General features: G+C 48.4%; 1 protein-coding gene and 1 pseudogene across 1 annotated transcript; both read right to left on the bottom strand.

Moving 5' to 3' along the window:
• Window positions 1-11257: 11257 nt before the first annotated feature.
• Window positions 11258-12419, bottom strand: LOC123065769 (protein kinase PINOID-like; annotated as a pseudogene).
• Window positions 12420-17677: 5258 nt separating this feature from the next.
• Window positions 17678-19107, bottom strand: LOC123065770 (serine/arginine repetitive matrix protein 1). The gene has a single exon (XM_044488988.1). It carries the CDS (start codon window positions 18868-18870, stop codon window positions 18061-18063), a length of 810 nt encoding a protein of 269 aa, XP_044344923.1. The 5' UTR covers window positions 18871-19107; the 3' UTR covers window positions 17678-18060.
• Between the last annotated feature and the right edge of the window lie 52982 nt (window positions 19108-72089).

Genomic DNA, 72089 nt, shown 5'->3' on the forward strand with positions numbered 1-72089 from the left:
GACTAGTCATCATCGGTGAACATCTCCATGTTGATCGTATCTTCCATACGACTCATGTTCGACCTTTCGGTCTCTGTGTTCCGAGGCCATGTCTGTACATGCTAGGCTCGTCAAGTTAACCTAAGTGTTTTTGCATGTGTAAAACTGTCTTACACCCGTTGTATGTGAACGTAGGAATCTATCACACCCGATCATCACGTGGTGCTTCGAAACGACGAACTTTAGCAACGGCGCACAGTTAGGGGGAACACTTTCTTGAAATTATTATGAGGGATCATCTTATTTACTACCGTCGTTCTAAGTAAACAAGATGCATAAACATAATAAACATCACATGCAATTAAATAGTAGTGACATGATATGGCCAATATCATATAGCTCCTTTGATCTCCATCTTTGGGGCTCCATGATCATCTTCGTCACCGGCATGACACCATGATCTCCATCATCATGATCTCCATCATCGTGTCTCCATGAAGTTGCTCGCCAACTATTACTTCTACTACTATGGCTAACGGTTTAGCAATAAAGTAAAGTAATTACATGGCGTTAAATCATTGACACGCAGGTCATACAATAATTAAGACAACTCCTATGGCTCCTGCCGGTTGTCATACTCATCGACATGCAAGTCGTGATTCCTATTACAAGAACATGATCTCATACATCACAATATATCATTCATCATTCATCACAACTTTTGGCCATATCACATCACAAAGCAATTGCTGCAAAAACAAGTTAGACGTCCTCTAATTGTTGTTGCATCTTTTACGTGGCTGCAATAGGGTTCTAGCAAGAACGTTTTCTTACCTACGAATAACCACAACGTGATTTGTCAACTTCTATTTACCCTTCATAAGGACCCTTTTCATCGAATCCGCTCCAACTAAAGTGGGAGAGACAGACACCCGCTAGCCACCTTATGCAACTAGTGCATGTCAGTCGGTGGAACCTGTCTCACGTAAGCGTACGTGTAAGGTCGGTCCGGGCCGCTTCATCCCACAATACCGCTGAAGCAAAATAAGACTAGTAGTGGCAAGAAAGTTGACAACATCTACGCCCACAACAGATTTGTGTTCTACTCGTGCAATAGAGAACTACGCATAGACCTAGCTCATGATGCCACTGTTGGGGAACGTTGCATAAAATAAAAAATTTCCTACGTTCACCAAGATCAATCTATGAGTTCATCTAGCAACGAGAGAGGGGAGTGCATCTACATACCCTTGTAGATCACGAGCGGAAGCGTTCAAGAGAACGGGGTTGAGGGAGTCGTACTCGTCGTGATCCAAATCACCGGAGATCCTAGCGCCGAACGGACGGCACCTCCGTGTTCAACACACGTACGGTCAGCGTGACATCTCCTCCTTCTTGATCCAGCAAGGGGGAAGGAGAGGTTGATGAAGATCCAGCAGCACGACGGCGTGGTGGTGGATGCAGCAGGGTTCCGGCAGGGCTTCGCCAAGCGTTTGCGGGAGGAGGAGGTGTAGCAAGGGGGAGGGAGGCGCCAGGTGTCAGGGTGCGGCTGCCCTCCCACCCCCCCTCTTTATATAGGGACTCGAGGGGCACCGGCCTTAGGAGATGGCATCTCCTAGGGAGGGGGGCCAAGGGGGGAAACTTGCCCCCCAAGGCAAGTGGAGGCGCCCCCTCCCCTAGGGTTCCCAACCCTAGGCGCAGAGGGGGGCCCAGGGGGGCGCACCAGCCCACCAGGGGCTGGTTCCCCTCCCACTTCAGCCCATGGGGCCCTCCGGGATGGGTGGCCCCACCCGGTGGACCCCCGGGACCCTTCCGGTGGTCCCGGTACAATACCGGTGACCCCCGAAACTTTCCCGATGGCCGAAACTCGACTTCCCATATATAATTCTTTACCTCCGGACCATTCCGGAACTCCTCATGATGTCCGGGATCTCATTCGGGACTCCGAACAACTTTCGGTTTGCTGCATACTCATATCTCTACAACCCTAGCGTCACCGAACCTTAAGTGTGTAGACCCTACGGGTTCGGGAGACATGTAGACATGACCGAGACGGCTCTCCGGTCAATAACCAACAGCGGGATCTGGATACCCATGTTGGATCCCACATGCTCCTCAATGATCTCATCGGATGAACCACGATGTCGAGGATTCAAGCAACCCCGTACACAATTCCCTTTGTCAATCGGTATGTTACTTGCCCGAGACTCGATCGTCGGTATCCCAATACCTCGTTCAATCTCATTACCGGCAAGTCACTTTACTCGTACCGTAATGCATGATCCCGTGACCAGACACTTGGTCACTTTGAGCTCATTATGATGATGCATTTACCGAGTGGGCCCAGAGATACCTCTCCGTCATACGGAGTGACAAATCCCAGTCTCCATCCGTGTCAACCCAACAGACACTTTCGGAGATGCCCGCAGTATACCTTTATAGTCACCCGGTTACGTTGTGATGTTTGATACACCCAAAGCACTCCTACGGTATCCGGGAGTTACACGATCTCATGGTCTAAGGAAGAGATACTTGACATTGGAAAAGCTCTAGCAAACGAACTACACGATCTTGTGCTATGCTTAGGATTGGGTCTTGTCCATCACATCATTCTCCTAATGATGTGATCCCGTTATCAATGACATCTAATGTCCATAGTCAGGAAACCATGACTATCTGTTGATCAACGAGCTAGTCAACTAGAGGCTCACTAGGGACATATTGTGGTCTATGTATTCACACGTGTATTACGATTTCCAGATAATACAATTATAGCATGAATAAAAGAAAATTATCATGAACAAGGAAATATAATAATAATCCTTTTAGTATTTCCTCTAGGGCATATTTCCACACCACCAGCTACATCTTCACACGCAAGGAAGTGCCTCCTTATCCTTCCTGACAGTTGGGACCCACCGGGTCAAACCGTACTAGGGTTGTCTGTCTGGTCGCAAACATTACATACTGGTCAATCGCTCTCTCTGTAGCGATGAACCATGACCGGGTAAGGAGATGCACGTGTCGTAGTAGAGGCGCGTAGCATGTCACACAGTCCCGTATATATATATGGTGTACACGTACGTACAACCATGCTGCAAAAAGTAAATACGGCTATGTACTTACATACAGGCGGGGTCTCGAACATGTACGCGCGCATACTTACGGCCAGGGCTAGTGTACATGGAGTGGCAACGGACAGCAGCGACATCGGCAGCTAACCGGTTGGGTCAGAACAGAGGAAACAGCGTCGTGTTCACCGAGAGCCAAGTGACTGGGTCGGAACGCGTCCTGTTCATCGAGAGCGAAGCCACTGGGTCGGAAAGCGTCATGTTCATTAGGAGCCAACCGGCTTGGATGGAACAGCCAGAACGGGGTCTGGCATACCGCAAAACGGCCTTTCGTCCGACCGTGTACGGTCGAAACGGGGTCCTGTTCATCGGAAGGGTCTGGTGTACCGCAGAACGGAGGAAACGGCCTTCTGTTAGAGTGCCTACGATCGAAATGGTGTCCTGTTGATCGGGAGGGGTATGGCGTACCGCGAAACAAAGGAAACAGACTTGTGTTGGAGCGCCTACAGTCGAAACGGGGTTTTGTTTATCGGGAGGGGTGTGGCATACCACAAAACAAGACTCCGTGGCCTACTGTTCATCCACTATCTACTGCCTCGCTCCAGCCTCCACGGGCTACTATTCATCCATCGTCAACTTCCTCCACCCTCCACCTGCTACTGTTCATCCACCATCGACTACCTCCTGCCTCCACCAGCTACTGTTCATCCATGGGTTCCTGTTCATCCAGCCTCCACCGGCTACTGTTCAACCAGCCCTCCACGGGGTCCTGTTCGTCCACGCTGCTGTTCAACCAGCCCTCCACGGGGGTCCTACTCATCCACCCCCAACCGGCTCGATCGGGTGGTGTGTGGCGGCCTCCTCTCGATTAGGGTCCTGTTCATCCAACCCCCACCGGAAACTGTTCATCCAACCCCCAACAACGGTCACTGTTCATCAAGAGGCAACAAGTTCGATCGATTTTAGTTTGCAGCAGTAGCGAAGGAATCGCTCGGGTTCAGTTAACAGCCAAGGGATTGCTCGCTTGGGTTCAGTAACGTAGCTAGTGCAATCGCTCGGGTTTAGTAAGCGAACTCCTCGTTCGGGTTCAGTTAGAGCCCAACGCCTCGCGCACACACACGCGTACGTGTATGAGAGAAACGTGCGATCCCTCCGTGCATCGCTCTGCCCGGACCACCCACCATAACTGGGAACTCCCCGAAATTTTCCTCGCCCTTACTTCTACCACGGTTTTTTTCGTCATGGACGGCCCAAACAATGTCATGCAGGTGCGTCCCTGGCCCGCCCAGAACGAAAAGCTCATTTTTGTCATGATTTTTTGTCATAGAAGTAGGAGCTCACCACATTTATGATGATACGTGGTTTTGTCACAATTATCGTCATAGAAGTGTTATAAGCATGACAGAAAAAATTCATTCGGACCAAAATATCACGAATGTGTCTTTTTTTTTGTAGTGCAGCAAATCTCTGCACGCTCACCACCTATCAACAGGCAGTTGATGTGGAGCGGCAGAGAGCTTGGGGCTTGCCAGTTCTTGAGCTTGCCGGCAGCGTGGAAGGTTTGTACCCGGGAAGGTCTGCTTCCTGTAATCTTGGTCTTGATGATCTTTAATACTTCTAGATGACCTGCCTGGAGGTCTTCTTCACGGTATTATCCATCGTGTCTTGACTGCTTCGGGGTGTCCGCCCTCTGCCATGTTCTTCCCGGCACACGGGCTGCATCTTGCCAGTGCGTGGCAGGGGTATGAACACCCTTTGTTCACTACACCGACATATGGGGGCTATGGTAGAGTGTTATTATCAGGGCCGGCCCTGAGGGGGGCAGAGGGGGCGGCCGCCCCGGGCCCCCAAAATCTGGGGGGGCCCCGAGGGTATGCTAGGCCTATGGCCCATACTGACGCGCGCCAGGGAGCAGCAGGCCGATCTGGCGATCTGCCGATCCCAGCGAGGCAGCGATCAAGTCTATCGATAGCGAGCTATCAGCGGTAGTATTTCCTTTTTTCACGTAAAAAAAGAGTGATCATCAGCCTGGACGGTTCCCTTCCTATTTTGTTCGACTGCATCACGATTCCCAGGTCCCATCCCTAGCTGCTGCTCGCCGACGCCGCCGTACACGCAGGCACTCCCGCCTCGCCGCCCCCTGGTAATTTCCTTCCTAATCTGGTGTTTGCCGCTGATATGATTTCAATCTGGGCCCCCTTTGGCATTTGCAAATTTGCTCGACTGTTCTCTTCTCAATCAGAGTTGTTCTCAATCCTCTGCGGAGTGCAGACTCTAGGCGTTGTGCAGTTCCATGTGTATTTGTATACGCAGTTAGGCACACACCCTGAAATTTGACCATCACTCCATCAGGTATTGAGGTATATTCAACAATCGATAGAACAAATTGTTTTGTTTTCAGCATTGTGTGTCTGTTACTATGACGTGCTCCAGTAAGAGGAAATATCTATCGGGCAGCGACAAAAGAAAAAAGAAGATGGAAGTGGAGAATTGATACACACACAACACGGAGGTATTTAAAGATGTATTACCGAAAAAGGGTTTCCCCCCGCTTTATATTATAAAGCACCAGACACACGATCACAGGGTAACTGCCGGGGCGAACGGCACAACAAGCCCAAAAGGGAAAAAGAAGAAATAAAAGCCAACAACGGCAGCTCGGCAAGCACAAATGATCCGCCACCGCTGCACCCTCCACCTTCGTCCCACCACACGCCATGGCACCGGCCCGCCGCATACCGAGCAGCACCTCCAAGAAGGAATGCGACGCCAACGACGCTGCTGCCCGGACGAGTCCTAGGGTTTCCCCCGGCATACGGAGGGGAGCGGGTGATGGGTAGCGCCGACGCCCTTCAAGAAGGAATGATGGCACCCTCAGGTGTCACCGCGTCGGAGCCGAAAGAACCGACAAAGATTTCTCCCACATCCCCAAGCACCGCTACCCACTCGAACCGGGGCCATCCAACCATCAAGCCACCCGCAAGCACGCGCCACCACGGTCTTGGACACATCCACGCCGCCCCGCTGCGAACACCACCACGAGGCCAAGGAGGCCGGAAAGAAGCGCCAAGCGACGGGAGGAACCACACCGAAGCCAAGCGGGAGGGAACCACCTCCCCCGCCGACGTGCGGGAGGCCCGAGCCCCCGGCGACGTCGTGGTCGCCGACCGGACGTGGCAGCAGGGCACACCGGGCCACCCCTGGCCCGGCCAGGTCCACAACGGACCCGCAAAGCCCCGCCGGCCATGTTGCAGCAAGCCGGCACCTGCGCCGCCCGCTCCCAGCCGTCAACGCCGCTCTCCCGCCTCCTGGAGGCCACGCCGCCGGCCCGTCCCGCCGCCGGCCCGCCCAAACCCAGATGGGGCCCGAAGGGCCCAGATCTGGGCCGAGCGGGCTGGTTCAGGCCGCGCCGCCGCGCCGCCCCACCGCCAACGGCGACGCCGTCGCCCAGTCGTCCACCCACGCCGCGCCAGGATCTCCGCCGCCACGTCGGACCGCCGCCGCCGAAGAGCACCCCCCGGCGCACACCGCCCCGCGCCGGGGAGCACCGAGAGGGGAAGGGCAGGAGGCCGCCGCCGCCAGCAACCCAGGGGCCAGGCCTGGCCGCGGGTGCCGGCGACGGCGGCGGGGAGGGAGGGAGGGAAGGGGGGCTCTAGAGGAGGGGGGCGCTGGAGCGCGGCCGGTCGCCCGCGGGGACGACGCGGTCGCGCGAGAGGAGAAGAAAAGGAAACGCCACTTGGGGTAATTTACCTAAAGATGTATTCGAACTTTTATTGACCGTGCCGGTGATGGTCGCATCGGCCGAAAGAAGCTTTCCAGAGTTAAAGTTATTGAAGAATTATTTGAGGTCAACAATTACTTAAGAGAGGTTAAATGGTTTGGCAACATTATGCATCGAGAAGAAATTATTGGATGAGATTGACATCGACCCCATCATAAGTGACTTTGCATCGACGAATGTTAAAGAAATTTGAATGTAATATGTATAACTATTTCTTACGCGTACTAGTTTTGGATGCATAATTTATATATACATATATTACAATGACATGCATATTAAGGGCCCCCAATTTTTAGTTCGCCCCGGGCCCCCAAAACCTCAGAACCGGCCCTGGTTATTATCTCATCTTTTTTATCAGGGCAATATAGTCCGTTCAAAGACTCTAGCACCTAGAGTTATTCTTAGCTAAAATCCACCCTGCCAGCCAACGTTAAGAGTAACTCCATCAGTTTCCCTAAATATTTTTTCACAAAACTAGTTTTCTTGGCTTCCCGTAACTTTTAGGGGAAGTTGTCTAAAAATAATTGCTGTCAGTTTTCGTAAACTTCTTCCCCTGAAGCTATTTTTACATCATTTTTCATTTAACAAAACTACCAAAATGGCCCAGGGCCCGCTAGTCAGTGACACGCGTGAAGGGCATTGGCGGGCGGCGGCGCGAGGCGCAGAGGCAGTGCAAGGGCCACCGGCGGGCGGGAAGACGGGTGCATGGTGGCCGCCAGAGAGGGGCGGCGGCCAGGCATGGTGGCACTACGCGGGTGGCGGTGACGGCCGGACGAGGTTCCGGTGGGGCGGCGGCTTTTCGGCGGGTTACGCGCGGAAAGTTTCACGCGGTTACCCTGTATATATGAAGGGAGAAGAGACCTCTTTTACGGGATTCTCTAAGGTCTTATACAATGGAAGGTGATTACTAAAATAAACCGAGTTTTTAACTAGCATTAGTGCTTATCTTTATAAAAGGAATGCGTAAATAAGCGTCTACCATCTACAAACAAGCATATACACTTAAAAAACTGATTTGTTTTTTCTAAACACCTCATCTAAGTACCTTGCATTGTATAAGGCCTAAAGATAAAGTCAGTTTAAGCGACCCGTTGCAGTGGTTTTTTGTCGGAGCTTACTACTGTTATGGCTCTAAGAGCAACTCCAATGGGGCGACCCATTTCGTCCGCCCGCGTCCACTTGGGTCAGCGCGGACAAAAGTGGCGGCCCAACGCGCCGACCTCAACGGACGCGCATCCGTTTTTCGTCCGCGGGCGACCCATTCCCGGCCCAATTTTTAGTCTGATTTGCATCGGCGCGGACACGAGACGGACGCGCGCGCTCGCGCCTACTCTTCTCCCCGGGCCCGCCGGTCGGTGACAGCCACCATCATTTCCCCCCATTTTCCCCAAAAACACTCCCGCCCGCGCGCGCTCGCTCCCGCCCCAACCATGGACGACGCCATCGACCTCGACCTCGACCTCGACGTCACCGCTGGCCTCGCCTCCCTCGCCTCGTCCGGCGCCATCGCCCCCTCCGGGAAAGGCAAGCCTCGTGCCCCGCGCAAGACCGCCGCCGCGACCAAGCCGAAGAAGGCACTGACGCCCGAACAGCGGGCAAGGGAGTCGGCCAAGAAGAAGGGCCGGAGGCACGCCGCGGATGCGAGGGATGAGGCCGCCGCGCAGGCCACCGTCGCCGCCGCCACACAGCAGGAGTTCACCAATGCCCGCGTCGCGGCGGCAATGAGGGAGGCGCTCTACATGCTAGGGGTAAACCCTAGCCAGCACAGCCTCGTCCAAGCCGTTGTCGCCGCGGCCAGCACTGGCTCGTCGGCGTTTCCTCGGATGGTGCTGCCCGAGTCACCCTGCGCGTCGGCTTGCAACCCGGCCCCCGGCTTCCACGTCTACCCGCAGGCCTCCCGCCTCTCCGGGGAGTGCTCACCCGACGTGAGTGTGGTCGCGCCTTCCACGCCTGCGCCAGCGCCCATCGACCTCAACGCCACCCCGGTGGTTGGTGGCTCGTCGTCCGGCGGCACGAGGAAACGAGCGCCGCAGACGCCGGCCGGCGGGCTCCCAGAAGCCCGCAACCTGTTCGAGGGAATGCCGTCCGCCATCGATGAGGACTTCATGCAAAACCTCATCTTCGAGGGCAGTGCGCCAGGCGCTGGCTACGATCCCGACGAGACACAAAGTCAGGACGGCCGCGGGACGTTCACGTCGGCCGCTGGCTATGATCCCAACCAGGCGGCCTTCATGCGTGATCTGGTCGGCGTCGACCTGGACGGCTTCCCCCTCGACCACGAGTTCTCGGACGACTACGGGCTAGAGGAAGAGGACGACTGCCACATTGACGTGGAGCCTTTGTTCGAGGACGAGCTCACCAACCAAGCCGCCGGTCCTAAGCCCAAGCGCAAGAGCAAGCGTACGAAGGCGTACACGGCGGCCGAAGACAAGTTTCTTTGCGAGTGTTGGCGAGACATTGGACAAGACCCGAAGACGGGCGCCGAGCAAAAGCATTCGAACTTTTGGACTCGTGTGCACCGAGAGTTCCATGAGTGCAAGAAGTTTCCACCTTACCAATTTGTGAGCACGCGCGGGTGGGTCTCCATTTCCAAGCGGTGGAGGGTGATCCAACAAGAGTGCAACAAGTTTTGCGCCACCCTTGAGAGCTTCAAGGCCCGCCCCGTGAGCGGCATCCGCATGCAAGACATGGTATGATAGCAAGCAAGCCACCCTCTTTTGTGTCATCAAGATCATCCTTGCTATCACTTGCCCATATGCTTGCATGGAAACATTTTGTAGGCATTTCAAGCTTTGGAGGCATTCAAGGTTCAACACAATTGCAAGTGCTTCAACCTCTCCCATTTCTATCGGGTCATCAAGGACGAAGAGAAGTTCAAAGCACAATATGCCGCACTCAAGGCACGTGGGGGGAAGAAAGCCGTGGAGGATGTTGGGGAGGACGAGCCGGCACGGCCACGGGGGAAGACCAACTCCAAGGAGGACAAGCGAGATGCGGCCACCAACGCCTTGATCGCAAGAGTGGACGGCATGATGAATAAGAAGGACTCAAGGGAGGAGGAGCGTCGGCGTTTCAAGGCGGAGCAAATGGATGCTTTCATGGAGATCCAAAGGAGGCTTGATCTTGACGCCGAGAAGCAAGCCAAGATGTTCGAGCTCGAGGCGAAGAAGCAAGCCAGGATGCTAGAGATCGAGGCCGCCAACGCCAAGACCAACGCGAAAGAAGTGGCTCTTGCGAGCATGATGACCGGGGTGGAGATCATGAAGGTGGATCTCAACACCGTGTCGGCAAGGAAGAGGCCGTGGTTCGAGAAGATGCAGGCCGACATGCTCAAGTTCGCCGACGAGTGATCTATGGCGGCGAGGGCCATCTTTTTTTATGCCGGCAGGTGTGCCGGCATGACCACAGGAGCCGAGATGGCGTGCTCGAACTCAAGTCCCATCCTTTTTTGTGTGCTGACATGTGTGCCGACCGGCTGGCGAGTGCGCCAGCATGAACTGTGGTGATATTTCTGAAGCAAGCATTGTATGCCGGCGCTGGCATGGTGCCGCCATTAGACATGGCCGCTGGCATGATCGGCCGCGGGCCCTTTTTATTTAAAAATTGAATGCGGGCATGAAATGGATCGGCGTGTTGGGGGCACTGCCGACCCAAATACAAAACTGAACGGACGCCGGGCGGGCGACCGACCTAAACGGACAAAAAGCGGACAAATGCGCCGTCCTTTGGGTCGGCCGTTGGAGTTGCTCTAACTAATCACCAGGGCGGCGGCTTAGCCATTGCCCGACACGAACCATCTGTTGTTCCGTGTACCGGCTTCGCACCACTTCTACAGCAAAGCCATGGATTGCAAAGCAAAGCTGCCGATAAGACGTCGCTGGTCCCAAGTCCTCACCAGCGATCACGGCCCACCATGTTCGCCGCTGGTATAGCAAAGAGGTAAACCGCAGGTACCCTAACTTGCATAAGATGTGACATTTTAGTTCTAAACTTGTAAAAATCAATCCCACCATACCCCAACTTGCACTGCATGTGACGTTTTAGTCTCAGGCCAATGACAAAACGACAAGTGGCAGCCATGTGGCTGGCCCGGTCATCGCACGCAGTTTTGCACAAACCCCCCTGCCGTTAAGCCTAATCAACCCGCAGTATAGCACACCTGAAACCACAGCCCTGTAACCAGACAGCTCCAACACCCATGTGATGCTTTTCTCGATAGCACTACCACATCATTAACCCACCTACAAAACTAATCAGTGTACTCCTTGATCAATAGTTAGTGTCAAAGCCACGACATGATTCACTGCACCACACACACGTCCTTAAGTAGAAAAATGGAGTGATTAAGCCGAGGGTTTAGCTGTTGCTGACAAGTGTAACCTCGACAACTGTCAGAGCAGTAGAGCACAAGACAAGCACTGGCACATGGAAGATTAACAGCACTAAGAAGCGTAACTAACAGTTGATTGTACAACGGTGCACTGGCAGCTAATACTAGTAGTAGTAGTAGGCTAGGTCAATGCATGCATGCGCTAGCTAGGAGTAGTAGTAATTATCAAGGGGTTAACGTTGCGCCCGGCGCCACGAGATGGCCGGAGGAGAGTTTGTATCCAGCCGCCGGTGTTGACTCAGGGAGGCTGCACGTCGGCCGGCCCGTCAGAAGAGGTCGACGCGCTTCGTGTCAGCCTTGCGCGACGCCGGCGTCTTGCACGACTGCGATCGGTGCAGCGGCCAGCGGGGCGCTGGGGACGAGGGCGGACGCGATGACCGGAGGAGCGCGAAGTTGAGGTTCTTGAAGAAGGGATGGGCCTTCACGTCGGCGGCGCCGTGGCGGGACCCGAGGCGGGCGGCGGGGTCCTTGGTGAGCAGGCGCGCGATGAGGTCCCACGCCGCGGTGGTGTCGGCGTGGTAGCCGGTGACAGAGGAGGAGGGGAAGGTGAGCGGCGCGCGGACGATGTTGCGGAGCGTGTCCCGTTGGTGGCGCCGGCGAACGCGGAGCGGCCGTGGAGAAGCTCGTAGAGGAACAAGCCGTAGGCCCACCAGTCCACGGCGGCGCCGTGCGCGCCGCCGCCTGCCACCTCCGGGGCCACGTACTCGTGCGTGCCGACGAACGAGCACGACCGCGCAGACACCGGCTCCGCCACGAGCCGCGGGGGAGACGCGCGCACCGGCGACGATGCCTCCGCCGCTTGAAACGTATCGGGAAGCAGGACGCGCTGCGCGGCTCCTCCTGTTCCTCCTCCTCGGCGACGGCTGGCTTGAGGTCGCGGTAGACGATGCCTATCATGTGCAGGTACTCGAGCGCCAGGAGCACCTCGGCCGCGTAGAACCGGGCGGAGGAGAGCGGGAAGCGGCGGGAGGGCAATGCGGTGGCGGAGGGAGTGGAGGTCGCCGCCGGGGCAGAACTCCATGACGACGCATGAGAAGCGCGGGGCGGCTTCGAAGTCGGCGAAGAGCGTGGGGAGGAACGGGTGGTCGAGCAGCCGCAGGATGCGCTTCTCGGCGGCCGCGCGCTCCAACTTGTGCTTCTTGGCCACGGCGCGCCGGTCCACCACCTTCATCGTGTACATGCACGACGGGACCTCCGACGGTGCCGAGGCGGCAGAGGTAGACGGTGCCGATGTCGCCGCCACCGACGCGCCGGACGAGTGATGGCGATGACGCCTGCGTGCTGTCTCGATGAGGCCCTCGTTGTTGAGGTGTGTGTGGGTATCTAGTGTGTGCCGCTCAGCAGGTTTGTGGTGATTTTGGCCCGATTTTTATTAATTAACTGCGCAACTCTCTTATGCTTAATTAATGGATGAGGAAAAAAAATTACTTCAGACATATGCAGATAAACAAACAGTAGAAAATAGACAAAGCATTTATATTGGATCGACCCAGTGATATTAGTTTTGTGCAAGATTACAAATGCCTTCAAATTTTGTGAAGTTGATCAGCTTATAAGTATTTTATTAGATGATGATTATTTTTCTATTAATTTGGTCTCACAAAGTTTGATTGAAACAAAACTAATGTGCGAGGTAATTAATATGAAACGTAGGGTGCGTAGCCTCGACTTTTTATTTATTTATTATTGCCTAAAGAAGGTACATCAGCACAGCTCTTTCCAAGGAATAGTCACTCGGAGCACAAGAAATGATCAAAAGCGCTTACAGTTCATGAAGAACCACGCACATATGCATGTGTTCTGCATGCAAATCTGTCTGAATTCAGGTGAGCTGAGCTGCGGGTTGATTAGGCTTAACAGCAAGGGGGGGTTTGCAAAACTGCATGCAACAACCGGGCCAGCCACCTGGCTGCCACTTGTCATTTTGTCATTGGCCTGGGACTAAAACGTCACATGCGCAAGTTGGGGTATGGTGGGGTTGATTTTTACACGTTTGGGACTAAAATGTCACATGTTGTGCAAGTTAGGGTACCTGGAGTGCTTTAACCTTTACTAGCTGAATGTCTGTGCGTTGCCACGAAGCAACAAAACACATAGTTATTAAATAATTGTTTTAATTAAGAATTGTGTGTCGAACATAACAACATGTGATTTGGATTTCTGTAACAATAAATTGATTCTCTCTACGCTTCTCCCTCCTGCTTTTTTCCTTCATAGGCAATTGTCGTGTCTCTTTAACCACTCTCTCCTGACAAAAAGATAAATCGATATTTTTCTCATTGACATTTCTTTCCCTTCACCTTTTTTTGCCACAGTGTGAGCCCTCTTTTCAAAATCTTGTATTATATATATATATATATATATATATATATATATATATATATATATATATATATATATATAACGAATCAAAAATTCTTCTCATCTCTTTTTTCGTAATTAGTTAGTTGAAAGGAGACTTAAGCAATGCTGGTCACAACTAACTAAAAGGAAACATGAACTACATTAAGCGGCAGAATCTTCTGTATAAAAATAAGAGAATAAAATATAATTTCCTGGAAAATAGACCCTCTTAAACAAGAATATACTATTTCCAAACCAAAATACAAATGACTTGCAAAAGAGAAATATTTACTAACTCTTTCTCATGAGGGATCCTTTGACCTCCTTAAGAACAGAGAAACTTAACAAATCTAGCTCTATGTGTGCCTTTTCTTCATCATGTACAAATACAAACAATAAATCTAGAGGTAAAATGTATGCAATAGTTAGTTTAAGATTTTTTTTGAAAGACCCGGCAAAATGCTATCATTTCATTGATTTAGCTGAGGAGAGCGATGTGTTGTTGATCAAGTGATCAAATGGATGCAAGGAAATTACAGCGAGCCATGGGAAAGACTGTTCCCGGCTTGAGGTGACAGAAGTGCGATTCCTCACATCATGTCCCCGAAGGGTTGCTCTATGCATTTGGCACCAGTCATCCTCCATTGTTCCATGCCCCGCCGGTAGGCCTCGGTGATATCTAGCTCATTGCCCTTCTTCCCTCGGAACACACATGAGTTTCTCTCCAACCAGAGGTGCCACAGTTAGTTTTATGATCTTACAACCCCAAAAGCATATGATTTTATCACCTCCAAGTTTCAACATTACATTGAGCCTAAGACAGGTGTTTTGATTTCGCACAGTTGTAGATCAAAGGTCAAAAGCATGACTGAAAATCGAGAACATGTGATGAGTTCAGACCGACAGGAACATTAAGGTGGACAACTGACATGCCCGGTTAACAGAAAATTATGAGAGCAGGCTACCATCACAAGAAATATATAAATGTGTGTATTCTTCAGGTTCTCAACATATAACAGCAAAAATGTACATAATGACATTTGAATGGAAGGTTCTTTTGCTATGCCCGTTCAATGTCTTTCTATGTCCTGCTCTTCCAGTTCCTTTTCTCCTATCAAAGCATCTACTTTACCAATCTATCAAAAAAAATAGTAGCTTCCATACAGATAGGGCCTGGATCAGTGACGCGATGAGAGAGGAGGTACTCATCAAGCTTGATATCGATCTAGAACCACCTTGATACTTAACTGGTGGCGGTAGGCTATGAGAACACGGCATGCGCTCTGGCTCACTACTGAAGTTGTTCTACATACATCAATGTTTCGTACACAAGAATCAAAATATGACACATTATTCAGAATGTGCAGGCAACATGATACTAATTTATTCATTCACTTATCATAAGCACAACAGGTGTGTTTAAATTTGAAAATAAAGTAATCATTATTGGTATACGCATATACAGACTTTTCATGCACAAACTGAATCCTACAAGCACCTGCAATCATGAATCAAACCTGCACATGTGAAATACCTGTATATTGGTGAAGGTTGAAAATTTTCCATTTTGGTAGCCATCTGCAATCATGCATCAACTCTCCAAATCATATCATGATCGAAAATTTCCCACATTGGAAGTCTGCACATCAGTATAAAAAACATCAATTGAGGGTTGGGACATCGCTAATATGATTTACTTTTTACAATGCATGTTCACCCATAAGATGTCAAAGTTGCAAATCTTACCTCTTTTAATCTTCTTTCAACATCTGAGATATATTGGAACAAAGTACCTGACTGTTTTATGTTTGTCTCCGCTTACTTCAGTTAACTGCATGTTGTCTTCACTCTTCAGTCTGACTCACGGTTAACTACGTGTTGTCTTTAGTCCGGCTCATGTTTGTGACAAACACATGTAGTTCCAAACAAATCAAGCAGAATTAAATACCAAGACCTAAAATTAGGGATCAACAAGCACACGTGAGGCTCCAGTTGTGTCTGAAGAAGTAGCGGAGTGAGGACCCTGCTTGCTGCTCCACCTTGAAATGGTAGTCCATGGACATCTCTTGCGTCCTCATCTGCAGACACTCAGACTCGTTTGCGTTCACTACATACAGTTATATCAGGAGTTTGTACAATTAGCAACCACCCTTCGAGGGATGCATATGCAATCGGACAGGAGCTGAACGTACTGAACTCCTAACATGCCTACACGAGCGCGAGGCCTGGGTTGCGGATGAGGAGCGGCACGGTGTCAGCAAGGAACACACCTTGTCGAAGATGGCAACGAAGTCGCAGCGGCAGGCATAGGCGCAACACACCTTGTCCTGCCGGGGCCTCGTACTTCTACGCCGCTCCTGGCCCATCATTCACACTCCTCCCTCACGAGCTGCTGTATGCATGCAGATGCACCGTTTATAAACTTGAAGACTTGAAACCGCACCTACCTTAGCGACCGGTCGGCGGAGTCGTCGAAGGACCTGCACAATTAATCGGTCAGCTGACGTCGTGAGCCTGTAGGCTGCCCCTATCCAGAGCTGATACACCTTTTTTTTCATGGACGCCATGACATGAGATCAGCTAGCTCAACTCTCTGACTCTCTCAATACTTGAGGTCGTTCGGTCAATCGTCTTTACCCTAAACAACCTATGTTAAGTAAGCAACCATGCGTGTGTACATACCTCTCATTCACGCATCGGGATCTAGACGAACACCATGGGGCAGCAGGTCGCGGAGCCGACGGCCTCTTTGTCTCCAAGAAGAATAGCCGGCCGCCGCCGCCGGCGGCTCTTCTCATCTGCGGCGCTAACCGTCCCGAGAAAGACCATCTGGGCGAGCACCATAACCGACATGGCGACATGGCCATGCATAACATCGCTGTGCCTCGCGGCATGGAGAGGGCGCTCCACGCCCGGAGCAGCAGCTGCAGGGCGGCGACCACCGATGGCGACCAGTCGACCGCCGTGATGGGGACGCGGGGGATGGAGCCGAAGATTTGTACTGAAGATGGTGGCGGTCATGAGAGGCGGTGGATGACGAGAGTCACGTGAAGATGGGATGACGGAGGTGGACGGGCGGTGGCTGATGGGATGGAACCGTGGAAGAGGAAACTGCTATGCTATGTAGACTCCCTACGATCGGGTGGGTTGGGAGTGGAGAGGGGAGATCGTGGGGGCATCACAAGGGGATCGGGAGCGAGGGGTTGGGAGAAGAAGGGGGAGGGGTCGTGGCTAATATTTTTTTCACGAAGAAATCGTGTGAGGGAGCCAGGAAGATCGAGCGGGGGAGCGAAGGAGGTCGAACCATCACGACGTTCGATTCTCCTTTAATAATAGAGATAGCAAAGGTGGGTGCCAGAAATCTGCCCGCCGTTCCTCTGCCCAAACATGACCATCTGATTCGCACGAGGAATTCCCGTGGGCCTCAAGACAAGAGACGAGAAACTGGTGGCAAAACTGGTCAATGAGCACGATGCGGCCTTTGGCGTGGATCGACCGAAGCACTGCAGCTGGACGCCGAGACGCGAACCAACAGTCCGACGCAGCCGTGGCTGACAGCAGCAGGCACGTGGTCAAACAGTGTGCAGCAGAGACAGAGCGCAGCGCCAGCGGAGAGGCCACAGCCCACAGGCGAGGGGCGAGCCTGCGCCGACACGTCAATTCTGCGGGTCTTCTTTACTTGCAAGCCAAAATGGCCAGTGGACGGCGCAGCGGAAGAAAACAAGGCGGGATCTCGTGATCTCACAGCGCGCGCGCGTCGTCGTCGTCTCTATTTTTTAACACACCGCGGGGGCATCGTCACCCCATCGGATGCAATGCGGAGATCTGTTTTTTTTGCCTAGGTTGATGAGCGCTTTGCGGATCTGATTCTTTCTGATTAGACCAGAAAAGCTGCGTGGATGTTCCTCTCGTTCGATTCGATGGCACCCCACCGTGGCGTGGTGTGGCAGCACTCATGGGGGCCGGGCGAAATGGAAAGCATCCGATGTCTGACCTCTCAAGCCTGACGCACTTGTTCAACAACCGAGGTCATCTCAGCTTCAGAACTGAGCACTGGACCACTACCAAAGTGCGATTTGCAATGTTCGAGACAGCATGGGTCACCAACGCAACTTAATCGTCTGTCAACTTGCCTGCATTCTCAAGAACTGATTAAAGATAAGGATCTAGCAACCCAAAGAAAACGGCACTACATAATACTAATGGATACCGTATGCATGCATACAGGATCAGAAGCAAGGGCTCCACGATTTGGTAAAACAGATCGGCAAAATACAACGAGGATGACCCAAAAGAGCCAGCCAAGGAAGACGACCCCACCCAACGCGTAAGCCAAAAGACACCAGCATTTCGCGGGAAGATGGCGGCAGCGTTACATCACCGTGAACCTGCTACACTTTTTTTTACTGCTGCTAGCCCAGGTTAATCAGCACGCCACACCTAAACAGGGATTAGTGGAGACATTCGAAGGAGGATAGCGGGAAATCGGACCAGCATCAAAGGAAGATGAAGCACTCCATGGACACCAGCGGGTTCTCCAGCGACTCCTTTCCCTCGCCGTCGCCGTCGGCACCGGCATTGGCCTCCGCGACGCTTTCCTCGCCTGCCGTCGTGACGGCGTCGTCTTCCGGCTGCGGGGGCGGGGACAGCGGAGGAGGCGCCTCCCGCGCCCGCCGCGGCGAGGCGCGGCTGCACGGCCTGCTCGGGACGGGCGGCTTACGCTGCAGGGACGCGACCGGGCTCGCGGCCCGATGCTGCTCCGGCGACGCCCGCTTCGCCGCGGGCGACGGCGACCTCCGCACGGATCGCTCCCGTGGCTCCCGCCGTGGGGGAGGGGACGGCGAGCCCCGGCAGCTGCGGGACCGGACGCCATAGGCGGCGGTGACAGCGCGGTCGCGCCGGACTAACCCCAGCTCGCCGGAGACAGCGCGCTTCCTGGCTGGCTTCCCAGGTGACCGGTCCGGCCCCGCCAGCGAGCTGGTCGCGACGGACGACTCGGACGCCGCCTCGGACCTCTCGTCGGTGGCCATCGACAGGCAGCTCCCTAGATCGCTCACCGCCGGGACGGGGTCGACACTAGCCTTCACCTTCAGCACTTCTTGCTCCTCCACAGCCACCACATTGGCGACGGGCTTAGGCTCGGCCGCCACCTTGGTGCTCGGCGTCTCCGAGAGCACCTCCTTGACCTTCTCCTCCTCCGGCGACGGCGGGGGCGGGGGGTCGCGGTCCTCCGGCTTGTAGCGGCGAGGGAGGGCAGCAGAGCCGTCAGGATGCTTCATGCGCTTCTTGCTGAAGCAACAGCCCATCTCTCCAGCTGCCGCCGGCTCACTGGGCGGCCGTCTCCGGCCTCCGGCGGTCGATGTGGCGGTTGAAATCAGTTAGTGGCAGTGCCGCGGGTAGTGTGTAGTGCTGGTGGTTGGGTTTGGAAAGGCTTCGTTCGCTGCGGGGTACTACTTCGAGGATGTGGGCGAGGACGGTAGACGGGTAGAGGGGCGTGGGGACTGAATTTCTCTACGGTGTACGAGTAGTAGTGAAGGCGGAAGTGGCAATCTTCGGCGTCGGCTTATAAAATACCACGGGTAAAGCCGAATCTTGATACGACGCCTTACAAAATACAAAATGTTAGCACGTCATTTTTATACCTACATAAAGCCTATTTTGCATAGAAAGTCACGTGTAAACATGCCTGCGAGAGGGGGTTGTAGGTCGGGGTCCACCACGCATGAAGACTCTAAGGCGATTGCATGGCGATTGTCTACCGCTGCTAGGGTTAGGGTTCGAGCTCGGGGATGAGAGAGGATACGGTGGTTAATGAGGGAGGCGACGGCGCAGCCCTCACAACTGACCGGCGATCTCCCTTCTCCGTTGGAGGCGGAGCGGATGGCGGAGGAGGCAGGGGGAAAGACAACTAGGGTTCCGGGGCAGATGGGATCTTCATCGGCGGCGGCGGCGGCTACCCCGAGGAAACAAAGCAACACAACGGTAAAGATCGACGAGGCGAACCAGAAAAAAAAAACATCTAGCCGATCTAGTCATGCATCGGGCTCGGGGACGACAAACCAGAGGAAGGCGAAAGGCATGCAAGAGGCACTGGCCTCGAGCAAGAAGAACCCCCCGGCTGTGGCAGGGGCCGATGTCTACGCCGTCGCGCAAGATCGATGAAACAGCTAGCCGGGCTTCTTCTAAGTCCCCAGTGGAAAGCAAAACCCCGGATCCTACGTCGAGTCTTTCGGCGAGACTAGGGGGCATGGTACTGTTGGACAAGGAGGTTGAGGGTTTTGTGTTCGAGGAGCCTGAGAAGGTGATTCCAAGAAACTCTCACTAGTCAGCGGTCGGCAAGGTGTGCTCGACGAGGCCGATGATTATGAGTGATGTTGAATGTGTGATGCAACGAGCTTGGGGTTTGCACAAAGTAGCCAAGTTTGCTGATCTTGGCTCCAATACTTTCGAGGTTCACTTTGGCAGCGAAGGAGATTGGAAGCATGCAATGAACAACGGACCATGGCAGTATGATTTCAGTGTTCTGATCTTGAAGGAGTATGAAGGCAATACTAGGCCATCGGAGATGGTCTTTGACAAGACTGATATTTGGGTCCGTGTGGACGATTTACCACCGGATAGGGGGACTGAATCATTCGGTAGAGCTCTTGGGATTTGTCTGTGGGGAATTGTGCGGGTAGATACTGATAAGGATGGAGTAGCAAGGGGACAGTACCTCAGCCCAGGCAAAAATTAATGTTTATGAACCTTTGGTGAGGGGATTTAACCTCAAAGCATCTAAGGATGACAAGCTAGGCACTTGGTTTGACTTTTACTACGAGAAGGTGCCGCACTTTTGTTTTGAGCGTGGGTGGATGGTACATGCTGGAGGGGTCTGCAACCCTCCTCTGGACTTGATCTCACAATGGGGAGGATGGTTACGTGCGTCACCATGTAGGCATAGCGGTGCAAAAGGAGGATCACAGGTGCCTGCTGGGAGCAGTAACAATTGGGGAAGTAAGCGCACGGGCGACAGCGACCCAAGGTGTCAGGCCAACACAGGCAATACTGGTGCCCCAATAAAACGCAACCTGCATGATGATTTTGCCAAGTCAGAAGGCACAAGCACTGGCGGTACTGCAAAGTTTGACAGCGGAGAAGTCACTAGCCCGTTGAAGGATAAAGAGAAGTTTAATCACAGGGAGGGGCATGATCTTAGGCAGGATTTAGAGCAGAAGAGGGAATTGGAGCTGAGGAATAAATTACATGGACAACAACGTTATGCTAGCGGCTCCCGCGACAGAGAGGAAGATTGGAAGGGCAAGGAGGGGGGACGTAACATGCACATTAATAGAGGCGATATGAGGGGGTGCGAGGAGTCCAACAGGGAGAGGTATGGTGACAGATAGGGAAGGAAGCGAGGGCACTTTGTCAGAAAACATAGGCAGGAATACAGACCGGTACAACATGGTAATCATCACACAAGGTTTGAAAATGAAGGGAGAAAGAGGGGGGCCTAGGCAGTTTTGGGTTGCGATGAATGATCCGGATAAACTGATGACAAATGAAGTGTTCGTGCGAGATACGAGGAGGAAGACTTCCACGGTGTTTGATCGTTTATCTGAAAACAATGTTTCATTGGTGGACCTCGGCGCAGGGGGGCGCCGGCCGCCACGAATTTCCTGGCTTGGAACTGTCGAGGATTGGGGTTGGACTTGATAGTTGGCGAATTAAGGGACCTGATACGGTCATACAACCGAGCGATGGTTTTTCTTTCTGAAACGAAGAAGAAGGCGAGAGCGATGGAGAAACTTAAGTGGAGTTTGGGATTCAGAAGTGGTGTTGCAGTAGATTGCCAAGGATTGAGTGGAGGCCTAGCTCTTTGGTGGAGAGAAAATGTGCAAGTCAAGGTGAGGCCATGGTGCCAATATTTCATTGATGTAGAAATGATGTGGGAGGGCAAGACTTATAGATTCACTGGTTTCTATGAGGATCCCAAGACGGACTTGCGCAAGAAGTCATGGGATGCAATTCGTTTTCTCAAAGCACAAGATGACCTCCCATGGATATGTGTTGGAGACTACAATGAGGCTCTTTTCTAATTGGAACAGCTAGGTGGTAACCCGAGATCTTTTGCTTAGATGGAGAAATTTAGGGACTACTTGGTGGACTGCAGACTTGGGCTTCTCGGGATACCCATACACATGGATAATAAGCGCGATGGGGCGGAGAATATCAAAGTCAGGCTCGACAGCCACTTGCACAGACAACTTTCTGAACCTGTTCCCGGAGACTCACGTTGAACACCTTGTGATGGAGGAATCCGACCACCAAGCAATACTAGTAAGAGCGTTGGAGACAGCTCCATGCATGAAGTATAAAGGACCGCACCCTTTTTAGTTTGAAGAAGCATGGACAAGGCATGAACAGTATGATTCTATGATCACCCAAGCATGGTCAGATGCTGGGACGGACGAACATACAGTGGCGGCGGTTTGGGAAAAGCTGAGCAAGATGACTGACAGTATGTAGCGGTGGGCCAGGGAGGTGTTCGGGTCCATTCGAAGGCAGATAACAAAACTCAAGACATAGCTTGCGGACGCGCGTAGTAGAACGGATGCCTCCGGATCCTCATTGGAGGTCCGGGACATTGAGAAGCAGTTGCGAGAGAGATATGCACGGGAGGAGCTATTGTACCGACAGCGCTCGCGTGTGGACTGGCTGCAGGCCGGCGACCAAAATACCAAGTACTTTCAGAACAAGGCGTCGCACCGTAAGAGGAAAAACACCATTCGTGCGCTACGCCGCGGCGATGGTACGAGATGCATGGTAGACGAAGAGATGAGGGAAATGGCAGCCAAGTTCTATGAATCCTTGTTCACATCAGAGGGCTCGGTTGATGCACATGCGTTATTAGAAAACATTGATCATTTGGTATAAGACAACATGAATGGAAAACTAACAACTACTATTCCGACGAGGAGATTAAAGTCGTGTTGTTTCAAATGGGACCGACAAAGGCGCCGGGTCCAGACGGTCTCCCTGCTCTCTTCTATCAATGACACTGGTCGTTGGTAAAGCATGATGTGTGCACGACAGTGCGCGATTTTCTTAAAGGGGCAATGACTCCGGCTGAGTTCAATGATACGGTTATTGTTATGATCCTGAAAGTGAACTCACGGAGTTACTTTCGCAGTTCCGCCCTATTAGTTTATGTAACATTTTGTATAAGATCACTACTAAGGTTTTGGCGAATAGATTGAACACTACAAAAAAATACACTTCCATGATGATACGTGTTTGTCACAGTAGGTCACGTTTTTTGTCATGCATGTACATCCATGACGATTTTATGACATAATCAAGATAGTCATGCATGTGTTGTCATAGAAGTGTTCCATGACATTATCAAAATTATCATCACGGAAGTTTCCACTTCCATGACGATAAATCGCGCGTCACCGAAGTGCTTTCGTCAAGGGTGACCGACACGTGGCATCCACCGTAACGGAACGCCGTTAAGCTATCGGGTCGGGTTTTGGATCTGATAACCTGTTAACAGCCCCGACCAATGGGGATTTTCCACGTGTAAAATCATCATTGGCTGGAGGAAACATGTGTCGGCTCATCGTTGGGACAAATGTCATCCACTCATTGGATGGAAGGTGCCTAAGATACGTCGACACGTGGCACGGCCCAACAGAGGCCCATTCCTGTGAAAAGGCCGGCCCGTTTGACTTGGTCAAAAGGTGGCGGGCCGGCCCATGGAAAGCCTGTTAACGGCTTGTTCCAAAATAGCCCATTTACAGCCCGCTAACCCAAGGCCCGTTACGCCCTATCCGAATTAGGCCTAGTAGCGTCATATGGGCCATCCAATATGATTCAAGCCCGTTTTCACTTCTGGCCCATGTATGGCCCATGATGTCTTTCGGCCCATATGAGGCCCTTTGTAACTCTTGGCCTATTAACGGCCCGTGGTGAAACTAGCCCGTAATGAACAGTGTATCACTTTACATCAATTAACAGCCCGTGGTGAAACTGGCCCGTAATGAACAGTGTATCACTTTACACCCATTAACGGCCCGTGGTGAAACTGGCCCGTAATGAACAGTGTATCACCTTAAACCCATTAACGGCCCATTATTCCGTTGGGCCGTTTCCAGCCCATGTTATCTTTCGGCCTTCTCAGATCCCATTTATTCTTGGGCTCATTTCTAGCATTCGTTTACTTACGATCCGTTACTGTAATTTTCTGCTTGTGGGCCAAATTTAGCCTGTGGTTACAGTCGGTCCGTTTGTAGTCCGTTAATACGTTGGGCCGTTTTCATAGCGTCATCAAATACGGCCTATTAACGATGGCCCGTTATGGTCGGCCCATGAACGGACGATTCCAACTCTAGCCCGTTTACAGCCATAATGTGGTCTGTTTCGCCCATGTTTGGCCAATCGATCATACGACCCGTATAAGGCCCATTGATGATACGGCCCGCAGAAGGCCCATTGTTTCTACGGCCCGTAGAAGGCCCATTGTTTCTACGGCCCGTAGAAGGCCCACTGTTTCTACGGCCAGTAGGAGGCCCAATGTCACTACAGTAAATATTATCCCATGGTTATTGTGGCCTAGTTTTAAAAAATAGGTTATTGCAACCACCAGCAAACCGCGGAAAAAGAACTGCAATGACTACAAGAAAACAAATAAACAAGACAACAAGGAAATAAGTAAGCAAGCAACTAATGCTAGGCTATCACGGCTATTACACATATTACATCTACTAGGCATCAAAGTTCGCCACCAGTGCAAATATAGGGAACAAAGCAACATATCATATACACTGGTTGTCAAAGTTGGTGACGAGCGCAAATAAACGCCGCAGCAAAACAAATCCAGAACTAAAACCACTTCAGAAGATCTCAAGAAACAATATCCTGGGTACCCATAATGCTGGCAAGATGCTTAGCAAGCTTATTAACTTTCTCTTGTTTGGCGCTTAAATCCTCCAGCGCTTGCTATTGCACCAGGAAATATGCATTTGAATTCTGCAGGGACTTCCTCAGTCCTTCAGCTTCCTGTTGTAGCACCTCTGATCGATGTCTTTCAACTTGAAGTTGATACTCAAGAAGACGAACTGATTTAGGCAGCGAGTTCGAAGAGCTTGCGCCAGCAGTAGTGGCCAGTAACTCGAACACTACATCAAGACAGGACTTTTGGGTTCTCTCACTGTCGTCAAGATAGTTTTTATCAGCTTCTTGAAGAACAACAGGGATGTCTCACTATCTTGAACCTTATCTGCATTACTTCCTTTACCATTGGATAACGCGGTACTGTTCTCCAATATTTTGTCCGCATTCTAAAAGAGAAACAAGCAGACAAATCACATGTTTACCATGTTGTATATGAAACTCATTTTGGTAAATGAGTTTAGTAGTAAAGTGGACATGATAACAACATGAAACAAACATATATCTATGTACCATGGTCACTTTATGGTCTATATCATTCGAGTTTTTGTTGCCAAATCAAGATAGAGACACAGTTTAAATAATATTTGTTCAAGACAAAGCAGAATAGACAGAATATAAGTGTGGGTAACTATAGAGCAATAACAACACTTGTAATGTGCATGACATGAGAACATAACTGTTTATTCAATTGAAACTGAAATCAACATAGAGCAGGTTACAACAGCAAACCAGTTAAAGAAACAGGTTTAAAACATACATGTTGCGCCATTGGAGTTTCAATTCCATCCTTCAAATTTGAAAATAGTCGGTATGAGTAAATACAGTAATGCAAGAGCAAAGGAGTATGAACCATAGCTACAGAACCTGACCTGAGAACAAATCTTCTTGTCCTTTAAGCGTTGAGTTGGGATTTGGAGTGGTGGTCCTCGTGCTTTGGGCACTGCAGTTCCCTTACTAACTGCTTGTGTTTGGGTGCTCTGTGATGGAGACGATGTTGTGCCAACTGGAACTGGGTTACTATCTGCCGGGGTTGGGGTTAGAAGGGGTGTAGCTGGTTCTCTGTCCAACTGGGTAGGGGCACAATCTGCGAGAGTCTGGGTTATGTGTGGTGGATCTGGTCCTTGGGCAAGTACAACCGTGGTTCTATCTGCATCAACTGGTAGCACTATCTTTTCTGAATACCGTGTTGTTACTCCCTTAGATACTGCCATCACGCTCTCCAATTCAAATGGCTGATAAACAAGAAAAGTAATTAAAAGTATAGACATTGTATGATAGACATGTGCAATGGATAGTGGGGAATAAAAGAGGGCATGAAATAAATGATATTTATGTTGTCTAACCAAACAAGATAGCATGACACAATTTCACATATATGATGGCTAACTAAACAGGATAGCATGACACAATTTCACATTATGATGGCTAACTAAAAAAGATGGAAAGACATAGTTCAAAATATGAGACTATGTAAACAGGATGACATGACATAACTATATAATGTGTTTATTAAATAGGTTGGCATGCCATAATTCACATACATTCACAGATAGAATGCCATAATTCAAAATATGATGACTGTAAACACTAAACAGGATGATATGATATAACTATATGATGTCTTTATTAAATGGGTTGCCATGCCATAATTCAGATAGATGATGTGTATGTACTATGTAAACATGATGGCATGATATAACTCAAATATATGATTTATATAGTAAGCAAGTAAGCAGATGGCAATTCATATATGATGTAAAACTAAGCAATGCAAGACAACATGCATGACATGGGTAATATAACCCTGCCAAGTTTGAGCATAGACCTCAGGGGGGAAATAGGACTGGTCATCAGTCTCTGAATCTTCCTCTGAGGAGCTCTGTGTAACCAGCAAGATGTCTGCTTCAGCAGGTAGCATTGTCTGCTCTGAATACCTTGTTTTCACTCCAGATACTTCCATCACCGCTTCAAATGGCTGATGCATTGGAAGAGTAGTTGAATATACAAACGTTGTCGACAAATGGAACATGTGATACAAAAAATGATAGCATGATATAATTCACATACATGATGATTGGATAAACAGCATGGCATTGCATAATTCACATATATAATGCCTCTGCAACAAGATAGCATTGTATAATTCACATATATAATGTCTTGCAACAAGATGGCAATGCATAATTCACATATATGGGAATTAGACACTGAATAGGTGGCATTCACACAAAGTATGTCTAAACTAATCAAATGACATAGCAATGCGAGACATCATACGCACGATATGAGCAACATAACCCTGCCAAGTTAGAGCATACACCTCGGGGGGGGGGGGATAGGACTGGTCATCTGTCTCTGAATGCTCCTCTGAGGAGCTATCCATAACCAGCGAGATATGCGCTTCGTCAGATAGCATAGTCTGCTCTGAAGACCTTGTTTTCACTCCACAATTTTCCATCACCGTGTCAAATGGCTGATGCACACGAAGAGCAGTTGAATGTACTAACATTCTTGACAAATGTAATATGTAACGAAAAAAAGGATGGCCTGATATAATTTGCATATAAGATGACTGGCTAAGCAGGATGGCATTGCAAAATTCACATATATGATGCCTGGCTAAACAAGATGGCGTTGCATAATTCACATAAACGATGAATAAACTAAACAGATGGCATTCGCACAAAGGATGTCTAAACTAAGCAGATGACATATTTGATGTATAAAGTAAGCAATGCAAGACACCATATGCATGATATAACCAACATATGCATGCCAAGTTAGAGCAAAGACCTCAGGGGGTAAATAGGAGTTGTCTTCTCCTTCTAAATCCCCCTCGGATCAGATATCTTCCTCTCGATTACAATCAGAAATGCGTGGAGGGGGGCTGCCTTTGCGCCTATCATGGAGCGACGTCTGCATGAAATTTTATTGCCACGCAAGGCTCGTCTCTTTTACTCTACATGTTCAGTTCCATTGTTTACAATAACTGTCATGCATAGAAATAAAACATAGTGAGATTATGTAAGGAGTGCATGCAGAAATCCAGAGTTATGGTAGCAACCTGTGGATAGACCCAAAACCAATAATAGCAGGCAGATAATGGCTCCAGTTAAAAAATACAGATAATGGTTTCTTTACTATTTGTTTGCCACCCAACATGAAACTCATAGTAGACACCGAAGATTAACCAGATAGTAGATAGATACTATTGATAGCGGTCCCGATATGTACCCCACAACCATTTAAAAACTCAAGTTTGACCATTAGTTTGGAGCTGACTCAGATTCTAATCAGTGAACAGGACGATAAAGTAGCATGTAATATTAAGCGATGCATAATGTAAGCAGACGCGAAAGAGTGCGACCTCTCTTGCGGACCCGTGTAGTCCTCGAGGTCATCTTCTTGGTTGATGATGGTAATGCAGTTTTCATGGCTGCCGGCAGCGGGGAAGAAGATCTAAGGCGGTGAAAGACAGTCTAGAGGCCGGATCCCTGCTGTGCTGGACCCTTCTATCGTTGGAGCAGCTGAGCTGGGGTGGACGACGGCGCAGCAGGAGCGGGACAAACCACACAAGGTTTTCTTTGACAACTATCTGTAAGAGAAGTAATTCTGTAAGGGCTCGTTTGAATTGGAGGCTTCCAACAATGGCAGGGATAGGAAATAGACAGGAATAGGATAGGAATGCACGTGCAAAACAGAGAATTTAAAAACACAGGATTTCTGCCAATCTGGGTGTTTGATTCACAACAATTGGAAGATCACAGGATGCAAAGAAACATGGTGAGATTAAGTCAAACCACAAGAAAATGCATGGTTATAATGCTATTATGCTACTATCTCTTAGTCTTGTGCTTCATGAATAGGAATTTGAAAAGGAGGACAAGTGAAAATTAAAATTCCTACGTTTTTTCTTTCAAGGAGACACTAAAGGAACAAATCCGTGTGCTCAGTGGACAATATATATAACATGTAGAGTAAAAAAGAGATGCAACAAGTGTACAACTTCTTTGGCGAAGCCATGTCGATCTCAGCGTGATTGGGTTGGCCAGTGAGGATGCTCCGGCTGACTTTCCTGTCGGAGGAGGGGAAGAAAATCTTAGGCGTCTGGATATGGAGCCCGAGGTACTGCTTCGCTATGATGGAGGGTTTTGTCGTTGGAGCAGCTCCGGTGAGTTGTACGACGCCGAGGCTGAAGCAGGACAAGAGAGACAACGAACAACATTAACCTGAGTGGAATTCTAATAGCATCTCCAATACATGGCGTAAAATACATAACCACAAAGTGCTAGATGTAAAATACATCACCTGCTCATCTCTGAACTTAATTGTCAAAACTGAACTTAACTGTCGAAACTGAACTTAACTGTCGAAACTGAATTTTGCTGTCGAAACTGAATTTTGCTATCGAAACTGAACGCACTAGCAAGGTGAGGCTACATGTCGGTCGACTGACTTTTTCATCTCTGGTCATTCAATTTTGCAGCCGTTGGATACGAAATCAAGGGCCTGCGGTTCATATTCAACCTCCACCCCCTGACCCGCCAGCTACCACCGGCTAAACAGCAGCCCCCCGCCGCCCGCGGCCGGCGGTGCGCCGCCCTACCCGCCCGGAAAACACTCCCCACCGCCGGTCCACCGCTGCCCCGGCCATCCCTCTAGCCCCCCGTGCCGAGCTTTTTCTCCGGCGATCCCCACGCCACCGCCCCGCCAACGCCCCGCCACCGCCGGCGACCACCGCCCCCACCCTGAACCCTAAGATAGATAGTGGGGTACCTCTCCGGCGATCCCCCCTCCCCACTGCGGCTGGTTCTTCCTTCACCCCGGCGAGCCCTCCCCCCAACCCCTGAAAATCGACTGACCCAAAAGTCGATTCAGTCGACTGAAGTGTAGCTAAATTGGAGCAGCATCGCAAGCAAGATCAAGAGCGAGAGCAGCAGCGCAAGCAAGAGCAATAGCAAGAGCAGACCAGGCAGGGGACCGAGAGCAAGAGTAGAGCAGCAGCGCGAGTGAGAGCTAAAGCAGCAGCAGCTCCTACTGATGTGGATGTCGCCGCCGAGGGAGCGACGCCATGGAGGAAGTGGCCGGCGACACCGCCGTGGATGGGGCCGCGCCGTGTCGGCTCGGGACTGAGCACCGGCAGGACCGTGAGATCGAATCAAGAAGAAAATGCGGCGATTAGTGTACAACCTCTTTGGTGGCGCCGATTAGGACACAACTTCATCCAAGGAAACAGTGATGATGATGCTCTTCCGGTGCTGCAGGTGAAGACGGCGGTGTGGGAATGGAGGTGGCGCGAAAGACGAGGGGAGTGTCGGGGCAGCTCCTTGGAGGTGGATGATATGTCTCCGTCGTATCTACTTTTCCAAACACTTTTGCCCTTGTTTTGGACTCTAACTTGTATGATTTGAATAGAACTAACCCGGACTGACGCTGTTTTCAGCAGAATTGCCATGGTGTTGTTTTATGTGTAGAAAAAAAAGTTCTCGGAATGACCCGAAACTCCACGGAACACCTTAGAAAAAACAATAAAAAATCCTCGCAAAAGATGAAGACCATGGGGCCCACTCCCTGTCCACGAGGGTGGGGGCACGCGCCCCCCTGGGCGCTCCCCCCTACCTCGTGGGCCCCCTGGTGGCCCTCCAACGCCAACTCCAACTCCATATATTGGCTTTCGGGGAGAAAAAAATCCGAGAGAAGAAATCATCGCGTTTTACGATACGGAGCTGCTGCCAAGCCCTAATCTCTCTCGGGAGGGCTGATCTAGACTAGGGGGTGTCCGGATAGCCGAACTATCATCATCGGCCGGACTCCAAGACTATGAAGATACAAGATTGAAGACTTTGTCCCGTGTCCGGATGGGACTTTCCTTGGCGTGGAAGGCAAGCTTGGCGATACGGATATGTAGATCTCCTATCATTGTAACCGACTCTGTGTAACCCTAGCCCTCTCCGATGTCTATATAAACCAGAGGGTTTTAGTCCGTAGGACACAACAACAATAACAACAATCATACCATAGGCTAGCTTCTAGAGTTTAGCCTCCTTGATCTCGTGGTAGATCCACTCTTGTACTACCCATATCATCAATATCAATCAAGCAGGAGTAGGGTTTTACCTCCATCGAGAGGGCCCGAACCTGGGTAAAAACATCGTGTCCCTTGTCTCCTGTTACCATCCGCCTGGACGCACAGTTCGGGACCCCCTACCCGAGATCCGCCGGTTTTGACACCGACATTGGTGCTTTCATTGAGAGTTCCTCTGTGCCGTCGCATATAGGCCCGATGGCTCCTTCGATCATCAACCACGACGCAGTCCAGGGTGAGACTTTCCTCCCCGGACAGATCTTCGTATTCGGCGGCTTTGCACTGTGGGCCAATTCGCTTGGCCATCTGGAGCAGATTGAAAGCTACGCCCCTGGCCGTCAGGTCAGATTTGGAAGTCTGAACTTCACACCTGACATCCGCGGAGTCTTGATCTTCGATGGATTCGAGCCATAGCGGAGCGCGCCGCACTGTCGCGATGGGCATGATTTAGCTCTACTGCCGGACAGTGCCCTGGAGGCCGCACACGAGCCCGCTCCGACCCTTAATTCAGAGCCGACTGCACAGATCGAGGATGGGTGGCTAGACACCACCTCGGGGGCTGCCATGTCTACGGCGATGGAGCCGAATACCGACCTTGTCCCTTGTGAAGCTCGTGACTCCGAGGCTCCGGACTCCTCGCCGGACTCCGAACCTCCTGCGCCCCTACCAATCGAATCCGATTGGGCGCCGATCATGGAGTTCACCGCCGCGGACATCTTTCAGCACTCGCCTTTCGGCGATATCCTGAATTCGCTAAAATATCTCTCGCTATCAGGAGAGCCCTGGCCGGATTGCGGTCGGGACGGTTGGGATGCGGACAATGAAGAAATTCAAAGCCCACCCACCACCCACTTTGTAGCCACTATCGACGATCTAACCGACATGCTAGACTACGACTCCGAAGACATCGACGGTATAGACGACGATGCCGGAGACGACCAAGAACCAGCGCCTACTGGGCACTCGAAAGCCACCTCGTCATACGACATATACATGGTGGACACCCCAAAGGATGGGAATGGCGATGGAACAGCGGAGGAGGATCCTTCCAAGAAACAGCCTAAACGCCGGCGTCAGCGGCGCCGCTCTAAATCCCGCCACAGCAAGACTGGAGATTCCGGCACCGGAGACAATAACACCCAGATAGTGCAGAAGACAACCCCCTCCAGCAAGATTCAACACAGGAGGATGAAGAAACCAGCCCTCATGAGAGAGCGGCAGACGAAGAGGTAGAGGATGATAATTACATGCCTCCCTCGGGAGACGAGGCAAGCCTCGACGACGACGAATTCGTCGTGCCTGAGGATCCCGTCGAACAAGAGCGTTTTAAACGCAGGCTTATGGCCACGGCAAATAGCCTCAAGAAAAAGCAGCAACAGCTTAGAGCTGATCAAGATCTGCTAGCCGACAGATGGACCGAAGTCCTCGCGGCCGAAGAGCATGAACTCGAATGCCCCTCCAAAAGCTACCCTAAACGCAACCTGCTACCCCGATTAGAGGAGGAAGCATATAAACCGACATCACCAGCGCACAATACGGCCGACCGGCCACCTCGTGTCCGTGACAGAGAGGCCTCTAGGCCCTCCACTAAGGCCGTACCCCAACATCGCTCGAAAAGCACAAAGCCACGGTGGAATGCGCCAGACTTGCAAGACATATTGGAGGATAAGGCGAGACAATCAAGATTGATCTACGGATCACGCGGGCGCCCCACGATGCGCGACGACTACCGTCGCGCTGGATACAGCAACTCCGGCAGGGCCGAACACAGTAGACAAAGCTCGCTTGAGCTACGTCATGATATAGCCCAATATAGAGGCGCCGCACACCCACTATGCGTCACAGATAAAGTAATGGATCATCAAATCCCCGAAGGGTTTAAACCCGTGAACATCGAATCCTACGATGGCACAATAGACCCCGCGGTTTGGATCGAAGACTATCTCCTCCATATCCACATGGCCCGCGGTGATGATCTTCACGCCATCAAATACCTCCCACTCAAGCTTAAAGGACCAGCTCGGCATTGGCTTAACAGCTTGCCAGCAGAATCAATTGGGTGATGGGAGGACTTGGAAGCCGCATTCCTTGATAACTTCCAGGGCACATATGTGCGACCACCAGCCGCCGATGACCTAAGCCACATAATTCAACAGCCAGACGAATCGGCCAGACAATTCTGGACACGGTTCTTAACAAAGAAAAATCAAATCGTCGACTGTCCGGATGTAGAGGCCCTCGCAGCCTTCAAACATAACATCCATGACGAGTGGCTTGGCCGGCACCTAGGACAAGAAAAACCGAAATCCATGGCAGCCCTCACATCACTGATGACCTGCTTCTGCGCGGGAGAGGACAGCTGGCTAGCTCGCAGTAACAACCTCAGCAAAAATTCTGACAGTCCGGATACCAAGGACCGCAATGGCAGGTCGCGTCGCAACAAGAACAAACGCCGCGTTAACGGCGACAATACTGAGGATACGACAGTCTACGCCAGATTTAGAGGCTCCAAACCCGGTCAGCGGAAAAAGCCATTCAAAAGAACTACTTCGGGTCCGTCCAATTTGGACCGAATACTCGACCGCTCATGCCAAATACACGGCACCCCCGAAAAGCCAGCTAATCACACCAACAGGGATTGTTGGGTATTCAAGCAAGCAGGCAAGTTAATTGCCGAAAACAATGACAAGGGGCTGCATAGCGACGACGAGGAAGAGACCCGGCCGCTGAACAATAGAGGACAGAAGGGTTTCCCCCCACAAGTGCGGATGGTGAACATGATATACGCAACCCACATACCCAAAAGGGAGCGGAAGCGTGTGCACTCAGGGACGTATATGCGATGGAGCCAGTCGCCCCGAAGTTCAACCCATGGTCCTCCTGCCCGATCACTTTCGATCGAAGGGATCACCCCACCAGCATCCGCCACGGCGGATTCGCCGCATTGGTTTTAGACCCAATCGTCGATGGATTTCACCTCACCAGAGTCCTGATGGACGGCGGCAGCAGCTTGAACCTGCTTTATCAGGACACAGTGCGCAAGATGGGCATAGACCCCTCAAGGATTAAACCCACAAAGACGAACTTCAAAGGCGTCATACCAGGTGTAGAAGCCAATTGTACAGGCTCAGTTACACTGGAAGTGGTCTTCGGATCCCCGGATAACTTCCAAAGCGAGGAGTTAATCTTCGACATAGTCCCGTTCTGCAGCGGCTATCATGCTCTGCTCGGACGGACCGCGTTTGCAAAGTTCAACGCAGTGCCGCACTACGCATACCTCAAGCTCACGATGCCAGGCCCTCGAGGAGTCATCACGGTCAACGGAAACACGGAACACTCTCTCCGAACGGAGGAACATACAGCGGCTCTCGCGGCAGAAGTACAGTGCAGCCTCTTAAGGCAATTCTTGAGTCCGGTCGTTAAGCGACCGGACACGGCTAAACGCGCCCGGAGTAACCTACAACAAGACCACCTGGCACGTTCCGAGCACGCGTAGCAATGCGGCCCCAGCCCCAGCCCTTGCAAAATTGCAAGACTGGATCCTTCGCGTACATCATTACGCTCTGGAGATATCATGGGCATAGGGGGAGGGGCACGACCACGACAGGCCCAGAGTGCGGCTCAACCACACCAGGGGCTCCCAAGTGTGTCATCTTTTTCTTTTTTCTTACCCACAGGACTCCGTTCACCAGAGGCCCTGTCCGGCAGTAGACCCGCCGAACTCACGATGCAACAGCCAGGGAAGGAGAAAGGCTGCAACGAGTATCCAGGTGGTCTCCATTACGAGCATTAAATCTGTTTCATACACCATTCCGCAGCCTACCCCTGGAGGGGGACATGTTTAATAGTCCCATCCCTTGCTTACCGCACTATTTGTATCGTTCTGCATTCATGGCAGTACTTCTTGAATAAACAGTGCATCGCCTTTTTGCTTGTAATGGCATTCCTTTCTCATACATATGTTATTATGACATGTTGCATCCATACACTTTGGTACGGAAAATACACCAGGGGCTTAAGTTCCGCACATTATGGTGTGATAAGTCCAAACACTTTCACAAGTGCGGCACCCCGAACTTATAGCATTATATGTATCGGCTCCGAATCATGTCTTGGGTCAATAGTTGGGTTTGCCCGGCTCCCATGTTTTGGTACCTTACATTCCGTTGTATCGGCTAAGGTAGCACTAGGAGAACCACTGCGATTGCGCCCCAGTTGAGCTGGGCGAGCGCCTCAGTGGAGAAAGCTAAAACTGACCGTCATGATGAGGCGAGAGCCGGTCGCTGTTCGAGAGGTTTTTTCGAGTCCCTAAAGACTTATGCCGCTTAGAGCGAGGAACCGGCTTTTGTCCGGCCCAGGCGTGGATAGCGCCCCAAATTCGGTCTTCCGAACACTAGGGGCTTCGCCGAAATTTAAAATTATAGAATTCTATGGCTAAGTGAGAGTGTTCAAGCATTATAAGTCCGGTTGCCTTGTTCGTTGTGTTGAGCGCCTCCCTAGATGGACCCAACAATGGGAACAAGAGCGCTCAAGTTTATCCCTAACACCCCAGCACTCGTGGCATGGGGGCTGAAGCCGACGACTTGCCATCTCTTAGATTTGATAAACGGCCGCACAGAAGGTAATATTTTAAATTAAATAGCGTTGCTTAGCGCATATGAACAAAGTTTTCAGCGCACAGGATAACAAAATGCGAGTCTACTCAAATATTACATCATTGGAGCACTCACCCGCAATAATGCGGGCACCCTTCAGGACACCCTTATAATACATCTCGGGTGTGCGATACTCCTTGCCCGGCGGTGGCGCGTCCGTCACAAGCTTCTCAGCATCCATCTTGCCCCAGTGCACTTTAGCATGGGCAAGGGCCCGACGGGCACCTTCAATGCAGGCGGAGCGCTTGACGACTTCAACCCAGGGACATGCATCCACCAGCCGCCGCACCAGGCCGAAGTAGCTCCCAGGTATGGCCTCTTTGGGCCATAGCCGAACTATAAGGCCCTTCATGGCCTGTTCGGCCACCTTGTGGAGCTCGACCAGCTGCTTCAGCTGGTCTCTAAGGGGCACCAGATGTCCGGCCTCAGCATACTGAGACCAGAATACCTTATCCGTTGAGCTCCCCTCCTCGGCTTTGTAGAAAGTGGCAGCATCGGACACGCTGCGGGGCAGATCTGCGAATGCTCCTAGAGAGCTCCGAATGCGGGTAAGTAACAGGTAATTCACTTTAACATGCTTGCTTTGCATGAAGAATGCCTTACCCGCCGCTATTTTCTTCAAATCCTCGATTTCCTGGAGGGCCTTGTGGGCATCGGCCTTAGCGGCTTTGGCACTCTCAAGAGCCGACACAAGCTCGGACTCTCGAGTCTTCGAGTCACGCTCCAAACTCTCGTGCTTTTCCACGAGAGCCTGGAGCTCTTGCTGTACCTCCGCCACCCGCGCATCCTGCTTCTCTCGCTCGGCTCGTTCCGCGGGCGCATTGCATTCGGCCGCGGACACCGCCTCCTTCAGGGTGGCCACCTCGTTCGTGGCCCCCGGAGTACCCACGTTATCCTTGTTATTTCTCTTGCAACCAAATCCTTTTCTGTAAGGTAAAACTTTAATAAGGTATTACTCACCTTCATTGTCCTCGAGCTGCTTCTTGGCATGGTCGAGCTCGTTCTCGGACCGCTTGAGGCCTTGCTTCAAAGCATTGACCTCCGCAGTTAATGCGGCAGAGGTTAGCACCGCAGCCTGCAATCCCATATTGACATATTTTTTAAGACTCCTGCGTATATATTTTTAGATCCTCAGTCCGGCTTTTCTTTCCGAACACCGAACCGAGCATCAGGGGCTACTGTCTATGCGGTATTATATTACATATCTTAAAATTCTTACCTCAAAGCCTGTTAGAAGGCTGTTGCAGGCCTCGGTCAGCCCGCTCTTGGCGAGCTGAACCTTCTGAATCACCACACTCATGACAGTGCGGTGTTCTTCTTCGATGGAAGCGCCATTGAGCGCCTCCAGCAAGTTATCCGGCGCCTCCGATTGGACGGAGGCTGCCACTGTCACAGTCTTGCCCTTCTTACGAAGGGGCCGCCCACCGGACTTCGGAACCACTGCAGGTTCCGGTGCGGAGTCCGGTACAAAGTCCGGGAGGTTGCCCTGCGGCACCTCCGGGGCCTCCTCCTCCTGGTGGGTCCCTTCCTGGGATCCCACCTCGGCGTCATCAGCGTCACGAGGGGTGGAGGCAGTCAAAAGAGAATCCATATCCGACGTACCCAAGGACCCGCTCGACGAAGTGGGAAGATCGTCCTTGGGCGGACTATAGGGTTGTATGCGGCATTAGAAAGACACCATGTGACAGAAGAAAAATTATCAATCATCTGGGAGTCCGGATACTTACGATCTCGCCAGGGGCTTGGCCCTTGAGGGCCACTCCTCGTCGCCATCACCGACGTTGGCGGAACAGTCCGGGGGAAGGGTCCTTCCCTTCTTGAACCATTCGGCCTCCCTCGTTGGGGAGGCCTTCCTTTTCTTCTCTCCCCCCGCTGGGGGAGAGTCCTCTTTCTTCTCTCCCCCCGCTGGGGGAGAGTCCTCTTTCTTCTCCTCCTCGTCCTCGTGGGAGGAGTCCGCCCCGGAGTCATCGGACGATGAGTCCGATACCACCTGACGCCGGGAACTCCTTCGGGTTCCCGTGGCCTTCTTCTTGGCCTTCTTCTCCGACACTACATAACATGCTGGGACCAGCAGCCCTGTCAAACGGGCATCCGCTGGGTCTTCCGGAAGGGGAGCCAGACAGTTAACATGTCCGTACGTCTTCTACCAGGCCTGTTAAAGGTATTGGGAGTTTAGATCCCGCATAAAATCAAAACATGAAAAGCAAGTATCCCGTAAAGGATAACATGGCTTACCTCGTCAGCTGGACGCTGCGAGCTGAATCCGCGATCTTCGGTAGTGGATGAGGGGGCTTCGGCGCCCTTGAATAGCACCCTCCAGGCATCTTTGTACATAGTGTCAAAGAGCCCGCTCAAGGTCTGGTGCTGTGCAGGATTGAACTCCCACAAATTGAAGTCCCGTTGCTGGCAGGGGAGAATCCGGTGGACGAGCATGACCTGGATCACGTTGACAAGCTTGAGCTTCTTGTTCACCAGGGTTTGGAGACATGATTGGAGTCCGGTCAGCTCCTCCCAACAACCCCATAGCAAGCCCTTCTCTTTCCAGGAGGTGAGCTACATGGGGATGCCAGATCTGAATTCGGGGGCCGCTGCCCATTTAGGGTCACGCGGCTTGGTGATGTAGAACCACCCCGATTGTCACACTTTGACGAATTCCACGAAGGCGCCCTCGAGCCAAGTGACGTTGGGCATTTTGCCCACCATGGCACCTCCGCACTCCGCTTGGCTGCCCTTCACAACCTTCGGCTTGACGTTGAAGGTCTTGAGCCACAAGCCGAAGTGGGGCGGGATGCAGAGGAAAGCCTCGCACACGACGATAAACGCCGAGATGTTGAGGATGAAATTCGGGGCCAGATCGTGGAAATCCAGGCCGTAGTAGAACATGAGCCCCCGGACAAAGGGGTGGAGTGGGAAGCCCAGTCCACGGAGGAAATGGGGAAGGAATACCACCCTCTCATGGGGCCCGGGGGTGGGGATGAGCTGCCCCTCGTCGGGGAGCCGGTGCGCGATGTCGCTGGACAGATATCCGGCGCTGTGCAGCTTCTTGATGTGCCCCTCCGTAACGGAGGAGGCCATCCACTTGCCTCCCGCTCCGGACATGGCTGGAGAAGGTCGAGGTGAGATGTGCGGACTCGGGCGCTGGAGCTCTAGTGCGCGGAGATGGATAAGCAAAGGAGGAAGAGGGCGTAGGTAAAAGAGGTGGATCCTTATCCCCTTATATATGGGCAGATGAAACTATGCGTCCCCACCGGCCTGGTAAAACTTGCTTATCTGCCAAGCGCCACAATCAATGGCACGGTTGGGTTACCCACGTCCGTATTGATGGGAATCCCGGAATAAGGGGAACACGATCTCTGCTTCGACAAGACGTGCCAAGGAAACCGCTTCGCTAAACGCGCTGAGGTGGTATAATAAAAACGATTCGAGCAAAGGCTTGGTTGTGGTGTGATGTCACGCCACAAAATACGTCAGCAGATTGAACTTGTGTAAATATTATTCTCTCTACGGTGGCATGTGGAATTTATTTTACAGAGCCGGACACTATCCTGGTGTTCACAATCTTCTATAAATTATTCAGAGGAGGAAGCCGCCTTGCAATGCCGAAGACAATATGCGCGCCGGACTCGTCGTCATTGAAGCCTGGTTCAGGGGCTACTGAGGGAGTCCTGGACTAGGGGGTGTCTGGATAGCCGAACTATCATCATCGGCCGGACTCCAAGACTACGAAGATACAAGATTGAAGACTTCGTCCCGTGTCCGGATGGGACTTTCCTTGGCATGGAAGGCAAGCTTGGCGATACGGATTTTTAGATCTCCTATCATTGTAACCGACTCTGTGTAACCCTAGCCCTCTCCGGTGTCTATATAAACCGGAGGGTTTTAGTCCGTAGGACACAACAACAATAACAACAATCATACCATAGGCTAGCTTCTAGGGTTTAGCCTCCTTGATCTCGTGGTAGATCCACTCTTGTACTACCCATATCATCAATATCAATCAAGCAGGAGTAGGGTTTTACCTCCATCGAGAGGGCCCGAACCTGGGTAAAAACATTGTGTCCCTTGTCTCCTATTACCATCCGCCTAGACGCACAGTTCGGGACCCCCTACCCGAGATCCGCTGGTTTTGACACCGACAGTCGTCATCATCAACCATCCTCCATCACCAATTTCATGATGCTCACCGCCATGTGTGAGTAATTGCATCGTAGGCTTGCTGGACGGTGATGGGTTGGATGAGATTTATCATGTAATCGAGTTAGTTTTGTTAGGGTTTGATCCCTAGTATCCATTATGTTCTGAGATTGATGTTGCTATGACTTTGCTAAGCTTAATGCTTGTCACTAGGGCCCGAGTGCCATGATTTCAGATCTGAACCTTTTATGTTTTCATGAATATATGTGTGTTCTTGATCCTATCTTGCAAGTCTATAGTCACCTACTATGTGTTATGATCCGGCAACCCCGAAGTGACAATAATCGGGACCACTCCCGGTGATGACCATAGTTTGAGGAGTTCATGTATTCACTATGTGCTAATGCTTTGTTCCGGTTCTCTATTAAAAGGAGGCCTTAATATCCCTTAGTTATCAATAGGACCCCGCTGCCACGGGAGGGTAGGACAAAAGATGTCATGCAAGTTCTTTTCCATAAGCACGTATGACTATATACGGAATACATGCCTACATTACATTGATGAATTGGAGCTAGTTCTGTGTCACCCTATGTTATGACTGTTACATGACGAACCGCATCCGGCATAATTATCCATCGCTAATCCGGTGCCTACGAGTTTTCCATATACTGGTTCTCGCTTATTTACTTTTCCGTTGCTACTGTTACAATCACTACAAAATACAAAAAACATTACTTATGCTGTCTTTACTTTTGTTAACGTTACGACTACTATCATATTACTTTGCTACTAAACACTTTGCTGCAGATACTAAGTTTCCAGGTGTGGTTGAATTAACAACTCAGCTGCTAATACTTGAGAATATTCTTTGGCCCCCCTTGTGTCGAATCAATAAATTTGGGTTGAATACTTTACCCTCGAAAACTGTTGCGATCCCCTATACTTGTGGGTTATCAAGAACTTTTTCTGGTGCCGTTGTCGGGGAGCATAGCTCTATTCTTTGAGTCACTTGGGATTTATATCTGCTGGACACTATGAAGAACTGGAAAGATGATCGAACTACTATTTTGCCCTCAACTACGAGGGGGGTAAGGGACTGCCATCTAGCCTTGCACTAGATTCTCCTTCTGTTATGAGTAAGTTTGCGACACCTAAACCTACTACTGCTGTGAATTCTGATATGTTGCATGTTACTGATGATGCCACTTCTGCTATGCATGATACTTATGATGAAACTACTTCTATGCTTGATACTACTGTGCCCCTTGGTGAATTTCTTGATGAGCAAATTGCTAAGTCTAGAGAAAGAGAAATTATTGAACCTGAATACGATGATGTTAGTGATGATAAAAATATGCCTGCTATTCCTGAAGGTTATCTTTTTGATGCTGAATCTTCTGCAGCTATTCTTGCTTGCCAGGATAGACTTGAACTTAAGAGGTTGCTAGTTAAATGGAGTAAAGAATCTTTTAGAGATAGGATGAAACCCGACCCTGCTTTTGCTACTTCACCTATCTGTGTTCCTGATCAGGATTATTATGATTTTTCTGTTGATTCAGATATAATTACTTTGGTTGAATCTGATCCTTTTTATGGCTATGAATCTGAAACTGTTGTGGCACATCTTACTAAGTTAAATGATATAGCTGCCCTGTTTACTAATAATGAGAGATCGCGCTACCTTTATTTACTCAAAATATTCCCATTCTCATTAAAAGGTGATGCTAAGATATGGTTTAATTCTCTTGATCCTGGTTGTGTGCAAAGTCCCCAGGATATGATTTATTACTTCTGTGCTAAATATTTCCCAGCTCATAAGAAACAAGCTGCTTTGAGGGAAATATACAACTTTGTGCAAATTGAAGAAGAGAGTCTCCCACAAGCTTGGGGGAGGCTTCTCAAGTTACTTAATGCTTTACCTGATCATCCTCTTAAGAAACCTGAAATATTTGATATCTTTTATAATGGACTAACTGATGCTTCCAGAGATTACCTGGATAGTTGTGCTGGTTCTCTTTTCAGGGAAAGAACACCGGATGACGCTGAAATTCTATTGAATAATATGTTGGCAAATGAAAATAATTGGGCACCTCCCGAGCCACCTCCTGAGCCAGTTCCTGAGCCAATTACTGAGCCTATTCCTAAACAAACTCCGAAGAAGAGAGGTGTTCTATTTCCCAGTCCCGAAGATATGCAAGAGGCAAAGAAATCTATGAAAGAAAAAGGTATTAAAGCTGAAGATGTTAAGAATTTACCTCCTATTGAAGAAATACATGGTCTTAATTTACCGCCTGTTGAAGAAGTATATGATCTCAATTACTTATTTACTAAAGAACCTCCCGATATCCCGACACAGGTAGTAAAGGTAAATTCTCTCTATAGATATGATAAAGCTGAAGTCCCTCCTACTAAAATTACTAGTCAGTGCTTGGATGAGTTTGATGACTTTATGTTTAAGCAAGATGACTTTAATGCTTATTTTGGTAGACAACCAAAACAAAATACCTTTATGATTAAACGCTTGGGTGACTATATGGCTAATATTAGAGGTGAACTTAAACTTGTTAGCAAACATGCTTCTATGGTTACCACTCAAGTAGAACAAGTACTTAAAGCTCAGAAAGAAGTGCTTGATGAAATGAATAGTAAGAAAAATGATTATGTTGTTAGAGTGGCTACTAGAACTGGTAGAATGACTCAGGAACCTTTGTATCCTGAAGTCCACCCTAAGAGAATCGAGCAAGATTCTCAAAGAAATAATATAGATATACCTAGTTCTTCTAAGAGGAAGAAAAAGAAAAATGATAGGACTTTGCAAACTTCTAGTGAATCTATTGCTGAACCACCTGAGAATCCAAATGATATCTCTGTTTCTGATGTAGAAACACAATCAGGTGATGAACATGAACCTAGTGATAATGTTAATGATAATGTTCATGTTGATGCTCAACCTAGTAATGATAATGATGTAGAAGTTGAACCTGCTGTTGATCTTGATAACCCACAATCAAAGAATCAACGTTATGATAAAAGAGACTTCGTTGCTAGGAAACATGGTAAAGAAAGGGAACCATGGGTTCAGAAACCCATGCCTTTTCCTCCGAAACCATCCAAGAAAAAGGATGATGAGGATTTTGAGCGCTTTGCTGAAATGATTAGACCCATCTTTTTGCGTATCAAATTAACTGATGTGCTCAAAAAAAAATCCTTATGCTAAGTATATGAAGGATATCATTACTAATAAAAGAAAAATACCTGAAGCTGAAATTTCCACCATGCTTGCTAATTATACTTTTAAGGATGAAATACCAAAGAAACTTGGAGATCCCGGAGTGCCTACTATACCATGCTCCATTAAAAGAAGTTATGTTAAAACTGCTTTATGTGATATTGGAGCCAGTGTCAGTGTTATGCCTCTCTCTTTATATCGTAGACTTGACTTGAATAAGTTGACACCTACTGAAATATCTTTGCAATTGGCTGATAAATCAACTGCTATACCTGTCGGTATTTGTGAGGATGTGCTTGTTGTGGTTGCAAACGTTACTATTTTAACGGACTTTGTTATTCTTGATATTCCCGAGGATGATAGTATGTCTATTATTCTTGGAAGACCTTTCCTTAATACTTCAGGGGCTGTTATTGATTGCACCAAAGGCAATGTCACTTTTCATGTTAATGGCAATGAGCACACGGTACATTTTCCGAGGAAACAACCTCAAGTATATAGTATCAACTCTATGGGAAAAATTCCATCGATTATATTTGGAGGTTTTGAATTTCCTCTTCCTACTGTCAAGAAAAAGTATGATATTCTTATTGTTGGGGATTTTCATATCCCCGTTGAGGTAACTTAGTGTTATTCGAAATTTCTCCGGTTCCGTGATTATTCGGAATGAGTTTGTTAACAAGACTTGATCAACCTTGTTAGTGGGTTCATTTTGATGATCATGAGATGGATGGAACTACAAGCACAACCTTCTGTACCATCTTTATATTTTCTGTTATTTAGTAGAAATAAAGTAAAATGGTATTTTTCTATCTGTCTCCTGACTTATCCATGCAATATAAAAATATCCCGAAAATAAAGTCCTCAGAATGTCATGCCAATTTAATATGATTTGAGAATTTACTGTGCAAAAATTACCGCGGGGGGAGCTGCCACCTGGCCACGAGGGTGGAGGGCGCGCCTTACCCACCTAGGCGCGCCCCCTGGCTCGTGGGCCCACGGTGGCCCTCCTCCACTTATCCCTGCACCCATCTTCTTCCTCTGCCTCACACAAACACGAAAAACCAACTCAAGCACGAGTTCCAGCCCCCGTTGCTGTAATTTTCGATCTCCTTGCTCAAAGCACCTCTCGCAAAACTGCTTGGGGAGATTGTTCCTTGGTATGTGACTCCTCCATTGGTCCAATTAGTTTTTGTTATAGTGTTGTATTCATTGCAAATTTGTGCTGCATAGGTGACCATGTTCTTGAGCTTGCATGTCAAATTTATATGGTTCCAAGTAGTTCCAATGCTTTATATAGGCTCTAGGCACTTCTGGGAGTTGTTACTATCAATTTTATTGAAGTTGGTTCACTTTTATTTGAAGTTACTAAAAATTTCAGATTGTTTCAGAAATAATGAAGAAATTTTTGAGGGGCTCGTCGAGCCGAAGCTCTAAGGAAAAACAAAAGGAAGAAGAGGAGAAGCCCAAATTTAATTTGCCTCGCACCCCGGAGGTCCGACCGTGTGAATGGCCTTCCGATGACTTCTTGAGGAGAGCTGGGATTTATGAAGATTTCTATTTATTGATTGAAAATGCTGGCCTCACCAACTTCCTCCACGACCAACGTCATCAGTATCTCTTACTCACAAATACTTTTGTGCAAAACTTCTACTTTTTCCCTAAGAAATCACCTCCAACAGTAGAGTTTCATTTATATGACGTTGTTAAAGAGATGACATTAGCTGAATTCTGCGAGGTTTGCAGAATACCCTTTGAGGGCACCTTAGATGAACCCCACCATAATGAAGTAGAAGCTTTTATTAACACTGTCACTGTGGGAGAAACCAGGAAGGTTTCTGATGCAAGGATCACTAGCATACATTTTCCTGTTTTACGCTACTTTGCCTTATTTGCTAGTCGTTGCTTGATTGGACGCGGGAACTGTGGGAACCTTACTATTCCTGATATTGTTATTTTGTTCCATGGTTTATACCGCAATAACTCGGTTAGTATGGGTGGAATTGTTGCTAGACGGTTAAGTCTGAACCGTACTAAGGGCCCAATTTTTGGAGGCATTTATGCTTCACGCCTCGCTGAACATTTTGAGATACCTATTAGGCATGAGGAGAAAGAAGAAACAGCGCTGCCCCGTGCTTATTTAGATTATAAGAGTATGATAGCGCATGATTTTCTTGTTAAGAGTCGCGAAGGGGATCTCAAATATAAATTATACTTTGATAAACATCACCCTGAAACTATTACTTTGCGTCCTCCTCCTTTGTTTAACTTGTCTGCAGAACCTCACATCATTCCGTGGTCGGCTGTTCAAGCCTATCGGAATCCTGCACCAGCCCCGGAGCCGGAGCCACAAGATGAGCCTCCACGACTATCTGTTTATTCTTGGGATCCAGAGGAGGCTGCCAGCCAGTGGCAGCCGGAGCCTTCTTCATCACAGTATGACCCCAGCTTCACCTACGGATATCCGCCAGGCTATCCCTGGCAATAGATCAACTTATGCCAAAAGCCTAAGCTTGGGGGAGTACGTATTTCCCACCGACATTACATTCATGTTCACACACACATTCATTGCTAGATGTCGGTGCTCATACTCTTTCACTGTAATATCCATGCTAGTTTATTTTCTTTTTCCTGCTTTCTTCTTGTGTGTTTGATAAACCTTAAGAAAAAACCAAAAAAAATTCGTTAGTTTACTTTCCATGCTTGTAGTAGAATTAAAATGAAAACCCAAAAATATTTCCTGTTCTTCTTTTACTTGTTGGGAGCTTTCCCGTGTAAATAGTTTTTATTTCTTTTCCTTTCTTTCGGGGTTGAGAAGACCATATTGAAAATGCTTAGTGGCTCCTATATGCATGATTGTTTATTTAACTTAGAGCCCATATTACTTGTCTTCTCTCTTGAGTTGAATGCTTGTAGATTCCAGCTTAGTCAAATGCACGTGCACTCTTATTATTATACACACCGTCCGGTCGTGCAAGTGAAAGGCAATAATGATGATATATGATGGACTTATTGGGATGAGAAAAGCTGGTATGAACTCGAAGTCTCTTGTGTTTGTAAATATGATGATTCATCGTTCCTGATTCAGCTATTATGAAGTAAACATATTTGCAATGACATTTAGAGATTATAGTTGCTTGTGTCATGCTTGATTAGCTATGAGTTATAATGGTTTACCTTGCGTGCCAACATGCTATTAGAATGATTATGATGTGGTATGATGGGATGGTATCCTCCTTTAAATGAATTGAGTGACTCGACTTGGCACATGTTCACGCATGTAGTTGAATCAAATCAACATAGCCTTCATGATATTTATGTTCATGGTGGATTATATCCTAATCATGCTTGTATTCGGTGTAAATTAATTGTAATGCATGTTTACGACTGTTGTCGCTCTCTCAATTGGTGGCTTCCCAGTCTTTTGCTAGCCTTCACATGTATTAAGCTGGAATACTGGTTGTGCATCCAAACTCCTTAAACCCCAAAGTTGTTCCATATGAGTCCACTATACCTACCTATATGCAGTATTTACCTGCCGTTCCAAGTAAATTTGTATGTGCCAAACTCTAAACCTTCAAATAAACATTCTGTTTTGCATGCTCGAGTAGCTCATATGTCAACTAGAGCTGCCCTTATCTTCCATGTTAGGCGGGTTATTCTCAAGAGGAGTGGACTCCGCTCCTCATTCACGAGAATTTTTGGCGAAAGAACTAATGCCAGGGGGCCCACAACCTGTCCACGAGACAGGGGGGCGCCCCCCCTAGGGCGCGGCCTCCTATCTCATGGGCCCTCTGGACCTCCACCGACGTCAACTCCAACTCCATATATTCACGTTCGGGGAGAAAAAAATCAGAGAGAAAGTTTCATCGTGTTTTACGACATGGAGCCGCTGCCAAGCCCTAATCTCTCTCGGGAGGGCTGATCTAGAGTCCGTTCGGGGCTCCGGAGAGGGGGATTCGTCATCATTAACCATCCTCCGTCACCAATTTCATGATGCTCACCACCGTGCGTGAGTAATTCCATCGTAGGCTTGCTGGACGGTGATGGGTTGGATGAGATTTACCATGTAATCAAGTTAGTTTTGTTAGGGTTTGATCCCTAGTATCCACTATGTTCTGAGATTGATGTTGCTATGACTTTGCTATGCTTAATGCTTGTCACTAGGGCCCGGGTGCCATGATTTCAGATCTGAACCTATTATGTTTTCATGAATATATGTGTGTTCTTGATCCTATCTTGCACGTCTATAGTCACCTATTATGTGTTATCATCTGACAACCCCGAAGTGACAATAATCGGATACTTCTCGGTGATGACCGTAGTTTGAGGAGTTCATGTATTCACTATGTGTTAATGCTTTGTTCCGGTTCTCTATTAAAAGGAGGCATTAATATCCCTTAGTTTCCGAAAGGACCCCGCTGAAAACGGGAGGGTAGGACAAAAGATGTCATGCAAGTTCTTTTCCATAAGCATGTATGACTATTTACAGAATACATGCCTACATTACATTGATGAACTGGAGCTAGTTCTATATCACCCTATGTTATAACTATTGCATGAGGAATCGCAGCCGGCATAATTATCCATCATTGATCCCTTGCCTACTAGCTTTTCACATATTGTTCTTTGCTTATTTACTTTTCCGTTGCTACTGTTACAACTACTACAAAAACCCCAAAACATTTATCTTTACTTTTGCTACCGTTACCTTTATTATCATACCACTTTTGCTACTAAATACTTTGCTGCAGATACTAAGTTATCCAGGTGTGGTTGAATTGACAACTCAACTGCTAATACTCAAGAATATTCTTTGGCTCCCCTTGTGTCGAATCAATAAATTGGGTTGAATACTCTACCCTCGAAAGCTGTTGTGATCCCCTATACTTGTGGGTTATCAAGACTAATTTCTGGCGTCGTTGCCGGGGAGCATAGCTCTATTCTCTGAGTCACTTGGGATTTATATCTGTTGATCACTATGAAGAACTTGAAATACGATCGAACTACTATTTTGCCCTCAACTACGAGGGGAGGTAAGGAATTGCCATCTAGCCTAGTACTAGATTCTCCTTCCGTTATTAGTAGGCTTGCTACACCTAAACCTACTACTGCTATGAATTCTGATATGTCGCATGCTATTGATGATGCCACTTCTGCTATGCATGATGAAACTACTTCTGTGCGTGATACTACTTTGCCATTAGGTGAATTTCTTGATGAACAACTTGCTAGAGTTAGGGGGAATGAAAATATTGAAGAACCTATTATTGATGATAGTGATGATGAAGGTTCCCCCAATGATTATGTATTACCTGTTGTTCCTAAGGGTTATGTTATGAATGAAGTAGCTGCTATGGAAATTCTTGCTTGCAATGATAGAAATGATCTTAAGAAATTATTAGCTAAATGGAAGCAGCAGTCTCTTAATGCTAGAATGAAACCCGATCCTGCTTTTGCTACTTCACCTATCTGTGTTACTGATAAGAATTATGAATTCTTTGTTGATCCTGATAGTATTACTTTAGTTGAATCTGATCCTTTTTATGGCCTTGAATTTGAAACTGTGGCACATCTTACCAAGTTGAATGATATAGCCACCCTATTTACTAATGATGAGAAGTCTCGCTATTTATATATCCTTAAGATATTTCCGTTCACATTAAAGGGTGATGCTAAGACTTGGTATAATTCTCTTGCTCCTGGTTGTGTGCGTAGTCCCCAGGATATGAACTATTACTTCTCTGCTAAATATTTCCCTGCTCATAAGAAACAAGCTGCCTTTTGGGAAATATATAATTTTGTGCAAATCGAAGAAGAGAGTCTCCCACAAGCTTGGGGGAGGCTTCTCCGATTACTTAATGCTTTTCTTGATCATCCTCTTAAGAACAATGAAATACTTGATATCTTTTATAATGGACTAACCAATGCTTCCAAGGACTACTTGGATAGTTGTGTTGGTTGTGTTTTCAGGGAAAGAACAATCGACGAAGCTGAAATATTACTGAATAATATGTTGACTAATGAAAATAATTGGACTCTTTCTAAGCCAATTCCTGAAGTAATTCCTGAACCAATTGAGCCAACTCCCAAGCCTATTCCTAAACCCACTCCGTAGAAGAGAGGTGTTTTATTTCTCAGTCCTAAAGATATGCAAGAGGCAAAGAAATCAATGAAAGAAAAAGGTATTAAAGCTGAAGATGTTAAGAATTTACCACCTATTGAAGAAATACATGGTCTTAATATACCGCCCGAAGAACCATATTGTCTTGATAACCCGACACAGGTAGTAAACGTAAATTCTCTCTATAGATATGATAAAGTTGAAGTCCCCTCTACTAAATTTCATAGCCCATGCTTAGATGAATTTGATGACTTTATGGCTAGACAAGAAAGTTTTAATGCTTATGTTGGTAGAGAGTTAAACAATAATGCTTGCAAGATAGGACGCGTAGGCGATAATCTGGCTAGAGTTAAAGATGAACTTCACCGCGTTAGCAAATATGCTTCTATGGTTGCTACTCAAGCTGAGCAAGTACTTAAAGCTCAAAATGATTTGCTTGATGAATTAAATAATAAAAATGACTTTGTTGTTAGAGTGGCTACTAGAACTGGTACAATGACTCAAGAACCTTTGTATCCTGAAGGCCACCCTAAGAGAATCGAGCAAGATTCTCAGAGAAATAATTTAGAGGCACCTAGTTCCTCTAAAAAGAAGAAAAAGAAAAAAAGATAGGACTTTGCATGCTTCTAGTGAACCTACTGTAGACACACATGAGAATCCCAATGATATTTCTATTTCTGATGCTGAAACTCAATCAGGTGATGAACATGAACCTAGTGATAATGTTAATGATAATGTTCATGTTGATGCTCAACCTAGCAAAAACAATGATGTAGAGATTGAACCTGATGTTGATCTTCATAACCAACAATCAAAGAAGGGACAATTGCATTTTTACCCCTAGTTGATTCCTGCCCACGGGTTTTGCCCTTACTTTTCGAGCTTGCTCAGTTTTGCCCTTACTTCTTCCATCAAGGTCCCTCTGATGAAGTCATGTACCTAGGGTAGGGTCACGGACCTATCCTAAGTACCCTTCCCAAGGGCATCCTCAGAAGAAGCTGCCTTCCAGTCGACCAAGAGAGACTTCACTCGACGGACTCGAAGGACTCGACCATGAAGACTCACTCGACCACCAGGAGATCAAGAGCCACTCTGCATCCAAACGGTCTGTAATTAAGTAGCCTTTATGGCATTGATGACACTTTATATAGGGCGTTTCCAGTAACGCCCAACCTTTATGTACTTTAAACCCTCCATAACTGAGGGCCGGAGGGGTCTGGCGGACACTATATAAGCTACCCCCCTCCTCAGTGTAAAGGGTTCGCACCCCTATAACCTACGCACACATAATCCAGTCGACCACCTCCAGGCTCCGAGACGTAGGGCTGTTACTTCCTCCGAGAAGGGCCTGAACTCGTAAACCCCTTGTCTTTACAACTGCTCCATAGCTAGGATCTTGCCTCTCCATACCTACCCCCCATTCTACTGTCAGACTTAGGACCATGACAGTTGGCGCCCACCTTGGGGTAGGTGTCTTAGCGATTTTTGGAGAAGTTGCAATTGTTCCGATTGCCTTCATCATGGTTTCTGGTGGAGTTTTGGTCGAGGGCCGCGAGATCCGTCTCGGTGCGCTCACCTTCATCGCTGACGACTCTGCTTGGCTCCAGGAGGCTCCACTCGACATCGACGCGCTCCCCGTCCGCGGTGCGACGCATTTTTGGGCGTGTGTCCGCGGCATTCTGCTGCGGCAACCGTCGACTCCGTATCAGTCGACTCCCATATCGTCCTCCCTCCCTGTTTCTCGCCAGCACAAGCGCTCTGGTCGGTCGAGGCTCCAGCGGTGGGTGAGGCACGCAGTGGCTCGCCAATCGGCCACCACCCAAGTCGCGGCAATCGAGCCCCACGAATCTCTCTACGGCCTGTTCGATCTGTCGACTGGCTCCGTAGAGATTGCATCCGAGTGCGACAATAGTGATCCGGCGGCGGAGGTCTTGATGGTCAATGAGCCTCGTAGCCCTCCCCGCTTGCCCCGCGACGACGGGATGGACGGTGGAGGCGACCCCGCTTAGGCCCATGAGGAATATCAACCCGAGCCACTTACTTCCCTGCAAAGGGAAGAACTTCGCCGCAGGAACGTGGATGCCCTACATACTCCCATCGCAGGAGAAACTCCTGAGGCTCGTGCCTTGGAAGAGGCGCGTTTGGCCAACTTGGCTGAACGCACTCGACTGGAGAACCTCCAGCGAGCACTCGACAAACGCGCGCGGCAACGAGTACCCGACTCCAGTCGACGTCAACTCTTTCCGTAACCGACTCAGGTATATCAAACCCCGATTCAGAATTTAGCAGCTGCAGCCCGTATAGCAGAGTCAATTCAGCCCTCTCAGTCGGAGGCTGGCAGAGGCTTGATGCAGATCAGGGATTTGCTCCGAGCAGTGGGAGATCAGAATTCAGCTGTGTCACAGTCATGCAACAGGATTCACAGTCGATCCGTCGCTGTGAATACAGTTCAGTCGGCTCACAGCGCAAGATCACCTCCGCGGCGTGAGGGACGCGAGGGTCGACGTGACCAATATGGTGACCGATTCGATCGTGATGATAGGCGTCGAGTGCCCACTCCTCCCCCAAGGGGTGGGTCTTACGCTCATCGGCAGTTAGATGACAGGCGCCAGCTCAGTGTGGGGCGAAGAGCTCCGGTCGACCCTAGGGAACCAGGCTTTGACGTGCGATCCATCATCGTGCAAGGTCTGGTCGATCAGAACAGAGCTCATCGAGGTGGCCATGACAGAGATGCGCCCACTAGCAGCCGAGTCCATGTTTCAGGTCCAGAATGTTTCAGCAGGGCTATCAGAGCGGCGGTGATTCCCCCCCAACTTCAGGTTGGCGACAGGAGTAAGTAAGTTCACCGGTGAGTCCAAGCCTGAAACCTGGCTTGAAGACTACAGGTGGCTATGAAGCATTTACCACTCATGCTGGAAGGTTCGGCCAGGGCGTGGTTGAATCAGTTAGCTCCTAGCAGCATTTACACTTGGGAAGATCTTCCCCGAGTGTTCATCAGGACATTCGAGGGAACTTGCAAGCGACAAGCTGGATTGACAGAGCTGCAAGTATGCGTGCAGAAGTCGAATGAAACCTTGAGAAATTACATTCAGAGATGGATCACTTTGCATCATACCGTGGAGAACGTGTCTGATCATCAGGCAGTCTGTGCCTTCAAGGATGGTGTCAAGAACAGAGAATTAAGTTTGAAGTTTGGTCGGACCGGAGATATGACACTGAGTCGAATGATGGAAATCGCCACCAAGTATGCCAATGGTGAAGAAGAGGACCGACTCCGGAGCGGCAAGTACAAGCCGAGTCAGTCGGAGAAAGGAAATTCCAGTTGGAAGCAAAAGCGTAAAGCCGAGCCTGCGGCTCCTGGGGAGGCTCTGGCCGTGACTCAGGACAAGTTCAAGGGAAAACCCAAAGGATCCTGGAACCCCAAGAAGGTGAAGGTTAAGGAAGGAAATGACATGATGGATCTGCCGTGCCACATCCACACGAAGAAAGACGAGGAGGGTAATTTCATCTACCCAAAGCATACCACTCGCCAGTGCCGGCTCTTGATCTAGCAGTTCCAAGGTAAACAGCCCAAGGACAAGGAAAAGGAGTCAGACAAAGCTGAGGACAAGGAGGACAGTGATGGAGGATATCCTCATGTTAATTCCACTCTGATGATCTTTGCTGATGTGGAAAGCAAAACACGATTGAAGGTTATCAACCGTGAGGTAAATATGGTCGCCCTGGCGACGCCAAGCTATCTGAGATGGTCCCAAACTCCCATTACATTCGACCAGTCCGATCACCCGACTCACATAGCCACCCCTGGGAGGCAAGCTTTGGTGGTCGACCTGGTTGTTGAGGGCACTCGACTGACGAAGGTGCTAATGGATGGTGGTAGCGGACTGAACATATTGTATGCGGAGACGCTGAAAGGAATGGGCATTCCGATGTCCAGACTAAGCGCCAGCAACATGAGTTTTCATGGAGTTATACCTGGAAAGAAGGCTAAGTCACTCGGCCAAATAGCTCTGGACGTGGTGTTCGGTGACTCGAAGCATTTCCGCAAGGAGAGGCTGACATTCGAAGTCATGGATTTTCAGAGCGCTTACCACGCTATTTTGTGGTGACCAGCTTACGCACGGTTGATGGCTCGACCATGTTACGTGCACCTCAAACTGAAGATGCCCGGCCCCAAGGGCGTGATCACTATCACTAGCAATCAGAAGAAGGCAGAAGAGTGTTTTCAGAAAGGCTTGAAAATTGCCGATTCCCAGATAACAATGGTAGAGCTGGAGGGGTACAAGAAAAATGCAGATCCGAGTGATTTGTTGCGAGCCAAGAAGCCTGCCACAGAATCAGCATTTCAATCGTCCGGTGAGACGAAGCCCGTTCACATTCACCCGACTGACCCCAATGCAGCTCCGACCCATATTTCCACAACACTCGACCCTAAATAGGAAGAAGCGCTCATCCAGTTCCTCCGTGAGAACTGGGACATCTTTGCATGGAAGCCTGCTAACATGCCGGGTGTTCCCAGGGGGCTGGCTGAGCATCGCCTTAGAGTCGACTCAATAGCAAAACCTGTCATAGAACATCTTCGACGGTCCGCCGTCCAGAAGAGAAAGGCCATTGGCGAGGAGGTGGCTTGACTGTTGGCGGCAGAGTTTATCCGAGAGATATACCACTTCGAGTGGCTCGCCAATGTCGTCATGGTTCCCAAGAAGGACAAGTCACTCCGCATGTGCATTGATTTCAAACACATCAATCAGGCCTGCCCGAAAGATCATTTTCCTCTCCCTCGGATCGACCAAATTGTCGACTCGACTGCGGGATGTGAGAGATTGTCTTTTCTGGACGCCTATTCCGGATACCATCAGATCCGTTTGTATGGACCCGATGAGATCAAAACAGCTTTCATCACTCCATTCGGGTGCTTCTGCTATGTCACCATGCCATTCGGCCTCAAGAATGCCGGAGCCACGTTCATGAGGATGATTCAGAAGTGTTTACTCACTCAAATCAGTCGGAACATTGAAGCGTACATGGATGATATTGTGGTCAAATCACGAAAGGGTTTCGACCTGTTGACTGACCTCGCTGAAACATTTGCTAATCTCAGGAGGTATGATATCAAGCTCAATCCATCAAAGTGCACATTCGGAGTTCCTGGTGGAAAGTTACTCGGTTTTCTTGTTTCCGAACGAGGAATCGACGCTAACCCAGAAAAAGTTGGCACTATACTCCGAATGAAACGCCCTGTGCTGGTGCACAATGTCCAGAAGCTTACTGGATGCTTGGCCGCGTTAAGTCAATTCATCTCTCGCCTCGGTGAAAAGGCATTGCCTCTTTACCGACTGATGAAGAAGGCAGACAAGTTCGAGTGGACTCCAGAAGCTGATGCAGCGTTTGCCGAGCTAAAAGCTCTACTCTCCACCCAGCCGGTGCTTGCTGCTCCAATCAGCAAAGAGCCTCTGTTGCTCTATATTGCAGCCATAGGACAAGTCGTCAGTACAGTGCTTACGGTCGAGCAGGAAGAAGAAGGGAAAGCCTTCAAAGTTCAGCGCCCAGTGTATTATATTTCTGAAGTTTTAACTCCATCAAAGCAAAGATATCATCATTATCAGAAGCTTGTGTGTGGGATCTACATGACCACAAAGAAGGTTGCTCATTATTTCTCTGATCATTCCATTACAGTCGTCAGCGACACGCCACTTTTAGAGATTCTGCACAACAGAGATGCAACTGGTCGAGTGGCAAAATGGGCGATTGAACTCCTTCCCCTTGATATCAAGTTTGAGGCAAAGAAAGCCATTAAGTCCCAAGCGATAGCAGATTTCCTGGCCGAGTGGATTGAACAACAGCAGTCGACTCAAGTTCACTCGGAGCGTTGGACCATGTTCTTTGATGGCTCTAAGATGTTAAATGGTTCCGGTGCTGGGGTAGTTTTGGTTTCCCACAAAGGAGATAAGCTCAGATATGTGCTCCAGATTCACTTTGATTCCTCCAACAATGAAGCAGAATACGAGGCACTTTTATATGGGTTGCGCATGGCCATTTCACTCGGCGTCCGTCGCCTTATGGTTTATGGAGACTCAGATTTGGTGGTTAATCAGGTGATGAAAGAGTGGGACGTTAGAAGCCCAGCCATGACTGGATACTACAATGCAGTGAGGAAGCTTGAGAAGAAATTAGAAGGGTTAGAGCTCCACCATATACCCCGACTGAAGAATCAAGTGGCTGATGATTTAGCAAAGATAGGTTCCAAGAGAGAAGCCATTCCTAGTGACATGTTCTTGGAACATATCCATACTCCATCAGTCAAAGAAGATCCTTTTACTGAAGAAGCTCCGCAGCCCAAGAGCGTCACAGATCCGACTAAGGTTGAAGTTCCAGCAGTGGTCGACCTGGTCATGGAGGCTTTAGTGATCACTCCCGATTGGACAGTACCATATATCGCTTATATCTTGAGGAAAGAGCTCCCGGAGGACGAGGAAGAGGCTCGACAGATCGTCCGCCGATCCAAAGCCTTCACTGTGATCAGGGGACAGCTGTACAGAGAGAGCACGACTGGAGTTGGACAGAAATGCATAACGCCAGAAGAAGGTCGGATAATCCTTGATGACATCCACTCGGGGACCTGTGGCCATCATGCATCCTCTCGGACCATCGTAGCCAAAGCATACCGAGCCGTATTTTACTGGCCAAGGGTGAATGAAATGGCAAAGGAGATAGTCGACAAGTGTGAGGGATGTCAATTTTACTCCAACATGTCACACAAGCCTGCATCAGCTATTGAAGACCATACCACTCGTCTGGCCCTTCACAGTATGGGGATTGGATATGGTTGGCCCCTTGAGAACAGGCCGAAGAGGTTTCACACATGTGCTGGTAGCAGTCGACAAGTTCACCAAGTGGATCGAGGCTAAACCTATCAAGAACCTTGACGCCGATACTGCTGTCAGCTTCATCAGAGAATTGATATTCAGATATGGAGTCCCGCACAACATCATTATTGACAATGGGTCAAACTTCGATTCGGAGGAATTCAGGGCGTTCTGCACATCTCAGGGCACATGAGTCGACTATGCTTCAGTCGCCCATCCTCAGTCGAATGGACAAGCAGAGCGGGCCAATGGCTTGATTCTCAAAGGGTTGAAACCCTGACTGATGCGTGATCTCAAGCATGCGGCTAGAGCATGGGTCGACGAACTTCCCTCGGTGCTTTGGGGGCTAAGGACCACGCCTAACCGGTCGACTGGAAGAACTCCATTCTTCTTGGTCTACGAAGCTGAAGCGGTCTTGCCGAGTGACCTGCTCCACAATGCTCCTCGAGTCGAGCTCTACACCGAAGCTGAAGCAGAACAAGCACGGCAGGATGCAGTCGACCTTTTAGAGGAAGAAAGGGAGATGGCTCTGATCCGATCGACCATTTACCAACAAGACTTGCATCGCTTCCACGCCAAAAACGTGAAGAGTCAAGCCTTCCAGGAAGGAGATTTGGTTCTCCGAGTGGATCAGCAGAAACCACACAAGCTTGCTCCCTCCTGGGAAGGTCCCTTCATCGTCACCAAGGTTCTCCATAATGGAGCGTACCGTCTTTACAACATCGAGCACAACATCAACGAGCCCCGAGTTTGGAATGCAGAGTTACTCTGACCCTTTTACACCTAAGTATTCACTCGGATGAGTTGTAATAAAAGTACTTCTATAGTTCATGTTTCACAAGATAATAGTGTCATAATTTGCCCAATGATTGTTGTCACTTTTATTTGTTCAATAAAATTTCCCCTCAGTGGGTGGCTTAGCTGCGAATCCGTTTCGCCTAAGTTTGTAAAAAAAATCCTTGCCGAGTGGAGAGCCAGCCTCCTACTCGGGGGCTTAGCTGTGAATCCGCTTCGCCTAAGTAAAATCCTACCGAGTGGTGAGCCAGCCTCCCACTCGGGGGCTTAGCTGCAGTCCAAGTACCCGCCTAAGTTTCAATAAAATCCTACCGAGTGGTGAGCCAGCCTCCCACTCGGGGGCTTAGCTGCAGTCCGAGTACTCGCCTAAGTATCAATAAAATCCTACCAAGTGGTCAGCCAGCCTCCCACTCGGGGGCTTACTTGCAGTCCAAGTACTCGCCTAAGTTTCAATAAAATCCTACCAAGTGGTGAGCCAGCCTCCCACTCGGGGGCTTAGTTCCAGTCTAAGCACTCGCCTAAGTTCAAATACAATGTGCGCTCCGCAAGGAGGACGAGGCGCAGGTCGACTGCTACCCCCTTCCTCCGAGCTACGCCACAAGTACAACGTGCACTCCGCAAGGAGGACGAGGTGCAGGTCGACTGCTACCCTCTTCCTTTGAGCTACACCACAAGTACAACATGCTCTCCGCAAGGAGGACGAGGTGCAGGTCGACTGCTACCCTCTTCCTTCGAGCTACGCCACAAGTATAATGTGCTCTCCATAAGAAAGACAAGGTCGATTAACGCCTTATCCTTCAGAGAGACGCCATAAAAATCCTACGGAGTGGAGAACATACCTCCCACTCGGGGGCTTAGCTGCAGCCCAGTGCTTGCCTAAGTTTTGAAAATCCTACCAAGTGGAGAGCAGACCTCCCACTCGGGGGCTTAGCTGCAGCCCAGTGCTCGCCTAGGTTTTGAAAATCCTACCGAGTGGAGAGCAGACCTCCCACTCGGAGGCTTAGCTGCAGCCCAGTGCTCGCCTAAGTTTTGAAAATCCTACCGAGTGGAGAGCAGACCTCCCACTCGGGGGCTTAGCTGCAGCCCAGTGCCCGCCTAAGTGTATTGGGGAACAAGTCGATTGCAATAAGCACCTCGCTTTAGCCTGCAAAAGACACCTCAAATCAAATGCAAACATATTTAAACATCGAATCCAAGTTCGGATAACACCTAACGGAACCGAAAGTGCTCAGGCGCTAAGCCTGTTAAGGTTTGACGGTTACAAAAATCACTCGGCATACCGAGGCAAATTTAAGGTATCAAGCTCAGAAGTTTTTTACCCCTCCCGTGGAGGGCTGGAAGGTGCAACAAACTCATCCAGGTCGATTCCATCTGCAATCCGAGTGGCAGCGGCGATGAAGGTCTCCATGAAAGACCGGAAATCGTGCTTCTTGGTATTAGCCACCCTAAGAGCTGCCAGCTTGTCCTCTCGTGCATCCTTGCAGTGAACGCGGGCCAGAGACGGAGCAACATCCGCACCACACCTGGCAGAAGACTTCTTCCACTCCTGCACTCGACTTGGGACCGCGTTCAGTCGAGTCATCAGAGACTCGAGATCGTTCTGGAGCATCTCTCTTGGCCAGAGTGTTGTGTCGATGCGGGAAGTTGCGACCTTCAGCCTTGCGAGATAGTCAACGACGGCAACAACGCGAGATTCGATTCGGAGCACATTCATGGCGACTTCATCCTTCACAGGAGAGTTGATGGGATCCAAGTTTATTTCCAGTCGACCAGTCTCCTCTTCAAAGTTTTGGCAAAATTCTGCAAGCGCAACCACCGAGTCAAGACAACAGTCGGATGGAAAGATCACAGTTAAAATATCCGTTTGATACAAAAGATTACCTTCAAGCATGAGGAATAGCTTCTTGGCGAGTCCGCCCAGATAAGCCTCCAGATCATTCTTCTTTCCCACCAACTCACTGGCCTTGTCACTCAGAGCAATCTTATCACTTTTCAGTCGACTGACCTCCTTGTTGGCAGCATCAAGAGCAGCTTTCAGATTGGTGTTTTCTTCTTCAAGCTTGGTGACTAAAGCCAGCTTCTCATCTGCGAGCTTGGTCTTCTCTAAAGCTGTTTTCTGCATCTCAGCCAAGTCAAGGTCCTTCTTCTTCAGGGCATCCCTCACCTTTTCTGCAAAGTTACAGTGAGATCAGACTCGGAAACGAATGAGAGGCAAAGGCAGTCGTCGAGGGTCTCACTAAACATACCTTTTGCTTCCTCCTTCGCCTTCGTCAAGTTCTCCTGGGCCAGTTTCAGATCGAGCTCGAGCTGAATGTGTTTGTTCTCCAACTCAGTATAGCGAGCCGCAAGGTCGCAGGATTTCTGCGAAGAACCAATCGACGGATGTCAAAGACAATTCACTTCCGAGTGACTAAGGAAAAATCATAGCATTTCTAAGACTACAGCCGAATACAAACATTCGACCATAGTCTCGGGGACTACACCCAGTGGGTGCACTCAGCATGCCCCCACTAGTTCTATTAGTTAGAGTCGACCAGTCGACCTGTCGACCAAAAAAATGGGAGGTGTTCTTCAGACTGTAGTCGACTGCCAGCAGTCGACCACAGTCTCGGGGACTACACCCGGTGGGTGCACTCAGCGTGGCCCACCGGTCTATGAATCCATTCGACCTAGTCGAATAAAGGAAAAACTTAAGACATAAAGACTATGGTCGACTGCCAGCAGTCCACCATAGCCTTGGGGACTACACCCAGTGGGTGCACTCAGCGTGCCCCCACTAACCCGGAATTTCAATCGTAATACCCAGTGGGTGTAGGACAATCACTAGGAATTTTAGAAAGAAGAATTTTCAGATATCATATCCTAACAGAACAGGCGATGACCGACTGACCTGAACATTACTCTGAAGAGCTGAACTGGCGTCATAGGCTGCCTGGCTGGCTTCTCGGATGGCCTTCACTTGCTCCATCACGACTCCCGCCTGGCGTATTGCTTCTTTCGCAGCACTGGCTTGGTCCTCCGGGATGTAGTGGGTCGAGAAAAGTGAAGGCTGTGCAGCACTCGACGACGAGGGGCGAGCACTCGTCAACGGCACCGCAAAAGATACGGTAGGCCGAGTGACGTTCTCTCCCTCTGCGACCAGTGTCTCGGGTGCGAGCACGTCTTGAGTCGCCTTGCCAGCAGACGTTTTCCTGTTCCTCCTCTGCCTCAGTGGTTCCTCATCGTCGTCGTCAGGAAGGTCAATAACGACGTTAGATGGAGCTGCAGAAAAGAATCAAAAATAAAGACAACGAGCCAATCGACTGAAGACGGATCTATAAAGGTCATACCAGGTTTAGAAGTGGCAGCGTCTTCCATCTCATGATCTTCAGCCCTGGCCGAAGTATCAGAAGTAGCAGCGTTGCAATTCCAGGAGTCAGTCGGTTGACTCATGAGTCGACCAAGAATAAATTCATGTGGAACAAGAAGACTCAAGTAGCACCATAACCCTGATATAGTGGGAATCACCATCTTCATCTTCGGCAAGACCTTCGCCGGCTTTGACGGCGCCACTCGAGATTGCTTCGGAGCTTTCTCAGTCGGCACCGGAGAAGTGGTCCGAGGGCGCTTAGTCGACTGCGCGACAGTCACGACCCCCTTACCACGCTCGGTTGCAGGATCATGGACAAGCTTCGAGCGCCTTTCCGAGCGAGGAGGCGCAACTTCCTCCTCCTCCTCCTCTTCCTCCTCACGAGAGTCATCATCATCATCAGCAGCATCCGAATCCCACTCCTCCAGGCTTTCGCCCCCACTTCCTTCCTCCTCCTCGGTCGGCGTTTGCGCTCCATTGGGCATCGAGTATAACTCAGTGGTGGCCTGACAGACAACAAAACAAAACAAAGGTTAATCGACCAATTTGCAGCGAAGCAGAATGAATAAAGCAAGATTACAATTGAAGATAAGTGGGCATACCATGTCTGGCGTGTAGGTATGGTCGAGTGGTGGGATCCTCCTAGCCCATCAAGGGTTGTCCTTATTCCCTGTGAGTGCGGTCATCCACCTCTCCAGCGTGGCGTCGTCGACTGCTTCTGGATGGACTCGAGTGGTATCTTCGGTTCCACAGTACAGCCACATCGGGTGGCCTCGGTACTGAAGCGGTTGGGTGCGCCGTCTAAGGAAGACCTCCAGAAGGTCCATACCCGTCACTCCGTCCCGAACAAGCTGGACTACGCGCTCCATCAACATTTTTACTTGAGCTTTCTCTTCGGGAAGCACCTTCAGAGAAGAGGGTTTGTTCACTCGGTCCATGGAGAACGGAGGGAGACCAGTCGACTGCCCCGGCGTCGACTCGTCTTGGCAGTAGAACCAGGTCGGCTGCCACCCTCTAACCGACTCAGGAAGGGTCATGGTCGGAAAAGTACTCTTACTCCTCATCTGAATCCCAAGACCCCCGTACATCTGAATAACCTTAGTCCTCTCATCATCCAGACTCGCCTTTTTCACCGTCTGTGAGTGACAGGTGAATATGTGCTTAAAGAGACCCTAGTGTGGTCGACAACCCAGGAAGTTCTCGCACATGGACACGAAGGCAGCAAGATAGGCAATGGAATTTGGGGTGAAATGGTGGAGTTGCGCCCCAAAGAATTTCAGAAACCCTTGGAAGAAAACACTCGGCGGCAGAGAGAACCCATGGTTAACAAGAGTAGCTTGGAGAACGCACTCACCCTCCTGCGGCTGCGGTTGCCACTCGGTCCCTGGAAGCCTTGCTGACCCATGGGAGATCAGACCCTTGTTGGCCAGGTCATTGAGATCCGCCTCGGTGATGGTCGAGCGGATCCAATCCCCTTGGACCCAACCTTGCGGCAGGCGGGACCTTGACGAAGATCCGCCCCGACTGGACGCCCTTCCCTTCGCTTTCCCCGTCGCCGTCGCCTTCTTTGCGCGCTCCAAGGCCGCCATCTTCTCCTTCACCATTGTCGCCGGCGAAGCACGCGAGGAGTGGATGGGCGGAGGCGAGAGCAGGCACAACGGGCGGAGATGAAGAGGACAGCGGGGGGAATAAGGGAACACTGTTCAAAAACCCTCGCCCGGCGCCTTATATAAGGACACTTCTGAGTGGCTGACAAGTAGGCCTGGGCGATCCTGTCACATCCCAAAACAGTCGCGCACGCGTGATACATGGCGAAAAGGCGGCGCGGGAATCGAGGCGTCTACGCCTTATCCCATCCGAGCGCCGCGGTCCGCCCCGCTTCGCGCGCTTCCCAAAATTCGGATCCCACAAAATCCGCTAACAGCAGATCAATCTGTCAGACGGTAGATTTCCTGCGATCCGTCGCTCGGGAGTTTACTAGGTTCAAAAGTTCACTCGACAAAAGAAAGGAATTGATCAAGGCGACTGAAAGAAAAGTTGCTGCCATCATTAAAAGGAAAATTATTATTGGTCCAAGATGAGACATGTTCAGAACACGAAAACAGGTCGGGAAGATTATCAACTCCTTCCTCACTCAAACCTCGACCCATTCGGGGGCTAATGATGAAGTCATGTACCTAGGGTAGGGTGACGGACCTGTCCTAAGTACCCTTCCCAAGGGCATCCTCAGAAGAAGCTGCCTTCCAGTCGACCAAGAGAGACTTCACTCGACGGACTCAAAGGACTCGACCATGAAGACTCACTCGACCACCAGGAGATCAAGAGCCACTCTGCATCCAAACGGTCTGTAATAAAGTAGCCTTTATGGCATTGATGACACTTTATATAGGGCGTTTCCAGTAACGCCCAACCTTTATGTACTTTAAACCCTGCATAACTGAGGGCCGGAGGGGTCTGGCAGACACTATATAAGCTACCCCCCTCCTCAGTGTAAAGGGTCCGCACCCCTGTAACCTACGCACACATAATCGAGTCGACCGCCTCCAGGCTCCGAGACGTAGGGCTGTTACTTCCTTCGAGAAGGGCCTGAACTCGTAAACCCCTTGTCTTTACAACTGCTCCATAGCTAGGATCTTGCCTCTCCATACCTACCCCCCATTCTACTGTCAGACTTAGAACCACGACACCCTCGAATGCCCTTTGACCGTTTGACCAAAACTTTAAAAATTCATAACTAATTCATATGAACTCAGAAAAATGAAAATAAGATATCAAAATGTTCAGATAAACATTACCTTTATGGGCATATCATTTGCATTTAGGACAAAATCATCATTTAAACTACCCGAGGTAATTGATGTTATTAACATTATTAAAAATAAATAGGTATAAACAATATATTTTTTCATGAATACAAATTACATGCAAATGTAGGTGATGTTTTCTGAACATCCTGATAACTTATTTGCATTTTTCTGAGTTTGTATCAACTTGTTATGAATGTTCTAATGACTTTGACCATTATTTGGAAACTTCATAACAAGTTGATACGAACTAGGAAAATGCAAATAAGGTATCAGGATGTTCAGAAAACATCACCTACATTTGCATATAATTTTTATTCATGAAAAAATATTGTTTATACCTATTTATTTTTAATAATGTTAATAACATTAATTACCTCGGGTAGTTTAACGATGCTTTTGTCCTGAATGCAAATGATTTGCCCATAAAGGTAATGTTTATATGAACATTTTGATATTTTATTTGCATTTTTCTTAGTTCATATGAATTAGTTATGCATTTTCAAAGTTATGGTCAAACGGTCAAAGGGCATTCGAGGGATCTCGACGGAAAAAGTAAGGGCAAAAGTGAGCAAGCTCAAAAAGTAAGGGCAAAACCCGTGGGTAGGAACCAACTAGGGGTAAAAATGCAATTGTCCCATCAAAGAATCAACGTTATGATAAGAGAGATTTTGTTGCTAGGAAACACGGTAAAGAAAGAGAACCATGGGTTCAGAAACCCATGCCCTTTCCTCCTAAACCATCCAAGTCAAAGGATGATAAGGATTTTGAGCGCTTTGCTGAAATGATTAGACCTATTTTCTTACATATGCGCTTAACTATACCATGCTTGCTAATTACACTTTTAAGGGTGGAATACCAAAGAAACTTGGAGATCCGGGTGCTCCAACTATACCATGCTCTATTAAAAGAAACTATGTTAGAACTACTTTATGTGATCTTGGAGCCGGTGTTAGTGTTATGCCTCTATCTTTATATCATAGACTTGAATTGAATAAGTTGACACCTACTGAAATATCTTTGCAAATGGCTGATAAATCATCTGCTATACCTGTCGGTATTTGTGAGGATGTGCCTGTTGTAGTTGTAAATGTCACTATCTTAACGGACTTTGTTATTCTTGATATTCCCGAGGACGATAGTATGTCTATTATCCTTGGTAGACCTTTTCTTAATACTGCAGGGGCTGTTATTGATTGCAACAAAGGCAATGTCACTTTTCATGTTAATGGTAATGAGCATAAGGTACACTTTCCGAGGAAACAATCTCAAGTTCATAGCATCAATTCTATTGAAAAAGTTCCAACTATCATTTTTGGAGGTTTTGAATTTCCTCTTCCTACTCTCAAGAAAAAGTATGATATTCTTATTGTTGGGGATTTTCATATTCCCGTTGAGTTAACTTAGTGTTATTCGAAATTTCTCTGGTTCTGTGTTATTCGGAATGAGTTTGTTAACAAGACTTGATCAACCTTGTTAGTTGGTTCATTTTGATGATCACGAGATGGATGAAACTAGAAGGCACAACCTTCTGTACCCTCCTTTTACTTTCTGTTATTTAGAATAAATATAGCAAAAAAAATAGTATTATTTGTCTGTTTTCTGAATTATCCATGCATTAAAAAATAGTCCAAAAATAAAAGTGCTCCAAATGCCCTGCAATTTTAGTATGATTTTTTCTGGAATATTTGAGAATTTTAGGCACTGAAAACACTGCAGGAGGGCCAAGCACCAGGCCACGAGAGAGGAGGGCGCCCCCCTGTAGGGCGCGCCCCCTGTCTCGTGGGCCCATGGTGGCTCCCCTCCACTTATGCCAGCAACCACACACTTCATCTTCTACCCAAAAAAATCACCATCCAGCTCAAGCACGAGTTCTAGCTCGTTTTGCTGCGATTTTCGATCTCTTAGCTCAAAGCTCCATTCACAAAACTGCTTTGGGTGATTGTTGCTTGGTATGTGACTCCTCCATTGGTCCAATTAGTTTTTGTTCTAGTGCTTTATTCATTGCAAATTTTTGCTGCATAGGTGACCATGTTCTTGAGCTTGCATGTTGAATTTTTGAGGTCCCAAGCAATTCCAATGCACGATATAGGCCCTAGGAACTTGTAGGAGTAGTTGCTATCAATCTTGTTCAGTTTTATTCACTTTTATTTTGAAGTTACTAAAATTTCAGAAATTTTCAGAAAATGTTAAGGAGGCTCTTTAAAGGCTCTTCTAGCCAAAGCTCTAAGGAAAAACAAGACAAAGAGAAGGAAAAACCCAAGTATAATCTTCCTCGCTTAGCAAAGTACGATCGTGTGAATGGTCGTGTGAGGATTTCTTGAAAGAAGCCGGAATTCATGAAGACTTTTATACTCTAATCAAGACTGCAGGCCTCGCCGGTTTCATCAACGACCGAATCGATCAGTATCTCTTACTTACCAATACTTTCATGCAAAACTTTTATTATTATCCTAAGAAGTCACCGCCTGCAGTATCATTTCATTTATATGATGAATTCAAAGAAATGTTTTTACGTCATTTTTGTGCGGTATGTAGGATACCTTATGAGGGAGAATTAGAGGAACCCCATCGTGAAGATGTGGATGGCTTTGTTAAAACTATTGCTGTAGAAGAGCCAAAGAAGGGCTCTGAGGCAAAAGTCTCTAGCATACACTTTCCTGTTTTACGCTACTTTGCCATATTTGCTAGTAGATGCTTGATTGGTCGTGGAAATAGTGGAAATTTGAGCGTTCCAGATATTATTATTCTTCAACATGCTTTGCTGGGAGACAATACTTTTAGTATGGGTGCCATCGTTGCTAAACGGCTAGCCCTGAATCGTACAAAAGGCCCCATATTTGGAGGTATCTATGCTGCTCGTCTTGCTGAATATTTTCATATACCTATTAGGCACTTTGAGGAGGATGAGACAAAATTGCATCCTCATATTTTAGATTACAAGAGTATGGTAGCACACAAGTTTATTGTTGACAACGAAGAGAAGATGCTCTTGTATAGACTTAGATTCAATAAGAAACACTTTGAGTTTATTATTTTGCCCGCGCCTCTGTTTTTTGATTTGCTCGCAGATAATCGTCTTGTCACGCCGGAAGCGGTGAACAATCACCGAGCTCAAGCTTTTACTCCAGAACCTGAACCTAAGCCGGAATCTGAGCTGGACCCTTATCGTGCATCATCTGTCCAGTGGGATCCGGAGATGACCAGCCAGTGGTATCCCGATTACACCTCCCACTACACCGGGGAGAGTAGCGACGGTCATTGGTATTAGACCAACTTAGGCCAAAATCCTAAGCTTGGGGGAGTACGTATTTCTCACCGACTTTACATTCATGTTCACACACTAGTCGTTGGTTCTCATACTCTTTCATTGTATTATCCATGCTAGTTTAAATTTCTTTTTCTAGTTTTCTTCTTGTGTGTTTGATAAACCTTGATAAAACCCAAACAAATTAGTTAGTTTAATTTCCATGCTTGTAGTAGAAATGAAAATGAAAACCCAACTTGTTCTTCTTTGACTTGTTGGGAGCTTTCCTGCGTAAATAGTTTTATTTTCTTTTCTTTCCTTTGGGGGTCGAGAAGACTATATTGAAATTGCTTAGTGGCTCTCATATGCATGATTGTTTATTTACTTAGAGCCCATATTACTTTGTCTTCTCTCTTGAGTTGAATGCTTGCAGATTCCAGCTTAGTCCAATGCACGCACACTCTTATTATTATACACATCGTTCGGTCGTGCAAGTGAACGGCAATAATGACGATATATGATGGACTTATTGGAATGAGAAAAGTTGGTATGAACTCGACCTCTCTTGTTTTTGTAAATATGATGATTCATCGTTCCTGAGTCAGCTATTATGAAGTAAACATATTTGCAATGACATTTAGAGATTATAGTTGCTTGTGCCATGCTTGATTAGCTATGAGTTATAATGGTTTACCTTGCGTGCCAACATGCTATTAGAATGATTATGATGTGATGTGATGGGATGGTATCCTCCTTTGAATGAATTGAGTGACTCGACTTGGCACATGTTCAAGCATGTAGTTCAATCAAATCAACATAGCCTTCACGATATTTATGTTCATGGTGGATTATATCCTACTCATGCTTGTATTCGGTGTGAATTAATTTTAATGCATGTTTACGACTGTTGTCGCTCTTTCAGTTGGTCGCTTCCCAGTCTTTTGCTAGCCTTCACCTGTACTAAGCGGGAATACTGCTTGTGCATCCAAACTCTTTAAACCCCAAAGTTGTTCCATATGAGTCCACCATACCTACCTATATGCGGTATTTACCTGTCGTTCCAAGTAAATTTGTATGTGCCAAACTCCAAACCTTCAAATGAAATTCTGTTTTGTATGCTCGAGTAGCTCATGTTTCAACTAGGGCTGCCTATATCTTCCATGCTAGGTGGGTTATTCTCACGAGGAGTGGACTCCGCTCCTCATTCACGAGAAAGGGCCGGTAACCGGGATGCCCAGTCCCATGATCGAAAAAGATCAAAGCAAATCAAAATAATTAAACAAAACTCCTCCAGGGTTGTTCTATGTTGGAGGCACTCATTGTTTCGAGCAAGCCATGGATTGATGCTTGTTGGTGGTTGGGGGAGTATAAACCTTTACCATTCTGTTTGAGAACTGCCTATAATGCATTTAGTATGGAAGATACAGCCATCTCATAGTTGTTGCGTTGACGGCGAAAGTATGCCGCTCAAAATGTTATTCAATCTCTATTTTAAAATCGAGCTCTGGCACCTCTACAAATCCCTACTTCCCTCTGCGAAGGGCCTATCTATTTACTTTTATGTTGAGTCATCACCCTTCTTATTAAAAAGCACCCACTGGAGAGCACACTGTCATTTGCCTTCATTATTATTGGTTTATATTGGGTATGACTTGATTGGATCTCTTTTACCATGAAATACAATGTTTAGTCAGTCCTTGATCTTTAAAGGTGCTCTGCATTTATGTTTTGCGGTCTCAGAAAGGGCTAGCGAGATACCATTTTGTCATATCATGTTATGATTATTTTGAGAAAGTGTTGTCATTCGAGTTTTATTATTATGACTCGCTAGCTGATTATGTTATTGATATGAGTAATTGTGAGACCTACGTGTTATTGTGAGTATGGTTAGTTTATAATATTTGCTGAAACTTGAATGCTGGCTTTTCATGTTACAACAACAAGAGCGAACAGAGTTTGTAAAAGTTTTTCTTTATCACTTTCAGTTTATCAACTAAATTGCTTGAGGACAAGCAAAGGTTTAAGCTTGGGGGAGTTGATACGTCTCCAACGTATCTACTTTTCCAAACACTTTTGCCCTTGTTTTGGACTCTAACTTACATGATTTGAATGAAACAAACCCGGACTGACGCTGTTTTCAGCAGAACTACCATGATGTTATTTTATGTGTAGAAAAGAAAAGTTCTCGGAATGTCCTGGAAATCCACGGAGGCACTTTTTCGAATTAATAAGAATTTTTGGCGAAAGAATTAATGCCAAGGGGCCCACAACCTGTCCACGAGACAGGGGGCGCCCCCCCTAGGGCACGGCCTCCTATCTTGTGGGCCCTCTGGACCTCCACCGACGTCAACTCCAACTCCATATACTCACGTTCGTGGAGAAAAAAATCAGAGAGAAAGTTTCATCGTGTTTTACGACATGGAGCCGCCGCCAAGCCCTAATCTCTCTCGGGAGGGCTGATCTGGAGTCCGTTCGGGGCTCCGGAGAGGGGGATTCGTCGCCGTCGTCATCATTAACCATCCTCCATCACCAATTTCATGATGCTCACTGCCGTGTGTGAGTAATTCCATCGTAGGCTTGCTGGACGGAGATGGGTTGGATGAGATTTACCATGTAATCAAGTTAGTTTTGTTAGGGTTTGATCCCTAGTATCCACTATGTTCTGAGATTGATGTTGCTATGACTTTGCTATGCTTAATGCTTGTCACTAGGGCCCGGGTGCCATGATTTCAGATCTGAACCTATTATGTTTTCATGAATATATGTGTGTTCTTGATCCTATCTTGCAAGTCTATAGTCACCTATTATGTGTTATGATCCGACAACCCCGAAGTGACAATAATCAGGATACTTCTCGGTGATGACCGTGGTTTGAGGAGTTCATGTATTCACTATGTGTTAATGCTTTGTTACGGTTCTCTATTAAAAGGAGGCCTTAATATCCCTTAGTTTCCGAAAGGACCCCGCGGAAAACGGGAGGGTAGGACAGAAGATGTCATGCAAGTTCTTTTCCATAAGCACGTATGACTATTTACGGAATACATGCCTACATTACATTGATGCACTGGAGCTAGTTCTATATCACCCTATGTTATAGCTATTGCATGAGGAATCGCATCCGGCATAATTATCCATCACTGATCCATTGCCTACGAGCTTTTCACATATTGTTCTTTGCTTATTTACTTTTCCGTTGCTACTGTTACAACTACTACAAAAACCCAAAAACATTTATCTCTACTTTTGCTACCGTTACCTTTATTATCTACCACTTCTGCTACTAAATACTTTTCTACAGATACTAAGTTATCCAGGTGTGGTTGAATTGACAACTCAACTGCTAATACTCAAGAATATTCTTTGGCTCCCCTTGTGTCGAATCAATAAATTGGGTTGAATACTCTACCCTCGAAAGTTGTTGCGATCCCCTATACTTGTGGGTTATCAAGCCTCGGCACTTGCTTTCTAGGGTTTGCACGCTTCACACTCTCTCTCCAGATATATATGTAACACCCTCGATGCGGCTATATCTCCCACGTGTCGAAGCACGACTTAGAGGCATAACCGCATTGAAAGCAATGTCGCAAGTGAGGTAATCTTCACACAACCCATGTAATACATAAGGGAAAGAGATACATAGTTGGCTTACAGTCGCCACTTCACACAATACATAAATAAACATCCATCATTCAGATTACACTCAAGGTCTGACTACGGAACCAAAATAAAAGAAGACTACCCCAAATGCAACACAGATCCCCGATCGCCCCAACTGGGCTCCGCTACTGATCGTCTGGAAATGAAACATAGTAACGACCAAGGGCCTCATCAAATTCCCACTTCAGCTCAGTTGCGCCCTCTGCGCTGGTATCATCGGTACCTGCATCTGTTTTGGTAGAATCTGTGAGCCACAGGGACTCAGCAATCTCACACCCGCGAGATCAAGACTATTTAAGCTTAAGGGAAGGGTGGTGTAATGAGGTGGAGCTGCAGCAAGCGACTAGCATATATGGTGGCTACGATCGCAAAAGAGAGCGAGAAGAGAAGCAAGGCACGGTCGTGAAGCTAGTAGCGATCAAGAAGTGATCCTGAAACTACTTACGTCAAACATAACTCCAACATCGTGTTCACTTCCCGGACTCCGCCGAGAAGGGACCATCACGGTTACACACGCGGTTGATGTATTTTAATTAAGGTCAACTTCGGGTTTTCTACAACCGGACATTAACAAATTCCCATCTGCCTCATAACCACGAGCACGGCTTTCGAAAGATAATACCCTGCAGGGGTGTCCCAACTTAGCCCATCACAAGCTCTCACGGTCAATGAAGGAATAAACCTTCTCCCAGGAAGACCCGATCAGTCTCGGAATCCCGGTTCACATGACATTTCGACAATGGTAAAACAAGACCAGCAAGACCACCCGACTGTGCCGACAAATCCCGATAGGAGCTGCACATATCTCGTTCTCAGGGCACACCGGATAATCTAAGCGTACAGGTACCGACGTAATCCAAGTTGCCAAGGAATGGTCCCGCACGGTGCTCTAGTTTGGACCAACACTCAGAGGAGCACTGGCCCGGGGGGGTTAAATAAAGATGACCCTCGGGCTCGCGAAAACCCAAGGGAAAAAGGCTTAGGTGGCAAATGGTAAAACCAAGGTTGTGCCTTGCTGGAGGAGTTTTATTCAAAGCGAACTGTCACGGGGGTCCCATAAATCACCCAACCGCGTAAGGAACGCAAAATCAAGGAACATAACACCGGTATGACGGAAACTAGGGCGGCAAGAGTGGAACAAAACACCAGGCATAGGGCCGAGTCTTCCACCCTTTACCAAGTATATAGATGCATTAATTAAAACAATAGATATTGTGATATCCCAAAATATCCATGTTCCGAACCAGGAACAAACTTCATCTTCACCTGCAACTAGCAACGCTATAAGAGGGGCTGAGCAAAGCGGTAACATAGCCAATCAACGGTTTGCTAGGACATGGATGGTTAGAGGTTTGACATGGCAGTATGGGTGGCATGATATAGCAAGTGGTAGGTAACGTAGCATAGGCATAGCAAAAGAGGGAGCATCTAGCAAGCAAAGATAGAAGTGATTTCGAAGGTATGGTCATCTTGCCTGCAAGGTTCTCAGAGTTGTCAAAGGCTTGATCCTCGTAGGCGTTCTCAACAGGTTCCTCGTTCACGTACTCGTCTCCCGGCTCTACCCAAAGCAAGAACACAAGCAACGGAACCACAATCAAACAAGGAGCAATGCACAAGCAATATGATGCAATACATGACATGCTATGCGAGATGTGATATGCAATGCATATGTGTGCTCCGGAAGGAAAATGATGAACAAGGCATCAACTTGGCAAACCAAGTATGCCACTGGAAAGATGAGATAATTTCGGTTGAAATCGATATAAAGATCACCGGAATCGGATGCACGGTTTGCAAATGGCAAGCAAAACAATAATGGCACAAATCTGCGTTTAACAGCACGATGCTACTTAGCATGCAACAAGAAACTATGCTACAACACCCCATCATAAAAACAAAGCATATGGCAGTGATCTACAGGAGATGCTTAACAAAATAGGAACACTGAGCTATTGCTAAATCACATCAGAACAGGCTCAAACAAGCATGGTGAAAGTGCAAAAAATATCAGGTTCACAGACTTAGTGAAAATACTAGCATGCCAGAAATTAACATCAGGAAGGCATGTTTAGAGCAAGCAAACAACAAGCTACAGGAACTTATAATAGCAAAACAAGACATGGCATGATTCTACTCAAAGCATAGATCAAAAGTCCCTTACTGACCATAAGCCAAAAAGGACCATAAGAAATGATGGCACCCATGTAAACATAGCAAGTTTCATTACAGATCTCAGACATAGCAGAAAACTGGGCATGGCAAAAACAGATAACAAGTAGGCATGTTCGTGAGCTCGACGCACTCACTACAGAGCATCTCATGAAAAACTAAGCATACACCCATCAAGAAGACATGGCATAGAATCTATACATGGCAAGAACAATATCATATCATACACGTATCAACTACAACAACCTCATGAAAATTGAATCTCATGTAAACAATCTGCCAGGAAACATTTTGAAGCAAAAGTAGAGCACGAAAATGACATGCTATGCTACTCCATAAATGCCAACAAAGGCATGGATGGATAGAGCACATCCATATGTTCAAAACACCCTTACTGATCATGCTCAAGAAGGGCATGGATCTCTCTGTAACAACATGAACACATGGCATAAAAATAACAGCAGGACATG

The sequence above is a fragment of the Triticum aestivum genome, chromosome 3B (genome assembly GCF_018294505.1).
Source record: "Triticum aestivum cultivar Chinese Spring chromosome 3B, IWGSC CS RefSeq v2.1, whole genome shotgun sequence".
Taxonomy (NCBI): domain Eukaryota; kingdom Viridiplantae; phylum Streptophyta; class Magnoliopsida; order Poales; family Poaceae; genus Triticum; species Triticum aestivum.

Coding starts and splice junctions, on each gene's coding strand:
- LOC123065770 (XM_044488988.1), bottom strand. CDS start 18,870: ATGGGCTGTTGCTTCAGCAAGAAGCGCATGAAGCATCCTGACGGCTCT.